The following is a 72089-nucleotide window of genomic DNA, read 5'->3' as shown; positions in this document are numbered from 1 at the left end:
TCATGGACTAATTAGCATGCAACATGAGCCCTAAAATCATGTTATAAAATGATGCCAAACTAAGCAACAAATCAAGCCAAGCATGCACCAAACATGGTCTAAATACTTGAGGCGAATCATGAAGCTTTGAAGCATGTTTTACCACAACAAACATGGCATGCATTAAACAACTAAAAACAGATTTTTAGCATGTTAAAACAAGGCCAAAGGACTCCTTAGATGGCATCTAAGTGGCCCAAATTCAAAGGCATACATCATGACCAAAACATGGAGCATTGCAACACATGCTTTCAAAACATTAAAGAGGCATGCAAGGCAATCAAACAAGCATGGAAATAGGACTGAAATGGCATACAAGGTGACCCCAATTCATCAAATTCATGCAAGGATGTCATGCTACACATGCACATACTCAAGGCCAACAAGCCCAAATGCAAAGGAGCCATATAATGCAAGCAAAGATCAACCCAAACGACTATGGACAGATCTAAAACATGGCGAAATAAGCATATAATCTTCACAAATACAAGCCTAAAACATGCTCCAACAAAGGCTAACAACCTAGACATGTCAAGGCACAAACATGGCATTACAAGGCAACTATGCTAAACATGCATGAAGTTCCAAAACCAACTTTAAATCATGTTATATCATGGATATATAATCATGAAAAACAAACCAAACATGCTCAACACACACTCAAGCATAGGCTTCCTTAAGAGGCCAAAATGTGTCCTTTTCAAGGACAACAAGGAGAGGGGGTGGCCCTCTCCTTCTTGGGACTTCAAAGCATCATCTTCACCACTGAAATCCCTCAAGATTTCAGTGGTGAAGAGACCTCAACACCAAAATCCCGGAGCTAATACAAAATGGTCCAAAAAGAGGCCTTTCAAGGCCTAAGGGTGGTTAACACCCCTCAAACAACAAAACACTCTTAATAAACAATAAAGAGGGCTTAAAAATAGAACTTTTTTATGTTATACAATAATCACAAAAACAGCTCTAAGACTAGTAGAAAATTGATGCAAAAAAGGGGGAAAAAAAGGACTAGTTTCTCACCCTTGATGCCTTCTTCAACAAAGATGCTCCAATGGCCTCCTTGAGCTTGAATCCAAGACAAAAACTTCAAAACACACTCTTTAGAACCTCAGCTCCAAGAGGAAGGTGAAACACTAGGTGTTTGTGTGCAATAATGAGACACAAAACACCTAGTATGCATAAATGAGAGGAAAAGAGAGATAGGTTGTGTATGTCTAACCCTAACCCTAGAAAACCAGAGCTCTCCTCTGTATTTTCTCTCTCAAAAATGTCTAAGCCTCTTTTTTTTGCCTTAGAGAGAGCTCCTCTCTATAAGCCTCTTGTAAAGCTTACAAGACAAGCTTTGCAAGAGGGAGATCCCTCCATACACGTGTATGGAGGGGAGCAAAAGTTATACAGCTGTCCAAAAATATCTGCAAAAGCAGATGAACAGCAATCGGCCGGCAAAAAATGCCATCTTGGCCAAACAAAGTGCCGACCGGCACAAAAAAGTGCTGACCGGCAACAAATAGTGTCGACCGGCAAACTACATTGCCGGTGGCAGCAAAAACCAGCCGGTGGCATCTAGCCACTGCCGGTGATGGGTGGGGATGGTCTACAAGCCCCACCCTGCCTCTCAAAGGCAAGATGCAAGTGTTTGGTGCAAAACCAGACACTAAACGGTCGAGTTCGGGGATCCTGAGGCAAGGCGCGCGAGCCGAGACCTCCGGGAACTCCAAACGAACACAAACATGGATAATCACCGAGTGTTCAAACGGTGACGTCCAAGTCTTGAGGACGGTCAAAAATGGGGTGTCTACACATATCATCGTGGAAACCAAAAATATGCTTAGTAGCCATTTTGATATGAAAGATCTTGGTGAGGCTAATTATATTCTGGGAATGAAAATTACCAAAAGCTGTGATGGTATATTTCTTGATCAGTCGCATTATGTTGAGAAAATTTTGAGAAAATATAATTTTTATAACTGCAAGCATGTTCTTACTCCTTTTGATCCTCATGTGCGTTTATTTCCTATTGAAAATGATGAGGATGTAATTAATCAAAAGGAATATGCTAGTATGATTAGTAGCTTGCGTTATGCGACTGACTGTACTAGACCTGACATTGCATATGCAGTTGAAGTACTTAGCAGGTTTACGAGCAAGCCTGGCAGTGATCACTGGCTAGCTATTGAGCGTATTATGAAATATTTATCTGGTACCATAAAATATGGCTTGTTTTATAATAAGTATCCTGCAGTACTTGAAGGTTACAGTGATGCCGATTGGAATACCTTGTCAGGTGACTCATTATCAACCACTGGTTACTTATTTACATTGGAAGGTAGTGCTATAAGTTGAAAATCGAAAAAACAAACCATTATTGCTAATTCAACAATGGAGGCTGAGCTTATTGCTTTAGCTACAGCTAGTGAAGAAGCAAATTGGTTAAGAGATTTGTTAAATGAAATCTCTTGTTGGGAAAAACCGATTCCACCTATATTGATTCATTGTGATAGCACTGTAGCAATTGGTCGAGTTAATAACCGTTATTATAACGGTAAATCTAGACCTATCAGAAGAAAACACAGTACTGTGAGATCTTATATGAATAATGGCATCATAAATGTGGATTATATTAAATCTGGTGATAATCTTGCAGATCCATTAACTAAGGCCTTAGCAAGAGATAGAGTCTGGAATACATCGAGGGAGATGGGATTGAAGCCCATTGAATATAGCAGGAGCCATGTACGAGGATACTCAACCCAAGGACCAGAGATCCTGTAACTGGGTTCAATGAGAAAAACGATCATATGATGGCCGTGAGAAATGCACTAAATTATCTTTTACGCATCCATGTGATGTAAGTGCATTTATCCTGTAACGTTGTAGAGGTTGAGTTATTAAAAAACTCTTAATGAATTTCTGTAGCTCTTATTGAGTGGGGTGTCATAGTTACAGGAGCACCCTTGACAGAATTCACCTATGTGAGTGTGGTAGTGGGGCCGCTACCTATGAGATTTGGGCTAATTCTCAAACACACTCATGAATCCTGGGATCGCACAAGGCCGTAATGTGCTAGCTTTTAAAGCTTTTGTGAACACCTGGAATATTATGTGTGTGCAATAATTATTTATTTCCCTTAAGTAGTCATAGTTCAATGCTAAGCATACTATTGGCTCTGGAGTAAATATTATTGTTTCACTAATGGAGGTTCAATGCAGAGCACACCTACCATGATGCATAATATCCTTATTTGCCTAATAATCTCAGTTTTTGTTACCTGTAATATTAAAATAGGTGGGAGAATGTTAGCAGGTATTTTAATATTATAATGTGTTATAGGTTGGTTTTTCTTTTCTTTCTCTCCAAGTCTCTTCGAGTCTTCATCAAGTCCACCAATTCTTATCCTCTCCAAGACTTCCAAGGTAAGTTTCCAAAGTCTTGGTCTTGGTCCACCAAGACTTATCCTTTTCAAGTCCACCATGCTTATCCATCCAAGTCCTCATCCGTTTCATATCCACCAAGGCACCTCCAAGCCTTATCTCCTATATATTTGAGCTAATGTCCTATCTTGGTGCAAGGGTGAAGAAGTTTTGGTTGTGTTGTTATATCTTGAGTGAGATTATCAGGCAAATAAAAAGGGTGTGTGTGATAAAGTTTTGGTTTCAACCAATTGTGCAGTATTGGTGAACCATACGACTTAGTCGGGCTATTGTGTATCCTAGGGGAGACAAGTCAAGGTTTTTCTGCTGCAACGGTGTGAGGCTTTGCCTAACCGCAGAGGGCTTAAATCTCCTTAAAGAGAGCGAATTTTCCATGCCTCAGCCCTTATATTAGTTATTGTAACTTTTATTATTTGTAGTCTCTGGTGTGTTATCTGTAATTATCACCAACAAATAGGATAGCGACTTTTTAACTTTTTGACTTTTTTAGATTATGACAAATTAAATTTTTTCTTTTGTATTAACATCACTTTTTTGAACTTCTTCCATAGAATGGTTACAACAACCTAATTATTAGCAACAGTGAGAGTGATTTGGTTCCACAAGCTAACTTTTCTGTTTCTTTTCCTTTCATGTGTTTGCTTCCTGTGATGTGTAGGATATTTTTGTCATTTACATGAAATTGAAGTTCATCCCTTTCAAAGCCAACTGCATTATCTTTATTTTCCTAACCACTAGGCTCCACTCAAAATTCATTTTGGAAATGGGTTATTTGGTATTTTTTTATGGGGATGTATTTTCTGAATACCAACACGTGGCAAGGTGACGCCGACGTGTCAGCCGAGGTGCCACGTGTTTTGATTGTGACGCCGAGGTTATCTCGGAAAAGCCGAGGTTATCTCCTTAGATATCAGAATCCGAGATAAATTGATAAGGGGCAAGAGTCCTAGAGTAAAGAGGGAACTTTGCTAAGATAAGGATAAAGCTCTTAGGGAGTTTATCTTTATCTCTTGTGAAATCCTAAGTAAGCACTGAATGGGAGTCCATAGAAGTCAGGCTTCTAGTGGGATCAGGATTGAGTTGGCTATAAAAGAGAGGCACCCCCGTGGGTCTAAGGTACACAGTTTTATGCTTTGAGTAGTGAGTTTAGCAGTTGATTTATCTTTGAGAGATATACTGACTTGATCATCAAAGTGCCCCCAGGTGGAAGAGCCACCGCCGGAGCCTTTTCTTTCTGTTGCAGGTTAGCTGAAACCATCTATTCTGTTAGTGTTCTCCAGCTAATTACTAGGCGGGCAGTGTGGTCAGAAAATCACCCACACAATTTGGTGCCGTCTGTGGGAAACTTAGAAGAATAGATGGCCAGTAACGGACAGAAGGAAAACATTGGGGGCGACACTCCCGCTGGGAGTGGCAGACCAATTGACCTTGACATTGAAGGAGACAACCATAATGCAGAAACTCATGACCAGGGCCACGGAGAGAAAGACGTCGGCCAGGAGGGTGACACTTCGAAGAGGACAGACCAAGGCAAGTACTATCACGAAGACAACCTTCAGGTATGGAGGGATAGGTGCTTACGGAGGGATGAGGAAGTAAAAGAATTAGCGAACAAGTTGGCAGACCTACAGTCGGTCGTCAACTTCATGATGCAAAACAATGTCATGCAGCCACCATACCCGCTGCAGGATACGCTGATGCCAGCAACTAATACCCAGAAGAAAGGAGAGAGAACAATTCCCGAAGTCCCTTAGCACGCCAGGAGCGGAAGGCACTCTCACCGACCTTCCAGGGAAGTCGGACGAGAGGAGCCGAGACGAGAGGAGAGGAGTCCCGAAGAACGTATCACACGAAGAACCTAGAGCCCAAAAAACATCGGCATGTTCAATGGCAGGCACTCTGCTTTGACACAACACATGGAGAAAGATCAAAACGAGCCCACCACGAGGCTGAAAGTAGTGTGCCGAAAAGATTAAAGTCCAAAGATAGCCGAGCTCCAGGGAGAAGTAAAGAAGACTTGAGAGATTACCTCAAGAGGAAACAACAGAATGCTGAAGCCGAGGTAACATCCCCGGTTAAGCCGAAGACACCATTCTCGGTGGAACTGGACAAATTTGAAGCACCAAAGAGATTCAGTATGCCAAGGTTCCAAATTTATGATGGTAAGTCAGATCCCAACTTTCACGTTGGACTATACCTGAATTCAATGGCGTTATATAGTGGGAACGAGCCATTGCTCTGCAAAGTATTCCCCTCATCCTTCGGAGAAATTGCATCAGATTGGTTCCATAAACTACTAAAGGGAAGCGTAAAGACTTGGGAAGGCCTGGCCGAGATATTTGTGGCCAGGTTTGTGACAAATAAACTACAACCCTTGAGGGTCGACGCACTGATGGCTTTAAAAATCGCCAGGGATAAAGGCCTTAGGGCCTACGCAAAAAGGTACTACGAAATTTTCAATCGAATACCTGATTGCAACCAAGAGGTGGCGGTCGTATCCTTCAAAAATGACCTGAAAGATGACTGCCCACTACGAAAATCCTTGGCAAAGACATTGCCAAAAAGCATGGAAGAACTCATGGCGAGAATCGAGAAGTACGCTAGAGCCGAGGAGGATGCGTCGGGAAATAAAGAAACAAAGCAGGAGAAAGGAAACGGCTCGCCGAAGCGAAGCCGAGGTAACAACAGACCGACCAAACAAGAAACGGAATTGAAGGCTAAACAGGCAGTAACAACTATATTCCGAGTCCCGATCCACAAAGTCTTGGATCAAATACGAAACCAACCCTATTTTAGAGGACCGACAAGAACACCAGGGGAATTCATGGGGAGAAACATCGGTAGGCGTTGTGCCTATCACAATGAAGAAGGGCACCCAACTTAGGGCTGCAGAGCCCTAAAAGCACACTTAGAAGACTTGGTAAGGCAAGGACATCTGAGGGACCTTGTTGATGAGGCCAGGACTAGAGAAGAACAGGCAAGATTGCCTCAAGCACCAGCAGCTCCGCCTCCCCCAGCACAGCAACCACCCGCAGGAGGACCACGGGTGGTTAACGTAATTCACTCAAAGGTGAACGAAAACAACATACGAGGGGAAACCCAGAAGGTAAAACACCTACAGCACGTGAACCAGTGTGGTCATAAAAGACCTCGACCTGAAGAATGCCAGGGACCGACGATAGCCTTCACTGAAGCTGATCTAGAGATGGTCCAGCATCCACATAATGATGCCTTGGTAGTATCCCTCCAGGTTGGGGAGTGCCAAGTAAAACGCATCCTAATTGATCAAGGCAGCTCTTGCGATATCATGTATGTTAGATGTTACAAAGAGTTGGGCCTTCATCCTGATGACTTAGAGCAATCCAATGGCCCGATGGTCAGCCTCAATGGAACGCTGACGTGGCCGCTGGGCGCAACAAGCTTGGAAGTACAAGCTGGCACTAAGAAGATCAGGACAAAATTCATGGTGATTGACACACCTTCGCCATACAACATCATCTTGGGAAGGCCATGGTTGCATGCAATGGGGGCAGTTCCCTCAACATTGCACCAACTACTGCGGTTCCTAACAAAGCATGGGATTGAAGAAGTCAGAGGAGATCAACTGCAGGCAAAGAATTGCTCCATGGCTGCAATGAAATCCGCCTGCAATATTCGAGAACCAGAAAAGGCAGAAATTGAAGATGAGGACATGGAAGTCCTAGAAGACGTCGGCAAAGAACCAGCCGAGAAAAGCGAAGAGGCATTGAAGAAAATCTTCGTCCAGGATGGGGATGAAGAACGCTTCTTTCTTCTCGGCTCAGGCTTAGCCGAAGAAGAGGACAAAGGGTTGGAGACTTTTCTAAGAGCCAACATTGAGGTGTTCGCCTGGACACCTTACGAAATGCCTGGCATCGACCCCGAGGTCACTTGCCACAGACTGAATGTTGACAGGTCAGCAAAACCTGTGATTCAACGAGCCAGAAGACCAACGTTGATGCACGTCGAAGTAGTAGAGGAAGAAGTGGACAAACTTCTGGAGGCCAGGGCCATCCGAGAAGTTCATTACCCGACATGGCTATCCAACACAGTAGTGGTAAAGAAGAAAAAGGGTAAATGGAGGGTCTGCGTAGATTTTACAAGCCTGAACAAAGCTTGTCCCAAAGACAGCTTTTCTCTACCTAAGATTGACCAGTTGGTAGACGTCACATCTGGACATGGAAGGATGAGCTTCCTGGACGCTTACAGAGGATACCACCAGATAGCCATGTACCCCCCAGATGAGGAGAAGACAGCGTTTATCACCCCGAAAGGGCTGTATTGTTACAAGGAAATGCCTTTTGGGTTGAAAAACGCAGGAGCAACTTACCAAAGGTTGGTAACCAAGATGTTCAAAAACCTGACTGGCCAAACAGTAGAAGCCTACATCGACGACATGGTCGTGAAGACCAAGGAACCAAAGGGCCATCTTGCCGACCTAAAAAAGGTCTTTGATATACTCAAAACATACCGGCTCCGACTCAACACATCGAAGTGCGCGTTTGGAGTTTGATCAGGTAAATTTTTGGGGTACCTGGTAACAAGAAAGGGCATTGAGGCCAATACAGATCAAATCAAGGCCATCCTAGAGCTGAAAAGCCCGACGTCGGCAAAACAGGTTCAGATGCTTACTGGAAGGGCCGCAGCCCTAAACAGGTTCATAAGCCGAAGCTCAAACAAATGTAAACCTTTCTTCAACCTGGTGAAGAAGGCTACGGACTTCTTATGGACTGAGGAATGTGAGGCCGCCTTGGCCGACCTAAAGAAATATCTGACCACGGCTCCAGTCCTCTCAACACCTGAACTTGGGGAAGAACTGTTTTTGTACTTAGCAGTTTCAGAACACGCGATAAGTGTCGTGCTAATCCGAGAGGAAAAAGGGGAGCAAAAGGCTGTTTATTATGTAAGCAAAACCTTGGCCGACGTAGAAAAAAGGTACCTACCACTGGAGAAACTAATGCTGGCCTTAGTAATGGCTTCAAAGAAGCTAAACCATTACTTTCAAGTGCACAAGATTATAGTGTTAACAGAGCACCCACTAAAGTTCTTGCTACAACAAGGAGACTTAACTGGAAGAATAGCAAGATGGGCAGTGGCCTTGGACCAATACGACCTGGAGTTCAAACCAAGAATAGCAATTAAGGGCCAAGTTTTGGCCGACTTCGTGGCCGAATTCACACCAGAATCCATCAAGGCTCCGTTGAGCCAAGATGAACAAGGTCCAAGCAAACAAGGAGAAGCCCAGCCAAAGGCAAAAGAACAAGAAAAGGAAAAACTCAGACCTTGCGGCATTTACATCGGCGACTCCTTTCGCCTATTTGTCGATGGGAGTTCAAACCGGCAAGGAGCAGGAGCAGGAGTAGTGTTAATATCTCCTGATGGGGAGATATTGGAACAGTCTATTCGATTGGGGTTCAAGGCCTCAAACAACGAGGTAGAATACGAAGCACTGATTGCAGGACTAAAGCTAGCAGTAGCAGCAGAAGCAGATGAGGTAATAATTTTTTGTGATTCATAACTTATAGTAAATCAAACAACAGGAGAGTTTGCAACCCGTGATGAGCGAATGTCGGCATACGCAAAGGAAGTCATCAGGCTGGCAGCCTTGTTTCGCAACTGCCGACTTCTTCAAGTCAGTCGAGATGATAACAACCACGCCGATGCGTTGGCCAACTTGGCAAGCTCAATGCAAACTGGAAAAACAAGAACAATAATGATTGACTATCTGTCAAGCCCGAGCATAGAACAGCCGATCACAGAGCAAGAAGCAATGTGTGTGGACTTGGGACCAAGCTAGATGGATGCAATTGTTGCATTCCTGAAAGAGGGAAAGCTGCCAGAAGACCATAAGGAGGCACACAAGGTCAGATTGAAGTCGGCAAGATTCAGTCTGACAGCGGACGGACATCTCTACAGAAGGTCCTTCACTTGACCCCTTTTAAGGTGCGTACACCCTTTGCAGGTGGAAGGTTTTCTATACGAAATTCATGAAGGGATTTGTGGAAGCCACACTGGGGGCAGATCACTAGCTCACAGGGCCATTACCCAGGGGTATTGGTGGCCCTACATGCAAAAAGATGCAGAAGCCTACGTGAAGAAGTGTGAACAATGCCAAAGGTTCGCACCTTTGATACACTAGCCAACTGCTGACCTGAACCCTGTATCCAGTCCATGGCCATTTGCCCAATAGGGCATGGATCTCGTTGGGCAGTTACCCCAAGCAACTGGGCAAAGGAAGTACTTACTGGTAGCAACAGATTACTTCACAAAGTGGATAGAAGCGGAACCTCTTGCCAAAATCCGAGATGTGGACATCAAGAATTTCATATGGAGAAACATCATCACCAGATTTGGTATTCCAAGAGTAATAGTTACCGACAACGGAACGCAGTTTGACAACAAACTTATCAAGAACTTCTGTGCAAAATTCAAGATAAAGAATTACTTTTCAACACCAAGTTTTCCCCAAAGCAATGGGCAAGCCGAAACATCCAACAAAGTAATTCTGGACGGAATAAAAAAGAGATTGCAGGCAACAAAAAGAAAATGGGTAGACGAGTTGCCCAATGTACTCTGGGCACATCGAACTACGCCGAGAAGATTAACAGGGAAAACCCCCTTTGCCATGGCCTACGGCACAGAAGCAGTCATCCCACTGAGGTCGGCATCCCAGGAATCAGAACCCAGGGAGTAGAGAATGGAACTAATGACATACTTCTAGCCGAGATATGGATCTCTTAGAAGAAAGAAGGGAAAAAGCTGCAGTTCAGCTCGCAACATACCAGCAGCAGCTTGCTAGAGCTTACAATAAGAAGGTCAATCCAAGGGATTTTCAGGTCGGCGACCTAGTTCTAAGAAAAGTTGTTGGCAACAAGAAGGATCCCAGAGAGGGAAAGCTTGGCCCAAACTAGAAAGGCCCCTACAGAATCACTTCGGTATTGGGCAATGGGGCATACAGACTTGAAGACAATGAGGGCAAAGCATTGCCAAGGCCCTGGAACACTTGTAATTTGAAATTTTTCTATCATTAAATGTTCCTTGTTATTCCTTACCAACATCATCAATAAAATTTTAGCAGAGTTCTCCAATGACTTGTAAATTGATAAAAGATGCATAATGATTGTTTTTGAAATAATGAGAACCCAAGTGGAACTCAGGTTCACATTGGGGGCAGAGAGAAGACAGTAATGCTTAACGCTTGTTGAAATTTGTAGCAATTTACAAGTTGAAGTTAAGCCGAGATAATTGTTTATCTTCACTTGTCGAAATTTGTAGCAATTTACAAGTTGAAGTTAAGTCGAGATAATTGTTTATATTCACTTGTTGAAATTTGTAGCAATTTACAAGTTGAAGTTAAACCAAAGTAATGTTTAACGCTTGTTGAAATTTGTAGCAATTTACAAGTTGAAGTTAAAGCAAAGTAATGCTTAATGCTTGTTGAAATTTATAGTAATTTACAAGTTGAAGTTAAGCGGAGATAATTATTTATCTTCAATTGTTGAAATTTGTAGCAATTTACAAGTTGAAGTTAAGCCGAGATAATTGTTTATCTTCACTTGTTGAAATTTTACAAGTCGAAGTTAAACCGAAGTAATGCTTAATGCTTGTTGAAATTTGTAGCAATTTACAAGTTGAAGTTAAGCTGAGATAATTGTTTATCTTCACTTGTTGAAATTTGTAGCAATTTACAAGTTGAAGTCAAACCGAGATAATTGTTTATCTTCACTTGTTGAAATTTGTAGCAATTTACAAGTTAAAGTTAAACCGAGATAATTGTTTATCTTCACTTGTTGAAATTTGTAGCAATTTACAAGTTGAAGATAAATCAAAGACAAAAAACTTGCTAAGGTATATCATCGGTAGGCATAACCGAGGTGTGTCACCCCGAGAAAGTTGCACAAAGGAGGAAGAGTGTACATGTGCAGAATATACTAAGTATAGAATCATGCAAAGACAAAAAAGAAAAGACAGGAGTGCAAGCACTTAGAAAAGAAAAGTTATATTCATTCACCAAAGGGCACATCGGCCACACAAAAAGCATACATTGTTCCAAAAGATAAAGAAGCAACAAAATACAAGTAAGTAAAAGAAGAACATAAAACTAAGGCTCCTCTCCTCCAGATTGTTGAATTTGACGATCAGATACCACCTCGACCTCCTTCTCTGCCGCTATCTCGGCGTCAATTTCTTGGAGAGTTTCTTTAACAGTCTTGACCTCAGAAGGGATGTCGGCTAGTGCGATATCGGGAACAGCTTCTTGGACAACCTCATCGCCTCCTTCATCATGAGTCAAGTCTAGGACTTGCTTACTCTGAAGAGGGGACTTGGTCCCATCAGCATCTTTTGATTTTCTAATCAAAGCCTCGTCCTCTTCTTCCTCGGCCTCATCCTCGGCATCAGATTCGCCGACATCTTCACTCGGAGTTAGGGCTGGAGGAAATGACAAAGGAATGGCGTCGGCCTTCCGCAATGGAGAATCATCAGGAACATTAAGCTTTTTAAGAAGAGACATCCAACCAAGAGTGAAACCATTGTTGCATGCCTCCTTCACTTGTTTTTCGTAGGCCTCAGTAACGTCGGCCATACCCTGTGAATACGTCTTTTCGTCAGCGTCTTTGATTTCAGCTTCTTTGGTGGCCAGGGCCTCCTGAAGCTCTTTTTCAACTTGGGCCATTTTTTCCTCGGCCTCTCTCCTTTGCGATTCGGCCACCTTCCTAATGGCCTTAGCAGCCTCAGCCTTTTCTTCGTCTTCGGTCTGAGCCTTGATAGCTTCCTCAGCTTGGTCTTCCAGTTTCTTCATTTTTTATTAGAGGCCTTTGTTGGTCTTTTGGAGGCTGGAGACCTCCCTCTTCATCTCGGCAAGCCTCTCCCTGTTCTCAAAAGACTGCATTGAGAAAGAGTGGGCATGTTGGATGGCTTGAAAGAAAACAGAGGTATTAAAGAATATTCAAAGTGTGAAATAAAGAGAGAGAAAAATTTACCAAGTAGAAGACATTTACCTAAACAGAGTGTTGAAACATTAAAGCATAGTTCTCATATTCACTATACTGGGCGTTTCGCTCCAGGTCGCCTGGAAGAAGTAGGGTGGTACTGAGTGCGACGCCGACGTTTATATCATCAGCACTATCACTTGCCATGATAGGCTTGTCTTCCAAAGTAATTGTGGGGGCCCAGGGGGCATCGGGCTTTTTTGATCCCGAAGTTGTGGCGGAGGAAGACCTCGGCTTTTTTGGTTGTTGGGATTCTGATGGTTGAGATTCAGAGCGCCTCTTCCCGGCAGAAGGCTGAGATTTATCACTCTCAGCCAACTTTGAGATAGGCAGAGTGTCTTCAGACTCAACCTGAGCTACCTTGGCCTTTGGTTGAGCCTTTTTTATTCTTTTTGGTTTTGTTGGAGGTTAGGTTTGTGTTGGTTGTTCGTCAATGGATGATGGAATGTTGGCTAGGAGGTCTTCAGCAATTGGCTTTGCGCGACCCATCTCAGCTGTAAGAACAAGACGTCGGCGACGCTTTCTTTGGGATGGTGGAATGAGGTATGGAGCCGAGGTCGACGGCTGTTCTGCTGGATCAGAGGTTGATCCTTGGCCTGTTCGGGATGTTGATGCAGTTGGAAGAGTTGTAGCAGAGGGAGGAGATAAGCTCTTCTTCTTTTTCCTGGGGACGTCGGGGAGAGCTGATTTGTATGTTGGGATGAAGTTGAGAAGCAGGGGTGCCTTTCGCTTCTGAACTGGCAGATCTAGTAATTTCTTTAAATCCTTGCTGGGAACAAAAGATTGGTGAAAGTTTTTCGGCGGCTGAGGAAGAACTGCAAAAGAAAAGACAAAGCAAACATTAGGAAACAGATAAAGTATACAAGACTTTAAAAGTAAAACAAGTATGAATGCAGGGCTCTTACCATTACCCTCTATAAAGATTGATCGTGTGAGAGGGAAGAGATGGAGGTCTTCATCTGGGGTGAACTCCCAGTTCCCCGAGGTAATGAAATAATCGTCACCAGCTCCCTTGTTGGAGTCTAGGAGGTCGGCTACAATTTTGAATTCTGTGGACCTCGGCTTCAGGTAATAAATGTAACATTTTTCTTTTAAGTTAAGGCCACACATGGTATAGCAATATTGGATGTCAGCAAGGGTGATCCTAGCGTTTTCCTGTTTAGCTAGGGCTATAATACCATTGATCACTCGGTAAGAATTGATGGCCAGTTGCATAGGGTTCAACTTATAGTAATGGAGAACCTCACGAAACAGAATGTTTAATGGAAGCCGAAGTCCACACTCGATAAAGGCGACTACGGGGAAAGGCATGGAGTCAGCAGTGGCCATGATGGAGTCATCATCCCCAGCCAACCTCAAATGGACGTCGGCTGAGATCTCAAACTCCTGTCTAAAGTATTCTAGTTTGGAGGGGGTGTTTACTCTATGTTCCCATATACCCATAATATCGGCTTAATCTTAGAAGGTGTGTCTCAGAAGATGTTTTTGAAAGGCTATTGGGACCTCGAAAAACAAAAAGGTAGGTGTAGGTTTCAGTTTTTTCCTAAGTTATGGGTTCTACAAACAAATCCCAGACCTAAATCTATGGAAACACGGATTGAAAGCAAGAATCTAGAAAAGATGCAAAAAATAGAAAATAAAAACGAAGTTTCAGAAATAAGAATTAAGATGGGCTATCAAGAACATGAAGAATACAAGAGTGTATGGCCAAAAACAGTGGCAATAGTGCAAAGAAGTGGCGAAACATTGCGTGTGTTCAAAATGTGGGCAAAGGCAAAATCATGGATGAATGCATTCAGATGTACGATTTATGAATTAAAAAAGCTTGAAACAGTACAATAATGGCGACAGCAAAAAAAGAAGAAACATCAAGGTATTGAAAAACGAAAAGAACAGTAGCTTACTAGAAAGAGGGAAGCCGGAAAGGGATTTGTCGATGTCCTACGACGGTTGCAGGAGCATAAGACCGGTGGAAATCTCATCGGAAGGGGTGAACGGAGAAGGTAGCAGAGCTTTGAAAGCTTAAGCAATTGAGGGTTTCGAAAGCTAGAGAGAGATAGCAGGAGATTCGAATGAAAAAGTGAAGAGACAGAAAAAAGGGGAAAAGTTTTTGATTAAACAGAAACAGCAGGAAAAGCAATCAATACGCCTAGAAGAACGAGGGTGTCAGACGGCGCACATAAAGAAAGAGGCGGCTAATAGGCGCGTCATGTGTACGGACCAGTAAGAGGGAAACGCGTGGCTAAAACGGTTGGGTTGAAGTGCATGACAGCTCATGCGCGTAAGAAGGTCCTTAAAAATCTTGATTTTTTAGGGAAAGCATGTCGGCCTGAAATGAATGATCTCGGCTATTAAATTTTAAGCCGATTTACTGGAAAAAAATACAGATATAGGTTCCATCACCTCAGAATGCCGAGGTAATAGAACCTAGGGGGTAGTTGTGGGGATGTATTTTCTGAATACCAACACGTGGCAAGGTGACGCCGACGTGTCAGCCGAGGTGCCACGTGTTTTGATTGTGACGCCGAGGTTATCTCGGAAAAGCCGAGGTTATCTCCAAAGATATCGGAATCCGAGATAAATGGATAAGGGGAAAGAGTCCTAGAGTAAAGAGGGAACTTTACTAAGATAAGGATAAAGCTCTTAGGGAGTTTATCTTTATCTCTTGTGAAATCCTAAGTAAGCACTGAATGGGAGTCCATAGAAGTCAGGCTTCTAGTGGGATCAGGATTAAGTTAGCTATAAAAGAGAGGCACCCCCGTAGGTCTAAGGTACGCAGTTTTATGCTTTGAGTAGTGAGTTTAGCACTTGATTTATCTTTGAGAGATATACTGACTTGATCGTCGGAGTGCCCCAGGGTGGAAGAGCCACCACCGGAGCCTTTTCTTTCTGTTGCAGGTTAGCTGAAACCATCTATTCTGCCGGTGCTCTCCAGCTGATTACTAGGCGGGTAGTGTGGTCAAAAACTCATCCACACATTTTTATGAGAAGAGAAAGATCTACTATTCAAGATTTTATAGTGACTCTTATTTATAGCATTAGAAAAAAAAAATATCCATCTCATTTATGTTAGGTACATGTCACTAATTTGTTGGGTATTTTACATTTAAAGTGGGTTTAGAAGATTTTATTCTAATTTGGGAAATAAATAAATGTAGACATTTATTTTCCATATAAAATTCAACAATTAATATGACAAATATAATACCTCAGAATCCCTTATTATGAAAATTAAATTCCATTTCAAAATCTTTTTCCCACAGGATATATTTTTTATTTCTACTTGCTTGAATATCATCTCCTCAGATCCTTGAAGAAGGGGGTGCATTATTCATGTTGTCTCCTACATGAGACCTTTACTTTTCTTTCCTAACACCAAAAAAAAAAATAAAAAATAAAAAATAAAAATAAATGAACTTTACGAGCTTAAAAAGGTGAATTTCTCAAATTGATTGAAGTCCCAATGTTCCCCAAAAGCGGTCAACTTCTATGTTATTTCTGTGAAAATTTTCTCTATTTTAAAATTTTGTTATAATTCTTGAAAAGGGCTTTTCGATCATATAACACCTTTTAGTCATACAAAAAAAGTACAGAGTAGCTTTAGGTTAAGGTAATTTTTGTGAAAGTGAAATTCTTAAATGTTTCGGGATAAATTATAACAGTAGTCTTTATTCTTTGATTTTTGTGTTGTTTTAATTCCTATAATTTCAATTGACGCAATTTAACTCTAAATTTATCACTTTGTCTCAATTTGGTCTAATTAATTATAACTCTTAGTCTTTTGTTGTAGAAAATATGCATACAAGTGTCGTGTGTCATACATTTGAGTGTAAAATTATAAACTTAATTTAGTAAATTAACCTAAACTAATTTAGTGATAATTTTCTTTAAAAAAACAATAAAAATATTATTAATTTGACAAAATTGACACAAACTCTAAAATTAAGGATCAAAATTGAGTCAAATAAAAGAAGTAGAGATCAAAAAGACATGAGGGATAAAATATAAGGACCACTAATATAATTTGCCAATGACTTAATGAATCAAAATTGTGGCCACATGTGAAATGGTTTAGGCTTGAAAAACCAAAAAATTACCTAAAACATTTGGAACTTCAACATAAAAAAGGGCAATTTGTTGCTAGAGAGCCAATACAAACCAGTTGGTTGAGGGAGCTATTCTGGAGCCTATACAGAGGCTAATCTCTCCCTAGAGAGTTGAAATGGCTCCTAGGTCTTTTCATTCAAATTTTTATCACTTTAATATTTTATTTTCAAAATAAAACACTAGGGCTTATCTAGTAATCCCATGGGTGAACTTGATGATCTTATCATTTATTAAACTTTTACACTTCAACTCTCTTCAACTCTCTTCGACACATCTTCTCTTACATAAATTTAATCACTACTACACAAACGCCACTCCATCTCCACGCCGAGTGATTGTCCACCCTTTCTTCACTATACAAAACCATTCTCCTCCTCGTTTTAGTTGATAGAAAGTCACAAAAAAAATAATTAATTCATAATAAATTCATAAAGGATTGGACCAACCTTGGGCCTCTTATGCTGTATTTGGTTTGGGGATTTGGGGAGGGATTTGGAAAAGGAAAGGGAAAAGGTGTGTGAAACTAGGTGAAATATAGACATATTTTATTCACATTTCACCTACCTTTTCCATTTCCCTTTCCAAATCCCTCCCCAAATCCCCCAACCAAACACAGTATTAAGGTGTTTTGATCAATGGCACACGTGTGCACAATGAGTGTGTTAGCATTCATGTGAAGGATGGTCTATCGAGTGGAAAAGGTTAGTTTCCAACCTATTAGGATGAATTAATGAATGCATTAAAGATTTGGATTTTATTGCTACTTAAAGTGCCTATCATGATATGATCTATTTTGATTATGTGTATTCTTGAGTTCTTTGGATGACATTTTTCATATTTTACATGCTACATGTTTAGAATTTTCATGTTCTTGTGATTATGATAGAATTTTAGGAGTAGGGTTTATTGTTTTAATCATGACTGTTTTTTAAGGCTTCGGATTGTTTGCATGATTTTCTTTACATTATTAATTCGAAAGATCATCTTTGTATTCTAGGTTAGTTTTATTATTTCTTCCCATTTTTTTTTTTTTATCAGTATTATTTCCTCCCATTAATATCATGATGTTTGTTTTAATTTTATACATGATTCATTGTTCATTGTTGATAGCAGTCTTTGATGTAAACTAGTTTTATGATATATTGTGTTTTGAAGATTGCTAAGTCCAATTTTTCTTTTTCTTTTTCTTTTTCTTTTTTCCTTTTTTTGCATCAATTTTCCCGTGTTAAATTCCTACTTGATTTGAGTATAGCATAATCATATGGCATGACTAGGTAGTAGGCAATTCAAAATAATGCATTCTTTTTTTCTTTTCTTTTTTTAACCGAGAAAAATGATGTTTTAAAGTGTCATCAAGGCATCACGGCATCTGTAGGAGCAGATTTTAAGATAGTCGATTGCCGGTCTGATTTAGCCCAATCTATAAGAAAAGACTCATCACCGAGGCACCAATGAAATTCATCGATCACCCTAATAAGGCCAAATTTCGATCGAAATATAGTACGAGATCTCTACAAAGAACCACTAAAAATTACTCAACATTTCACATCTCCAAAAAGTCAAAATTAACTCCCTATCAAGAAACGTGAATGCCTTCACCACTGCACCACTACCTCTCCCGTCGTGCATTCTTTTATATTGGACTCAAATTTTGTACATTACTTACTAGTCTCTTTTTTCTTTTTCTTTTTCAATTAAATTCCTTATCTTTTAATTTATCTATGTGGCTAACTTTCCCCAAATTCTATGCAGGACAGGCATTCCATGTCAGTCTCTACCTCTTCTAACAAACTTTTCTTCCCTCACTGAAAATGAAAAACCTTTGTATCGTCCCTCAACCCCGCCTCTCACAATCACACAAGCACAACTTGCGACATTGAAACCCCCTTTCATACGCACTATCGTCATACGTCCTCCCTCATAGAATTTTAAAAATATATATCATTTTATACATAAAATGATCCTCAATATAAAATATATCATTATTTTTCTATCTTATATTATCTTTATTTTGCACCAAAAAACTTCATCCTATTAAAAATTATTTCTATGGTATTTAAATTTTTTTTTGTCTATATAATTTATTTATCATATTATACATACATATGTGTTTTGTATATATGGTGAAAAAAATTATTTTTCTTTTGACTCTTCCGATAATGAAATTCTATTTCTGCCTGTTTTCTAAAACGAACATAGAATTATTATAAATAGTGAAAACCAAAAATAATTTTATAAAAAAACCAAAATATTTTATTGCACTACAGTGAACCAAAAATAAAATTTAAGAAAACCAAAAATTTTGAGATACAATAGTGAAAAGCAAAAGCAATATTAACAGGGAGGGACAATTTTTTTGTTAGATTTGATCTATACCCTCACCACTTATACTGATAGGCTAGGCCCTTGTTTTCATTTTTTAGAAAATACTTTTCAAAAAATTTTACTTTCTTATTTTTCTTGTTTTTTTATTTTTACTGAATTTTTTTAATATTTTAAGCAATTTTTTTACTTTTTAGACACACCTAATATAAATACACTTAAAAAGTAAAATAATTGTAAAAAAGATCTTTTAAAAATTCACTAAATACCAAAAATATAAAAAAAAAATACAAGAATTCAGTACATTTTTTATATTTTTATGTATTTATTAATTTTTTAAAATATTTTTCACAAATTTTTTACTTTTTAGATACATCTAACTAAAGTACATCTAAAAAAATAAAAAAAATGTTTAAAATTTTAAAAATATTCACTAAAAACAAAAGAATACGAAAACCAAAAAACTCAATTTTCAAAAAACTTAATTCAGAAAACTCAAACCAAACACATTGGTTAAGTAAAATTTAAAACATTATTTTTTATAGAATTACAACTTCCAGTTAAAAGAAAAAGAAAAAAAAAAATTGTTACAACTTAAAGTTGGGATTTTTTTTTATCTCAAAACATAATATAAATTTAAAAAGTTTTTAAAATAAAATTTTGATTAGGTAAGATACTTAATTAATTTATTATATTTTAATTTTATAATCTTTTCAAAGGATTAGATAAGTTTGTATTAAATATTTTAATAATTTAATAGATTCAATAGATAATTTAGAAATTAAATAAATTTTTATTTATATATTTTACAAATTCAATAATTTCAATCGAAATTTTAAAAACTAAATAAATTAAATAAACAATTTGACAATAGTTCAAGAATGAAAAGTAAAATTAACACTTTTCAATAAAATTGGTTTCTTCCCGTGTTTTAACAGACATTTTTTCAATTTATTTAAAAAAAAACAAGCACAAGCACAGAATAATTATCTAATTTTTCAGAAATTGAACAGTGACAATGTACCCACCATCTAATAGAAATGAGTTGTGTAGCTGGAAAAAAAAGAAAACAGAAACAGTATGAAAAAATAATAAAAAACACTACTGGTTAAAAAACTTGATATTTTTTGCAACAGTTTCGCTATAGACCCCCACAGAAACCCAATCCCCACCACCCCCACTAATGTGGCAAGTGTTCCTTGGCATGTGAGTAAGAATTGTAGTGGGAAAGGATGTGATACACGCACATGTGAGGAAAAAAACAAACAAACAAACAAAAAATATAGTGGGGAACCCAAACTCAAAACATATTTCCCTCTTTTCCTCTTCCCTCTTCCCTCATCCGTCCTCCCATGTGTAGACGCAAAAATGGAGTGTCTACACCCTGTCGCCGTCCATAGCTCTCCTCTGTCGCCGGCCATAACTCTCCTCTATCGACGGCCGTAGCTCTCTGGGAACTCTTTCTATAACTCTTCTCCATCTCTGTCTCTCGCTCTCCGCAATCTTCAGCTGCTTCTCTTTCTCGCACGTGCTCTAGATCGCAGTTTCTCAAGTAAACTTTTTTCCCCCAGCTTTCTATCCATATCAGTTAGGGATTTATCAGTATAATCCATTACAAGCAAATCAAAAAATGGGCAACGACACTTGTATATATGATGATTTGGGCTTTTTGATGCTTTTGAATAGATTTTTGATGTGTTTGGGCATTGTGTTGTAGCTTGTATATATAATGTGCTTTGTTTCTTGACTTTATTGAATCTATCATGGCAAATCAAAGTCTTATCTCTTGGATTGAATTTGGGTGAATCTAAGAGTCCTATCTCTTGAGTTTTGCAGTTAAAATTCTACTTGATTTGTTAGGTTAGATTGCCAATTTTTTTTTTTTATTTGTTTCCAGTTTGCCTTTACTTATTTCCAGTTTGACACATTGTACACTGGTTTCCAGTTTTTGAGTTTTCCATTTAAAATTCTACTTGGTTTCCAGTCAAAATTCTATTTGACATATTATTCACTATGTTTGGTTTCATTTTTTTGAATTATTTTTTAGAAAAGTGATTTGAAAACTTTGTTTTGAAAATGGATATATGTTTGGTTTTCAAAAAATGCACTATGCAATTTCAAATTTCCCTCCAAAAATTGAGAGAGAGGGCTAGATACATTGACTAATTAAAAAAAAAATTGTCACATTCTGAAAAAGATTCTGAAAAGTTGTCAAATTTGTCAAATGTCCCTCCAAAATTCAAATTTTCCTCCAAAAATTGAGAGAGAGGGCTGGATATATTGACCAATTAAAAATAAATAAAATTTGTCACATTCTGAAAAAGATTTTGAAAAGTTGTCAAATTTGTCATATTCCAAAAATTTGTCAAATTTTCCTCCAAAAGTTATACCAAGATTCTGAAAATTTTATCCCATTTTCAAAATAACCAAACAAAAGCTTTACCAAACCAAACCAAGCCTTCAGTTCTATCAAATGGGGTCGATTACATGAATCCCTCTTCTCCATGCAGCCTTATCAAAGGCCATTTCATTAGTCAAATTAAGTAGATCCATATCTTTATTTACAACGCTAGGCAACGTTAATCTAGGCCTATCCCGTCCCCTAACACTTCCATCTACCGTTACAGCATCGCATCTCGATTACAGCATCGCATCTCTTCACTACTGCCTCTGTTGGTCTCCGTTGAATATGACCAAACCATCTCAATCGATTCTCTCTCAACTTATCTTCTATCGGTACTACTCCTACCCATTTCCGAGTACACTCATTCCTAATTCTGTCTTGTCTAGTCTTGCCACACATCCACCTTAGCATCCTCATCTCAGCCACACTCATCTTATCTATATGTTGTTTCTTGGTTGCCCAACACTCCATCCCATACAACATCGCTGGTCTAATAGTCGTTCTATAAAACTTACCTTTTAGTCTAGTGGGTATTCGTTTATCGCACAGTACCCCAGACACACTTCTCCACTTACACTGTCCCGCCTTAATCCTATGAGCCACATCCACATCAATCTCTCTTGCTGTTGTGATAATCGAACCTAAATAACGAAAATGTTCACTCTTAGGCAGTTCTTGGTTCTCAATCTTCACTTCTCCTCTGCTTTCATTGTTATTGTTATTATATTTACACTCCATGTACTTTGTCTTAATTCTCTTTATCCGGAATCCTTTAGATTCAAGAGTTTTTCTCCAAATCTCCAACTTTGTGTTAACTCCCTCTCTAGTCTCATTCACTAGCACGATATCGTCTGCAAAAAGCATACATCATGGCATGCCATCTTGAATATTTCTCGTCAAGTCATCCATAACTAAAGCAAAAAGATAAGAACTTAAGGTAGATCTTTAATGTAACCCTATAGTGATAGGAAATTTATTTGTCTCCCCAACAGGCGATCTAATAGTGGTCACCACTCCTTCATACATGTCCCTAATCACATCAACGTAACCTTTTGTCACTGCTTTCTTCTCTAATACCCACCATATTATATCTCGGGACACTCTAACATATGCTTTCTCATGGTCGATAAACGCCATATGAATGTCTTTTTTCTTTTCTCTATACTTTTCTATTACTCTCCTCAAAAGATAGATCGCTTTTATTGTTGACCTGCCAACATAAATTCAAATTGATTCTCTAACACCTCTGTTATAAAATATAAAAAAAAATAAGATTATTAAAAAAATGGATTTAAAAAAATGGAACCAAACATGATAATTTGTTTTCTAATTACTATATGCTCATCATGGTTTTATTCCATCCTCCAACATTTTGAAATCAAGCAGCCTATAATAATCATCCTGAAATCATTCTATTTCTATTTCAATTTCAATTCTGAAAGTGGAAGAATGGAGGTTGATTCAAATGGTGGTGACAATCCTTTAGTAAATGAGAGTGAAGAAGTTGAAGAACCTAAGAAGGGTATGTGTTTTAGCTCAAGGAAAGAAGTGTACACATTTTATGGAAAATATGCTAAGCATGTTGGATTTTCTATAACTCATAGAGCGCAACATTTTGGAGATGATAGGCAATGAAAATACTTTGCAATTGAATATTCTCAAGTAGGGAAGAGAAAAAAGAAATCAGAAGTCAACCCTCTAAAACCATCTTTGTCCACAAAAATTAGTTGCAAAGCAAGGGTACGAGCTAATCTACAAAAGGATGGGAGATACATGTTAATCACAGTTAACCTTGAGCATAATCATGATTTGATTCCCACCGACTCACGTTATTTTGCAATGAATAAGAAAATTCTTACTATTGTGAAGAAATGATTAGAAATTAATGATCACGTAGGGATTGTGGTGTCTAGCAACTATCATTCAACAGTTGTTGAAGCAGGGGGATACAGTCATTGACATTTGATGAGCGACATGCAAGGAATTACATTGAGAGAGCAAGAAGATTGAGGCTTGGGGAAGGTGATGCCGAATCACTTCAAAGTTATTTTATGAGGATACAAGCACATAGTGAAAGATTCTTTTATATGATTGATGTTGATAAGGAGTTTCGCATTAGAAACTTGTTTTGGGCTGATGCAAGGAGTCGGGCGACTTACGAAGTGTCATAACCCGAACCCGCCCCCATGGGTTAAGGACATAACCGGCCAGTAATCGTGGGATTACCTATGGCCTCAAACCAAACCAAACGTATATTAACAAAGTTAACGGGGGCCAAACGGAAGCAATTTAAAAATTTTGTCCTTAGAGCTGTGCTTACATGGCACGTCAAACAAGTCATACATATAAACATTAATAACTCACAACAAAATTGCAGTATCAAAAAGTTATGTACAGACAAGATCATCCAAAACTAAGTCAACCCATGAACTATATACAGACATATACAAAGGCTCCGCCAACGTGACAACATAAAACAAAATAACAAAGGCGAAGGCGAGTCTCATGCGTGAGACACATAGGCTGACTTTCCAAAACTCGGTTGTCCCATACAGACTTCACTGGGGCTGGGTCTGAACCTCTCTTGGCTCACCTACAAACACATAAATGAACGTGAGCGGAAGCCCAGTGAATAATATCAAATAAGGAAAATACATTGGAACATTATACAGTAGACGGCCTTTGGCTCAATTCATTCATGTCAAACTGGCCCTTGGCCCTTTTCGAACGTTTATATCAGACTGGCCTTTTTGGCCTTATCAAACTTTCGTATCACACTGGCCTTTCGGCCCTTCCAACTTGTCATATCAAACTGGCATTTAAGCCTTTCAAACTTGTCATATCAGACTGGCACTTAAGCCTTTCAAACTTGTCATATCATATTGGTTTTTAAGCCTTTCAAACTTGTCATATCAGACTGGCATTTAAGCCTCTCAAAATTGTCATATCAAACTGGCATTTAAGCCCTTCAAACTTGTTATGTCAAGCTGGCATTTAAGCCTCTCAAACTTGTCATAATAAACTGGCATTTAAGCCTTTCAAACTTGTCCACCATTCAAAATTAATGAACTTTACAAAACTTACATAGAAGTAAGCAATTGGACAACAATATGTATTTCAGCTATTACTCACAGTGATCGGTTGGTTGGTTTGCCCTGGAGCTCGACCCTACACATTTCATGAACACAAAAGGGTCACCAACAATTCAATCCGTTCTTTAATTTACATTTTCCTCTTTAGGCTTCATTCTTATCTCTTTAATTCAATCACAATGCTCAAAGTATGCCTACGAGTGATTAGAAATGAAAGAGGACGGAAAACGAAACAAAGAACGCATAAACAAAATTTCGAAAAACAGGGTCCCCGCTCGAGCGTGGACTTACCCGCTCGAGCGGACCCGTAAGACCAGCAAAAGTACTGGTTGCATCAAAAATACGCTCGAGCGTGAATTAGGGCGCTCGAGCGAAAGGCCTGTCTAAATAGCTCCCCCGCTCGAGCATGAATTACCCCACTCGAGCGGACACCAAGTCTGCAAAAAGTACTAGGAGCATGTATTTCCCGCTCGAGCGGAAGTTACCCCGCTTGAACGGACATCAAAATTCTGGAAATCCCAGATTGTGTTCTTGAGTTTCATTTCGACTTTCAACTAACAATTCATGCATTTTATAGCTCCAATTCCACATATACTTGTACTAACATGGTATAAACACCAAAACACATCATCATGGAGCTCAATTTCAAAGATTTAACACAAGCATGGCTCAAATTGACACCAAACTCAATTCTAACATACACATTTATGCATTCAAAGCTCTTATCTTCATAGATTGTACATGCATGTGATGTCTAGCTCCCATTCTCAACTTAGATGATACCGATGGTGATTATACACGAGCTTCAACTACAAATTTACATGGATTTCAACCAAATTGCAACATGAATCATGTAATTCAAACTCAATTATGCAAATTCCAAACAATTGCATACATGCATGTATATATGGTCTTCCAATTCAACAAAGCAAATTCAAAAAATGCTCTTGACCATTAATTAACTTTGAACACACAAGATTACACCTTAAACTCATGAATTCAAGAATCAATGCTTACCTAGAATCCCAATTTATGGTTAATTCTTGAACTAGACTTCAAATCTCCAAGCTTGAGTCAAAATTTACACAATTCTCTCCCTCTCTCTCTCTCTAACAGCCGGCCCTCTCCTTTCTTTCTTAGAGTTGATCAGCCAAAGTCATGTAAAAGGAGGGAATTGAACTTTATAAGGCTTATAGCATAGCCCCACTCATATACACTATTTTAACATAAAATAGTTGAGCATTAAATCATTAATTAAATCTGATTAATTTGACCCGAAACAGTTTTCAATTAAATTTCACCGTAGGTTCTAAAAATTATGCCAAACTCAATGGCGTAATCAATTTCGGATTCTGTGGCCGATAAGGCCCTCAATTTAATTTCCAAAGAAAATAATCGAACAGATATTCTTACGGTGAACAGATAGAAATTCAAAACCAGATATTTTCACATAATGGTGCACACAATCATATCAAAACACATAATCACATTCATATTAAGGATCAATTAACATATTACGGAACAAGGGTATCACGGTCTTCTCCCCTTCAGGAAGTTTGGTCCTCCAAACTTAATTTACCTTCGTCGGGAAACAAATGTGGATAGCGTAGTCGCATTTCCTCCTCTTTTTTCCACGTGGAATCCATCCCATAGTGTTCTTTCCATTCCACTTTCACCATTGGGATGGACTTGCTTCTCAATTGTTTCACTTGCCGATCAACGATTCGTTCCGGCCATTCAGCGTACTCCATATTCTCATCAATAGCTACCCGGTGATAATCAATCACATGAAACGGGTCTCGGAGGTAACCCCTCAACATCGACACGTGGAACACATTATGTATTTGCTCAAATCCCAGTGGCAAAGCAACTCTATAAGCAACTGGACCGAGCCTTTCCAAAATCTGAAACGGCCCAATGTAATGGGGTGACAACTTGCCTTTCTTTCCAAACCTGACTTGGCCTTTCATTGGTGACACACGGATGAACACATGGTCACCGATCTCATACTCAAGAGGTCTCCTTCGAACATCCGCATAGTTCTTTTGTCGGTCCTGAGCTGTCTTGAGCCTTTGACAGATAGTCTTGATTTTCTCAGAGGTGTCTTGCACAATTTCAGGCCTAAGCAAAGCTCTATCCCCGATCTCTGTCCAACAAATAGGTGATCTACACCTCCTACCATACAAAGCCTCGTATGGTGCCATACTGATACTAGAGTGGAAGCTATTATTATAAACAAATTCTGCAAGTGGCAAATAGTCTTCCTAACTCTCCTGAAAATCCAAAGCACACATCCAAAGCATATCTTCCAAAGTCTGTATTGTTCGTTCTGATTGCCCATCTGTCTGTGGGTGGTATGCAGTACTGAATCTCAATTCTATTCCCATAGCTTCCTGTAAACTCTTCCACAATCTAGATACAAATTTCGGATCTCTATCCGACACAATGGGTACCGGAACTCCGTGTAAACGGACAATCTCCTCAACATAAATAGTAGCCAATCTATAAGCATTAAACGTAGTTCTAACTGGCAGAAAATGTGTAGATTTAGTCAGTCTATCAACTACAACTCAAATAGAATCCATACCTCGAGAAGTCCGAGGTAGGCCAACAATGAAATCCATAGTCACGTGTTCCCATTTCCATTCAGGAATAGGGAGAGGTTCAAGTAGACCGCCTGGTTTCTGATGTTCAACTTTGACTTGCTGACACTGGAGACACTTGGACACATATTCTGCAATCTCTTTCTTCATCTTCGGCCACCAATAGGTTTGTTTCAAATCCCGATACATTTTATTATTGCCCGGATGCATAGCAAATACGGATCTGTAGACTTCATCTAAAACCCTCTTCTTTAGTTCCGGAATATCTGGGATACACATTCTGTTCCGAAACCTCAACACTTCATTCTCAATGCTAAACTATGCCTTCGGATTTGTCTCAAATTCATCAATCACTTTCTTGAGGAATTCATCCTCCTTCTGTTTCTGCTTGATTTCATCAATAATCGCCGGCTCGGCTGTAATAGCGGCTATCAATCCACCATGTTCACACATTACCACTTCGATTTCAGATTTCTCAAAATCTTGCAGAATCTCCTTCTGTTCAGTAAGCAACCAAGCCACACTTCCTGTTGATTTTCTGCTCAAGGCATCAACAAATGTATTGGCTTTCCCGGGGTGGTACTGAATCTCAAGATCATAGTCTTTTATCAGCTCAAGCCATCTCCTCTGTCGCATATTCAACTCCTTCTGCGTGAAGAAGTATTTCAGACTTTTGTGATCCGTGTAAACTTCACACTTTGCCTCATATAGATAATGCCGCCAAATTTTCAAAGCAAAAACAACTACAGCCAGTTCTAGGTCATGTGTTGGATAACTCTTCTCGTGTGGCCTCAACTGTCGAGAGGCGTAAGCAATAACCTTTCCGTTCTGCATTTACACACAACCCAAACATTTATAAGATGCATCACTGAAAATCACAAAATTTTCCATACCTAAAGGTAGTGTCAAAATCGGTGCGGTGGTCAGTCTTGTTTTCAATTCATGAAAGGATGATTCCCTTTCATCGTTCCACTCAAAAGGTTACCCCTTGCGTGTCAGTTGGGTAAGAGGCACAGCTATTTTTGAAAAAACCTTCACAAACCTCTTGTAGTACCCAACTAAACCCATAAAATTGTGACCTTCTGTTACATTGGTCGGTGTAGGCCAATTTATAATTGCCTCTATTTTGTGTGGGTCCACTGAAATCCCTTCTCTGTTAATCACATGCCCTAAGAAAATAACTTCATCCAACCAAAACTCACATTTCTTTAGTTTAGCAAACAATTTCCTTTCCCTAAGTATTTGCAGGACAGTTCTCAAATGTTGTTCATGTTCAAATCTATCTTTAAAGTATATCAAAATGTCATCAATAAAGACTAAGACAAATTCATCAAGGTAGGTCTTAAAAATACGGTTCATTAAGTCCATAAATGCTGCCAAAGCATTAGTCACTCCAAATGGCATAACAAGAAACTCAAAATGATCATACCTTGTTCTAAACGCTGTTTTCTCAACATCTTCTGCCTTTACTTTCAACTGATGGTACCCGGACCTCAAATCAATCTTGAAAAACACCTGTGATCCCTACAACTGGTCAAATAAATCATCAATACGGGGTAAGGGGTATTTGTTCTTTATTGTTACCTTATTCAATTCCTGGTAATCAATGCACAAATGCAAGGTTCCATCCTTCTTTTTCACAAATAATACTGGTGCACCCCAAGGCGAAGTGCTAGGTCGGATAAACCCCTTGTCAAGCAAGTCTTGCAACTGTTCTTTCAATTCTTTCATTTCGATAGTAGTCATTCTGTAGGGAGCTTTAGAAATAGGTTGGGTGCCTGGCATAGTCTCAATTGTAAACTCTATCTCCCTGTCTACCAATTCCCCTGGCAATTCATTTGGAAATACATCCGGAAATTCTCTAACAATAGGGATATCATTCAATTCAACAGTCACAGATTGTTCAGTCAACACATAGCACAAATAACCCTGGCACCCTTTTGTGATTAGTTTACATGCTTTCATTGCAGATATCAAATAAGGTGGAGGCACTACCCCATTTCCCACAAACACAATTTCATTCTGTTCTGGCGGTTTAAACACAACTCGTTTTGTCACACAATCTATGGTGGCATAATATTTGGTCAACCAATCCATTCCCAAAATTACGTCAAAATATCTAAAGTTCAAGGGCAGCAAATCTACATATAGGATAGCATCCTCAACACAAATCTCATAAAATCGGTATATAGATTCACACAACATAGATTCCCCGGATGGAGCAGATATACATAGCAGATATGGCAGTTATTCTAAGGGTCTATTCAGTCTAGATGCGAATGCATATATCACAAAAGAGTGTGTGGATCCAGAGTCAATTAACATAAAAGCATCCTGATTACATATAGAAATAGTACCTGAGACAACTGCGTTGGCATTCCGTGTATCGCCTGGAACAAGCGCAAAAACTCTCCCCTATCTCACGGTATCCCCGGTGGTAGCGGATCTCAAAGTGTTTCCTGGCTTTGGGATCGATGCAGTGGAACTAGCAGCTTTTTTTCCTCCATTTTGATTACAATCTCTGGCCATGTGCCCTGGTTTGCCACACTTGAAACAGGCCCCTGACACACGGTAACAGACCCCACGGAGCCTTTTGCTGCAAATGTTGCACATGGGAGATGTGTCTTGGGAAGAATTCGAGGTATTTGAGGAGCCCGTATTTTGTTTTTTCAGAAACTTCTTCTTTGAAAAGAAGCCTTGTCTTTTGTTACCTTTCCATTCTGTTGTTATTGGCTTGGCTTGTCTAGCTATGTTGGCCTCTAATATGATGGCCCTGTCTAGCACTCCAATGTAGGTTTCTAGCTTTAGGACATTCACTCTTTCAAGGATGTCACTTTAAGTCCACCTTCAAAATGTCTCGCCTTCTTATAGTCTGTATCAATCACATGTGGCGCAAACCTGGCCAATTCAGTGAATTTGGCCTCGTACTCAGCCATTGTCATACTGTCTTGCTTTAATTCCATAAATTCTGCCACTTTTCTATCCCGAACACACTGCGGGAAGTACTTGTCGTAGAAAATTTCTAGAAATTTTTCCCAGTCAGCGTCTTTGTAACTCTCACGCATTAACATCCACCATCTTCTTGCTTCGTCCTCTAGCATAAAGATGGCTAGAAGCACTTTCTGTGTCTCCGAACACGGGAACATTTCAAATAGTTTTTTGATCCCGAGAACCCAAGCTTTAGCTTTCAAAGGATCTAGTCCGCCATGGAACTGTGGTGGTTTTATTTTCTTGAACTCTTTGGTGAGGGCTGTGATTCGGTCATCATTCTGATTATCCGACACAGGAGGTGCCGGAGGTGAAGGTGGCGAATGTGGTTGCTACCACTGTTGTTGCCATTGTTGTTGCCACTCATGTTGCTGTCTCAAAGTTTCTGTCATTTCCTGTATCAGTCTTTCCATTCTGTCCAGTCTGGCAGTAGAAGATTCCTCTATCTCATCACCCCTTGTCCTCACCATCTGATTAAACTTGCATTATAGTTTATACAAAAGTTCACAAATATGCTTGTAACAAAAGCATACATATTCATTTAATTGTAATGCAAGTAAATCACAAATTATAACACATAGTTGTTCGTATTAAAACAGTTAAGCACATTCTCAATGCTTTCAAATTCATACTTATGAATGCATCCTAGATCTTTTATAGACGCTTAATGCTCTTTTGGACAAGTGTATGAGTTATTAACTCATGCTCTGATACCACTCTGTCATAACCCGAACCCGCCGCTGTGGGTTAAGGACATAACCGGTCAGTAATCGTGAGATTACCTACGGCCTCAAACCAAACCAAACGTATATTAACAGAGTTAATGGGGGCCAAACGGAAGTAATTTAAAAACTTTGTCCTTAGAGCTGTGCTTACATGGCACGTCAAACAAGTCATACATATAAACATTAATAACTCACAACGAAATTACAGTATCAAAAAGTTATGTACAGACAGGATCATCCAAAACTAAATCAACCCATGAACTACATACAGACATATACAAAGGCTCCGCCAACGTGACAACATAAAACAAAATAACAAAGGCGAAGGCGAGTCTCATGCGTGAGACACATAGGCTGACTTTCCAAAACTCGGTTGTCCCATACAGACTTCACTGGGGCTGGGTCTGAACCTCTCTTGGCTCACCTACAAACACATGAATGAACGTGAGCGGAAGCCCAGTGAATAATATCAAATAAGGAAAATACATTGGAACATTATACAGTAGACGGCCTTTGGCTCAATTCATTCATGTCAAACTGGCCCTTGGCCCTTTTCGAACGTTTATATCAGACTGGCCTTTTTGGCCTTATCAAACTTTCGTATCACACTGGCCTTTCGGCCCTTCCAACTTGTCATATCAAACTGGCATTTAAGCCTTTCAAACTTGTCATATCAGACTGGCACTTAAGCCTTTCAAACTTGTCATATCATATTGGTTTTTAAGCCTTTCAAACTTGTCATATCAGACTGGCATTTAAGCCTCTCAAAATTGTCATATCAAACTGGCATTTAAGCCCTTCAAACTTGTTATGTCAAGCTGGCATTTAAGCCTCTCAAACTTGTCGTAATAAACTGGCATTTAAGCCTTTCAAACTTGTCCACCATTCAAAATTAATGAACTTTACAAAACTTACATAGAAGTAAGCAATTGGACAACAATATGTATTTCAGCTATTACTCACAGTGATCGGTTGGTTGGTTTGCCCTGGAGCTCGACCCTACACATTTCATGAACACAAAAGGGTCACCAACAATTCAATCCGTTCTTTAATTTACATTTTCCTCTTTAGGCTTCATTCTTATTTCTTTAATTCAATCACAATGCTCAAAGTATGCCTACGAGTGATTAGAAGTGAAAGAGGACGGAAAACGAAACAAAGAACGCATAAACAAAATTTCGAAAAACAGGGTCCCCGCTCGAGCGTGGACTTACCCGCTTGAGTAGACCCGTAAGGCCTGCAAAAGTACTAGTTGCATCAAAAATACGCTCGAGCGTGAATTAGGGCGCTCGAGCGAAAGGCCTGTCTAAATAACTCCCCCGCTCAAGCGTGAATTACCCCGCTCGAGCGGACACCAAGTCTGCAAAAAGTACTAGGAGCATGTATTTCCCGCTCGAGCAGACATCAAAATTCTGGAAATCCCAGATTGTGTACTTGAGTTTCATTTCGACTTTCAACTAACAATTCGTGCATTTTATAGCTCCAATTCCACATATACTTGTACTAACATGGTATAAACACCAAAACACATTATCATAGAGCTCAATTTCAAGGATTTAACACATGCATGGCTCAAATTGACACCAAACTCAATTCTAGCATACACATTTATGCATTCAAGGCTCTTATCTTCATAGATTGTACATGCACGTAATGTCTAGCTCCCATTCCCAACTTAGATGATACCAATGGTGATTACACATGAGCTTCAACTACAGATTTACATGGATTTCAACCAAATTGCAACATGAATCATGTAATTCAAGCTCAATTATGCAAATTCCAAACAATTACATACATGCATGTATATATGGTCTTCTAATTCAACAAAGCAAATTCAAAACATGCTCTTGACCATTAATTAACTTTGAATACACAAGATTACACCTTAAACTCATGAATTCAAGAATCAATGCTTACCTAGAAGCCCAATCTATGGTTAATTCTTGAACTAGACTTCAAATCTCCAAGCTTGAGTCAAAATTTACACAATTCTCTCCCTCTATCTCTCTAACAGCCGGCCCTCTCCTTTTTTTCTTAGAGTTGATCAGACAAAGTCATGTAAAAGGAGGGAATTGAACTTTATAAGGCTTATAGTATAGCCCCACTCATATACACTATTTTAACATAAAATAGTTGAGTATTAAATCATTAATTAAATCTGATTAATTTGACCCGAATCAGTTTTCAATTAAATTTCACCGTAGGTTCTAAAAATTATGCCAAACTCAACGGCGTAATCAATTTCGGGTTCTGTGGCCGATAAAGCCCTCAATTTAATTTCCAAAGCAAATAATCGAATAGATATTCCTACGGTGAACAAATAGAAATTCAAAACCACATATTTTCACATAATGGTGCACACAATCATATCAAAACACATAATCACATTCATATTAAGGATCAATTAACATATTACGGAATAGGGGTATCACATGAAGCATTTGGAGATGTTGTTTCATTTGGTACAACTTATCTCACGAACAAATATGACATGCCATTTGATCCATTTGTATGAGTTAATCACCATGGACAGTCCATTTTGCTTGGTTGTGGATTGTTATCTACTGAAGACACTAACACATTTGTTTGGCTATTCAAGTCGTGGTTAAGTTGCATGTCAGATCATCCTCCAAAAGCTATCATAACTGATCAGTGCAGAGCTATGCAAAATGCTATAGAAATTGTCTTTTCACAGGCTCAATATCGATGGTGCTTATGGCATATAATGAAAAAAATTCTAGAGAAATTGAAAGGATATTCTCAATATGAACTCATAAAGTTGGCTATGCAAAATGTAATTTATGGCTGTTTGACAAGAGATTAATTTGAGAATAAATGGGAAGAGATGCTTACAAAATTCAATCTTCATGATAATGAGTGGTTCGGAGTGTTATATGATGAGTGGCATCAATGGGTTCCTGTCTACGTTAAAGACGTTTTTTGGGATGGCATGTCAACTACATAACGAAGTGAAAGCATAAATGCAGTTTTTTATGGAAATATCAACCCAAAGACTACATTAAAGCAATTTGTTGAACAATATGACAATGTCTTGAGAAGTAAGGTAGAGAAAGAGAAGAAAGTAGACTTTAAGTCTCGACACAAATTGTTTGATTGCCTAACTATATATGGTTTTGAGAAGCAATTTCAGCAAGCCCACACCAATGCAAAATTCAAAAAAGTTCAAGGAGAGTTGAAGAGATTAGTTTACTATCAAGCCTTGATTGTCAAAGAGGATGGATCAATTTGTACATATAATGTCCAAGAAGCGATGTTAGTTTGTGAGAAAATGAAGCATGTGGACTTTGTTGTCTATTTTAATTCAACTTAATGTGAAGTTCAATGTATGTGTCAGTTGTTTGAGTTTAGAGACATTGTGTGTGCTCACTCACTTGTTGTGCTTGTGAGAATGTGCATAAACGAAGTTCCAAATAAAGATTTCAATGCAAGTTGCTATGAGAGGATGAACAAGAAATTGAGTGGCATTGTACAACTTGTTAGCAACTCTGAAAACAAAATTAAAATTATAGACCTTGGGTTGGATGCAATCAAGGATAAAGTCATGAAAGATGAACCAGGTGATGGGAGTAATTGTATTACTTGTTCGATTGCCACTAGTTTTACAAAAAGAGCTAGTACTAAGAAGGTGATTAGTCCTTTGGTTGCTCGGCAAAAAGGTCGTCCAGTTACCAGACAAAAGGTTACCAAAGTAGATTAAATAGTGAATTGGTTCAAGGCAACAGCAAAAAAACATACAAAAGCAAAGGTAAATTGTCTACTCAACTCTTTTTCTTTTTTTTTTTTTGACAAACTCTATTCAACTACATTAAAGTAATTCATAAATTTCAATCATTGATCATTATTTATTATTATAGGCTGCTAAGGTGCTTCGATTTGAAGCTCAAGCTCAATCTAGTGCATATACACGATATCATCCTTATATGTTTGGCATGCAAAATAATATATATGTACCGGTACGTATTCATAAGATAACTTTACATCAATTGCTTGCTTTCATTTAAAAATATTTTTTTTAACATGTACTTTTAATTGAATTATCACTAGTAATAATGCTATTGGAGGCACATCTCTTACCCTATCAGACTTTATAAGAGACACACCAGGAAGTTTGATATGTGCTTTAACTAAAAATTTTGGATCTAGATCTCCAACCTCATCTGGTTCTAATGCATGCACACCAGGAGTGATGGACATTGTGGACCTTATGTCCTAGTTTATTGAACTTTTACAGTCTATGTTTGAGGTTGAAACTTATTATGAAGAAACTTTTACATTATGTCCTGAGATAAATATTTTGTTTGAACAGCAGTCACAATGTGTATGCAAATATTAAACAAATTCTATAAGTTTAAACAAGTTATATATCATTCCACTCAAACAAAACATGTAGAATAATTGAGTATCAATACACAACAAAACATAACTTGCTCTCAAAAATCACAGTACCATACACGAGTATTCACTCTACTTCTACTTCTAACTTGCATGTATATATTATTACATATTTATAAGTGATAAGGCACCAATTACAAGCAACACAAACAACACTTATTCCATTTTTTTATATCTTTGCGCTCTGAATTCGAAGTTGATCCCTCATAAATCTTTGTTATTCGGTCATAGATCGAAGTTGTTCTTTGACAGTTGGCACTTCTCCTTCTACTTGTCATGGAATTTCATCACCTTTGCATTGTGAATTCATAGGCAAAAGCACCATCTAATAAAACCACCACAATCATTACAAAAGTAGAATAATTTGTTTTTATTTCGATCGGTCTCAAAAATCCAAATAGTGGACTTTTTATTACATCTACGACAATTTTTGTTGAAGTATGTCAACCGATCTAAACTACTGCCATTCACACTTGAAGTAGACATCTGCAAAAGTATAAACCCAAAAAGTATAATGATTATATTTTCATAAAGTCCAACGTGAGTTTTTAAAATTATTATATAATACAAATCCTCATTAAACTGTGAATGCACCTATATTCAAGTTAAAACAATGTATGGTAATACGGCTATCATGTTTTGGGCTCACTTGGCCTCTTGTTCATATAATTCGCACACAAAACACATTTATTAAGACCAAAAATCAAAAGAATCTTAAATCTGTCACACTAAATATATATGTGCATACAATATAAAAGATATATATAAAATGTGTCTATACATAAATACAAGAAAAGAGAACATCAAAACAGAGACAACCAAAGCAAGCAAAGCAGAGTTATATATAGTACAGAGGCAAATTTTGTTTGTTTGTTTGTATGAAACAAAACAAGAACAATATAATGAGAACCCATATTCAATGTAAAAGTTCAAGAAGCTTAAGATGCAATATTAAGAACCAAACTCGTAAAAGATCGACATTTTATGAGAAAAACACCCAATTTTCACAATTTTTTGTAGTCCTAGTAATTCACAACCAGCAACATATCTCCTTGTACAATACAGGTCCAACACAAGGCCAAAAACAAAAAAACAAAAAAAAAATTGTAATTTATAAAAAAATAATTATAGCCGGAATCAATGATCAAAATGTGAACGAAAAAGAGGTTTGCAAAAAGGGTTAGAACTAGAAGATTTGGTTGAGGAATTTCATCGAGCATGTGGTAGATAAGGTAAAGATTACTCAATTCCCAGATCACAATGCCAAAATCCAAACATTCGAATTGTTTATCAGATTGTGAAAGCCTCAAATCCAAACATTCAATCCAAATGTTTATCTCAAGTCCTAATATATACACAAGATACATATATACTCAATATATATACACAAATATATATACGCAAATAGAGATATAAGTCGAAGTCGGAGTTACCTCTTAGTCGTCCTTCGTCAGAGAGAGTCAGGAGTCTGGCGTCGAAGTCAAGGGAAAGAGCCTGTCAGGCTCTCTCTCATCGGAATCAAGGGAAGGAGAGAGAGGGAGCAATAGAGATGACACATCTGTATTACAGGGAGATTTTGATCTGTATTTCAGTGGGAGAATTTGAATTCTGAATGAGAAGAGAGAAGGAGAAGGTGCGTGGGCTGTGATACACGTGAAAGGTCACTTGACTCGTCCACATTAGTTGGGGGTCACGGGGGTAGCATTTTTGGGGGTTGGAAGCATTTTTGTTTTTGCAAATCACGAGCCCTTCGATGCCCACAAAATCACGAAGATTATCCGGAATGTTTGACAAGGAGCTTTTTAGAGTAGCATTACAAGATACAAGGAATGTACATATCAAATGCAATACAACCACCTTCCCAAAAAAAAAAAAAAATTAAAACTATAATTGACACCAGACAAAAAAAATTAACCAACAAAGAATTTAATGACAATAAAATTATTTGTGCAGAGCTTCATTTGTGTAGGGCTCATCATTGGCCTAGCTTGCGCTTCTTTGCCTCTTTTCTCAAACGTTCCCTCCTCTCTTCTTCCTCTATTTTGCGCAGTTCCTCTTCATCCTCCTTTCTAGCAATTCTTGCACTGAATCAACCCCCCCCAAAAAAATAAAAAATACATGAGCAATAAAGAAGACATCCAGCGAAAAAAGGATAAACATAAAGATACCTAACCAATGAAGTATATAAAAGAGAATACCATAATAATATTAGTATATAATACAAGAAGTGCACACTCATTCTCTTCATTTCCCACAAAACCATTACTGTTGAACCAAATCACAAGTAAGAATTAGTTGATTACAACCCAACATTCTTAGGAGAAACAGCTTGACATGATTAGTTCTTTTTTGGTAAGTAATGCCGCTCTGGTTTGTTTTGGAGAAAAATATTTTTTTACTAATTTTTTTTTCTTCCAGAAAGCACTTTCTTATGTTCAGCTATGATCATGAAACTAATGTGCTAATAATTGTATTAGTGGTGGTGTCCATGTGGTTGAGATGGTGGTGGCCGGGTGGAGGTGGCGAGGGTGGTAAGACTTTAGTTTGGAAAACATTTTTCGCCTTTTTCCTCCCAAATGAGCTTGTTTTTTGTTAACCACGAAAAATATTTTTTCTTTGACTTTCGTTTTTCCTTGTATCAAACACAAATAAATTGCAAAAGATAAAACAATAATGTTTGAGAGCTCTAATTTGAGAGCTCTAATTTGAGAGCTCTAATGATGTGGAGTGTACCCATGTGAAGGTGAAGCCCACACTTCTCTCTCTATCTCTCTCTACTCTCTCTCTCTTCCACCTCACTAGTGCTCCGCTCCATTTAGAGATCTTAAATTAGAGGTATGTATCATTACTCAAAATAAAATTCTGCCAAAACAAACTGAGTGTTTATCACATTTTATTCTGACAAACAGAGTGTATATCTCATTTTATTCTGAATTTTCTCATAAATCAAAATTCTACCTCATCAATAGGGTCACAACACTGTTCAACACCCCCAACAAACCATAAGCTACAAAGATGATCAAGTTTCTCTCAGAATGCAGGTCTTTATTATTAATATTAAAAAAAAATCCCATAACGACAGGAAGACAAATAGTGGATGGATATGAGCAGATATGGCACGTACAGAATGGGCTAAACACAATACCAAAGTAGAAATATTGGATGAAAAAAGGACAATGAAGTTGTGGCTTGTAAACGTTGAACGGTAGAGCAGGTAAACCAACAAAAGCAAATGGCATCTCAGATAGAGAGGGTTAAATAAAATGACAACGTAGAAATATTGGATGAAAATTTTGAAAATGGCATTCTGGGTTGTAAAAATTAAACAGGTAGCAGGTAAAACCTACTTGATCGAAAGGCAGAAGTTCAGATACCACAGTGAAGTAAACAAAATAATAAATTTTAGCCAAAATGAAGAAGAATTCCATGCTACTTTCACTAAAACCGTACTAACCTCCTATTCTCTTCTTTCATAATATCATCGAAGTTTGCCTCCATGTCACTATCATCATCATAATCACGTTTGGCAAATTTGTTTGGATTATACCTGCCATGAAGATCATCACTTTGCTTTAGTTTGGTCAAGGGAACAAAATTTCATAGTTGAGATTTAAAATATAGCGACAAAGGCCCAAGTCATGCAATTATAAAATCTCCTTAAAAGAGGTAAAACTAGAACTGATTCATTACGTCTCTGGTTTGGTTGTGCACCCAGATTGGGTGCAAAAAACATCGAGAAATCACATATATAATATATCCAACACAACAAACCATATCCAGTTTAAAAAACCTTTAAAAACAAAACAAAACAAAACAAAAACGGAAAAAAACAGAGACACTAAAATTATTGATAATTGGGTCTGTTTAAAATGAGAAGGTCCCAAGTATCACCCAAGTTATTTGTGATCGAACGACATTTGAGTAAACACAAACCAAGCCAAACAAATAACTTGGCAAACCAAAACCTTGCCAGTTGGCAAAACAGCCTACCCCAATTCCATTTCTGTTGGGTCAAATCATCACTGTGGGCAAGGTTCTGCCATCTCGAAAAAAGATGTGGTCTACTAGCAACAAAGAAAAATTAGTTTTAAATAAGGCGAAAATTACACTTTTCACGCCTGTAGCTTGACTCAAATTTCACTTTGATCCCTATTTTTTAAATTTGAACAATATTAACCCGACTTTAAGTTCAATTTCAACATTGAACTGCATGTCCACCTTGGTGTTCACCATAATATATAGAAAATATAAACAAAAGTAGTCTTGAATAAACAGTAGCACAAATAGAACAGCATCACAATTAAAAGGAAAGAAAGCAGAACTTTGCTCAACTGTGAAAGACAAAAATTTTGTCATTCATCACGAATCACATATATAGAATATTTTAATTAGTTATATTGCTATACATGATTTTATATGTATATACATACATATAATTTAGTCATATTGATAACTTAGTTTATTTTAAACATTGTATGTATTTTTATATGTATATAAACATATAGAATTATATTAAATAAAATGAATCTTACAATTCACTATTTTAGCCAAACGATTCACGATTCGATTCGCAATTTAACAACAATGAATTTCTATCATTGAAAAACACACATGAAGGAAAAACAGAAGGCTTCTACTTACCTAAACATACTTCTAATCATGCTAATTGCTCTTCCACCTTCATCATCATCATCATCCTCATCCTCATCATCATCAAAGTACGGTCTCACAGGCTGCTTCTTCGGGCGGTCCTCTCGCACTGTAGGGCGAGATGGAGGTCTTACTAGTGGCTTGTTTATCTGTCAACAAATCATGCAAGGACAAATTTTATTTAAAAAATGTTATCGCCCTTCCCTGGATATACAGATGTCAACCGGGAAATGGCTGAAGGCATCCATTATTCATGCGAGGGCAGGAGAGAAAAAAATGACAAATTGAGATATCTTTAAATAAATATACAGAAAAATCAACCATAATGATCGTACAGGCGTAAGTAAACGGGATTAAACCTGGGGTTTAGAGAATGGTACTGGCTGTTTGGGCAGCATCTTTCCTTTGCTAGATCCCTGAATTGCCTTTTTCAGCTCCAAGGGTTGCTTTGGAACAGAAGGTTGCTTCGGAGCAGACAGGTGCAATTTCGAAGACGGTGGCTTGTGCACACTAGGCGTGGAACTCCTTGCACTCTTTGAACCTGATGCGGACACCCTCTCTGTTGCGGCCGCTGGCACCTTAGAAGGCAAGCATTTTGGCCCCAGAGGCCGACCTGGCCCGCTCCCATTATTGTTTCCAAGCTGTTTTCTAGAGTAAACTGATGTCAGAATGGGCTTACTAGTGGAAGTTGACTTGTGGGAACCAGCTTTAGGATGCATTTGGCTACTTGTTGACACAGGTTTCCTCTCACAACTATTGGGAAATTGTCTGGCAGTATTGGTTGACCACTGTTTGCTCTTTGGTGGCACTTGAGCTGATCTCGCATCTTCAACATCACCCCAAAAAAAAAAACTGCATAAATTTTCTCAATAAAAATAGTATGCTTTGGGCTTTAGATCAACAACCAGATACAGTGCAGAAAAGCAGCAACACACCAGAATTCGTAACAGCGACATTTCGAATTGGAGGATCTTTTGCAGGAGCTGGAAGCGCTGCGTCATCAGACACTAGAAAAGAGTAATCTCTCATATCCTTAAGTTTCTGGACTTTCATTTTTACCTGCTTAAGTGGAAAATTCTATGAAATTAATAAAATTAGAAACTACAGGGAAAAAAATCTACAACAGGTTCCTTACACTAACCTGATTTACAACTTTAGGACGATGGTTAGGGACTTGACTTTTTGACCCACCAGTGGTTGAAGCAAAGCTCTTTTTTTTCTACATGGACAAGTGGGGTCATCAACTGATTAACCACAACTCAAATGAAGTTGAAAGCAATAAAAAATTATAACTTAAGCCCATCTGCATTCTATATAGTACACATTCTGGGAAAATAGGAAAGACCCATTGGCCAGCCCAATTAACAAACAGACCAGAAATCAGCCCAATCTCCAGAATATTAGATGGAGCAATTCCTCATAGAAGGATCATGTGCCAACCATATTTTGTTAAAAAGAAGAAAGCAAAACTAGTCGTTATCCAACATTCCAACTGCAAGGCAAGGCATGCCATGAACCTCAAGACTCGAGGTAAGAAACAGATCTCCCATAACAACAAAATATCTTACATCCCAAAGCAAAAACCTTTGCAATCCTAAGAAGAAAATAATAAAAAATAAAAAACGGGGAATGAAAGAGGGTCTCACTACAAGAAATTATAGCCATAGATGAAAAAATGAGTACGTCATTGACACTTAATTGATCAAGGCCATAGAAATAGCTATCCTCTGATCCCTAAAATCCTTTGGAGACAATTTTTTATGGAAAATAGCACCTCAATTGTGAGAATATAAAGATTGTGGTGTAAATATTCCAATTAATTGTATTTCCTTTTTCAGTCATAGGTTTAGGGTTATATAAGCTGATGAACCCTTTGTAAGTTCTACACAATTGAATATATAGAAATCATTCAAAAATCTTACATGGTATCAGAGCTATGTCCGAAACCCTAGAGTTGTCACCATTGCTCTCTGATTTGTGCTCTCTCTCGGCCTCGCACCGATGTTGAAGCCATGTTCACTGGTCTTTGTCTTCTCAATGCTTCGACTAAGTGCTTCGACTCGTGGTTGCTCTCTGGAATTCTGGTTCGCTGCTCCAGGTCGTGATCGATCGAACTGTTGGGTCATGATCTACTGCCTCTGCTGTGAAGTTGGGTCACATTGGTATGGTGATTTCAAAGTTGGTTTGGTCTCCCTATGTCGATTTTTCCTCCGTTTTCCTCTGGTTTGTGATCATCTAAAGAATCTCTCTCTACCTCTGGTTCACGCGATCGAAGTGGTGTCTGACTTTGTCCCTCATGATTGACTTTGGCTCTCATCGCTCACGATTTGGTCTCTCTCTCTCTCTCTCTCTCTCTCTCTCTACTTTTGATTCTCTACTCTAAGTTGATATTTGTGGGTCTTTTGGGTCAAGAATCTTTGATTCAAGACAGCAACGGTGTTCTATCTCCCTCGTTCTGCTTCGCGATTAAGCTCTTTCCCATTTTTCTCGGGGTTCGTGATCATCTGAAGAATCTCTTCACGCAATCGAAGTGGTGTCTGACTTTGTCCCTCAAGATCAACTTTGGCTCTCATCTCTTACAATTTGGTCTCTCTCTCTCTCTCTCTCTCTCTCTCTCTCTCTCTCTCTTGCTCTCTTTCTCTACTTCTGATTCTATACTCTAAGTTGATATTTGTGGGTCTCTAGGTCAAGAATCTTTGATTCAAGACAGCAAGAGTGTTCTATCTCCCTCGTTCTGCTTTGCGATCGAGCTCTCTCCCAGCCTCTCTAATCCTCGCGAAGGTCTGCTCTCTCTCTCTTGTTCGACTAGTTCATCGGGTCATCTGGTTTGTGGGATGATTTGGATCTCTAATTTGGTTATTTTGGTTTAATTGGAATGTTGTTTGTCATTAGTCTATCTATCACATGAATATTAAGAATGTTTTTCTTAATGGCCATCTCACTGAGGAAGTCTATGTGCATCCTTCCACTAGTCTTCCTAATTCTTTTGGACAAGTGTGTCTTTTTCGGCGTGCTTTGTATGGTTTGAAACAATCTCCCCGTATTTGGTATGATCACTTTCAAATAGCTGTTACTGAGCTTGGATTTTATCCTTGTGCCTAGGACTTTGCTTTTTTTCTCCTCCACACTTCTACTGGTTTTGTTGCCCTATTACTGTATGTAGATGATATGATCATTACTGGCTCTGACTCTTCTATTATCTCTGAGGTCAAGCAACATCTCTTCCGCACCTTCAAAATGAAGGATCTGGGCCCATTATAATACTTTCTTGGTGTTGAGGTCGCTTCTTCTCCTAAGTGCTATTTTCTGTCTCAAGCCAAGTATGCTAATAAGGTTATTCACCGTGCCGATCTTACTGACACTAACATTTTTGATACCCTCATTGAGCTTAATGTGAAGCTCAACACTATTGATGGTGTCCCTCTGGATGATCCTACTTTGTTTCGAGAGCTTTTGGATTGCTTAGTCTATCTGACGGTTGCTCGCCCTAATCTTGTCTATGTTGTTCATTGGGCTGCTTCGCTCCGAATTCTTCACGGTACTATCTTTCAGGGCTGCTTGTTATCTTTTACTTCTTCCTTGGACTTGGTGGCCTATGTTGATGCTGATTGGATTGATAATGTTAATGATCGCAACTCCACTTCTGATTTCTGTATGTTTCTTGGTGATTCACTGATTTCTTGAAAAAGCAAGAAACAAACTGTTGTTACTTATTCTACTGCCGAAGTTGAGTATCGTGTTATGGCTGATGCTACTGCTAAAATTGTCTGGCTTCATTATCTCTTATCTGACTTGGGCATCCCTCAGTCTTCTCCAACTTCTATCTATTGTGACAACCGCAGTGCTATTCAAATTGTCCATAACACTAACTTTCATGAACGGACAAAGCACATTGAGATTGATTGTCATTTCGTTCGTCAGTATCTACAGTTTGGCTTTATCTCGCTCCTCCCTTTTGTCACTTCAACTCTGCAACTAGTTGATTTCTTTACCAAAACTCATACCACTGCTCGGTTTTGATTTCTTCTAAGCAAACTCTCAGTATTTTTTGCTAAAACGCCTTGAATTTGAGCAAGGGCTGTGAGAATATATTGTATATATATCATATATTAGGGATTAGGAAAGATTGTGGTGTAAATATTCCAATTGATTGTATTTCGCTTTTCAGCTATAGGTTTAGGGTTATATAAACTAATGAACCCTTTGTGAATTCTACACAATTGAATATACAGAAATTATTCAGAAATCTTACATCAATAGTTAAATTTAATTGTGATGAATATATATATATAATGTAAAATAATAAAAAGATAGTGAAGGAGCATACTGATAAAACCTCTACTCTACCAATGCAATGTATCAAGTGTGCCCATCAAATATCACGCATTTTTAAAGGCAAAAAACTGGGAAATTAACCTCATAAATTGAGTATCAAGATGTTTTCCTCCCACCATAACTAAGGCCAATCCTCGCAAAATTTCAGGTTATTGCTTATTAGAGGCAATATGTGCGGTCAAAGCATCAATTTCTATTGCTTTAGGCTAACCAGGATCATGCATCTAACATCTCACAATGAACAAAATTGTTGTACAATCGACAGTACACCCTCTAGGAGCACATTGGAAGAACATGAGGTTAAGATCAGATTTGCAGCATGCAGGAATGTACTACTACAACAAAACAAGAGACTTACTATGGTACCCACATCATGATGGGATTTTGAAACTTTGGCTGTTAAATGTTGGTTTTCCAAGAATGACTTGCTTTCTTCAATTACTCTTTGAGCAATAACAGGTTGTGAAGGCCCAAAGAAGGATCCAAAACTGCAGAACATGGGGAAAAAGGATGTAATGGCTGAGATTCTATACCATATAATTATAAAATTCAAAATTGAAAACTAAAGCTTTAGGACATTCATAAAATATTCAAAGTACCATAAACTATTATCCAAAAAATGGTAGCCTAAACATCAAAATCACCCAACATTTTAGATCAACACCAAAACCACACCACAAAAGAAGAAAAAGAGGAACATTTTTCCCCGTGCCTCCGAAGCAAGGGAATGCCACAGTGATGGTAGAGGATACCAGCGCAACAATTGTCCTTAATCAATCATAAAATTCACACATACGTACTTTCTATTATTTGATAAATTATAAGTCGTATTTCTTTGCATAGGCACCCGTAAAGGCCAGAAAAAATAAATAAATGATGTCAAACTATATTTCATATTCATGTTATATCAATTTGATAGAAGGGAAAGAAAAGATAACAAACATTAAGCAAAATCAAAGACAACAAAAGTTTTATTCTTGGGTTTAAATTAAAGCCGGCCCAGCACAAAATAAATCCAAAAGACAGTATGTGATAATAATCACGACCATAGTTGTCAAATCGAGATTTGTATCGTGAATCGAAATGGCCTCGTACCGAATCGTGAATCGAATCGAATCGTGTATCGTAAAGATTCGGTCACTTTTTCTAAATTACTTAAAAACATATATCTACACATTTAGATGTTAAATATATCTTATGAATATAAAATATTTATACTTAAATCAACAAAAATGTTATTTTGAATGATAATCACGTAATTTAATAGGTAAGAAATTAACAAAGGTTTCTATGTAAAATCACTATCTTACCTTTTTTTTTTTATTATTTTTTAGATATTTTTTATCAACCATTCTTAATAAAAATAATAACCAAATAGACAAACTATTTGTTTCTAAAGTAACAATAGTTTACAACGATATTGATATTTGGACAATAAGCATATATACTTTTCTAAGTAAGAGTGAACAAATAATAAGAAAGAATTATTTAGGATATTTTATTTTAAAGCCTAACACATTTTAAAAAGTATAACTGACCTCACACATGTAATATTCAATTTAATAAAATAGTAATAATTAATTCATAGTGTAACTTTAATCTTAAATATCTTTAGAAGATATATTACAATTTTTTGAAGGGGAAAAAAATGAGAAGAAAAGTTAAACATATGTTAGGTTTGACTGAATCTGATTGAATCCTATAAAAAACTCCATGATCACTAAAATAACAACAAATCATATATATATGTTGGTTATTTTGGTATTAAATGTTATTAGAAATTGTATCATGTCATTTTCACTAAAAAGATGGAAAAAATGAGTCGAAAAAATGAGTCGAAAACAATAATTTCAAAAATTGCATGAATCGTAAAAAGTGAATTGAATCGTGAATCGATTGTGAATCGTGTGATTCACTAGATATTCACTTCCAAAATAGATTTACTTATAGATTCGTATCGATTTTGCAAAAATTGCGTATCAAATCGTGAATCGAATCGCGAATCGTAAGATTCTGATAACAGAGATCACGACAATGATACTATGAGAAGTCATGTAGTCACCATGATATTTGCCATATCTCCATATTTCTGAAAGTGCAACCTCAGATCCGCCAAAACAATATATGTTCTAATTAAACAAACAAACAAAAGGAAAACAAAAAACAAAAAACAAAAGTCTCAGTCTCTGTTATTGATAATAATATAATTCTATGATGTATTACTTGTGCAAAATTCACAAAAGGAAAATATATAGCTAAATCTTGTCAGTAACAGTGTTCTGGAAAAGTAAGTAATATGAAATTTAAACATGTACATTGTATCCTAGTAAAATAATTAACAATTCTGTCAATTTGTGAAATTGCACAATGTTCTCACTTGTCAAAGGGCAGCCTCTTCTTTTTCTCTTGGGAATTAGAGAGGGCAGAACCAGATTCCTTTTTCATCTGCTTTCTGATACCTTCTTTTAATCGCTGCCTCAATTCAAGGTATTCCAGTTCCTCCTGCGTGGTTTGTGGAGGTTCTTCTTCATATTCCCCTTCACCAATCCCTTCCTCTTCTTGCTTGTCGCCATCCTCTTCATACTCATCCAAATCTTCATAGTCCTACACAAAAATAAAATACAATTTATAAGATAGAAAGAAGTGTAAAAAATACACAAATTTTTTAATACATAAAATGAGGGAGAAGAATAAACTCAACATGAACTCCAAAATTTCTTACATCTCTATCATATCCCCGCATAGCTGTTTCAAATCCCAAATGAGATTGTTTTGGAAGCAGCAACCTTCAACAACCCAATACCTGAAATCCTGATTACAAATATATTTTAAAGACTCAGTGCAATCAATAATTCTATTATTTCTTCACAGCAATATAAATACATGGGCATAAAAAGGAAAAAAATCAATGAACGAACTCTTTTCCGCATGTTACTTAAAGATTAAACCACTAATTCGATCAAGATGCACTGACTCATTTTGTGTATTGCTGTCGTTAATTTACATTTTGAGAATGCTTGTTGTCGAGTTTGGTTGAGGGTCTGTGTGACCATTGTTTGGTTCGGATAGGGCAAAGGTTGCCCAGCAGATTAGGTTTACCTACTGTCTCAGACCGCTCGAATGGTCGTCAAGTGGTCCTCGAGCAGTCAATGTGACATCTTAGTTTCTGCCTGCCTGAGCAGAAATGGTCAACGGCTCACTCAAGAAATCACCAATTCACTCAAGTGGTCTCTGGCCTTTCTTTTCGGACTCTGTTTGACACCTGTGCTATCTGTATTGCGCGCTCAATTGGTCTTTCATCTCGTCAAGCGGTTGGTCCATTCTGTTGACATTCTTCCTTTTAACTCCTTGACTTGCTGAACCCTCTTCTTGAGACTTCTTGGACCTCTTTAACCCTTTGCCCACCTTTATGCTTCTAAACCAGTTCACAGTCTCAGGTTCCATGATCTGAGGCATAACAACCCAAACCTATAACCCATAATAAGCCACCACTGCCCCCCCCCCCCCCCCCAACAGTACTCCCACTCTCGTGGCCATCACCAACAACTCAACAACACCACCATCAACCGCCGTAGTCCACCTCCTCAATACCACCACCAACACCTCAAAACCATCATCAAGCATCCATCAACACATTCCCTTCAAATCAACCCATCGAATGCCATCACTTAAATCTTATCAACATTTCATCAGATTTGGGAGAGGGAAGGGGACGGTGGAGTGTGGGGATCGAATTGGGGCCAATGTGGCTGTCGTTTGTCCAATTTTGGACGAATTATAGCTATTGGAACAAACTGAGAAAATTTAGAAACATAAGGAAACTAAGTGTGAAAAAAAACTTTTAAGGGACCAAGTGTTAAGATACTAAAATTTAAGGGAGGCAATGGGCAATTTATCCAAATTTGTATAATAATGTATTATGATGTCACGTGACTGCCAACATAACGTTTTTCATCCACTTTTAAACGAATATTAACTCTGTAACCGAGAAAATTTTAAAAAGTTAGGAACTAAAGTGGGAAAAAAATTAAGAGCCTAAATAGATAATTAAGAACCTTAAGGTGGGCAAAGGGCAATTTACCCTGTAAAGCAACCATTTACGTAAGTGTCCCTATTGACCACTAATGAGATAGCAGGAGGCACTCGCATGGATGTGTGTCATTGCGGTGGGTCAAATTCTCGACCTTAATTCATGCAAACTTTGAACACAGTTGAAAGTCAAAACCAAAATCCAAGTCAGTGCACTCGAAGCTCCCCTCGCACTTTAGTACCTATCCCTTTTGATCTAGGGTCCTTCCCTTCCTTTGCCCTTTATCTTCCTCATCGCTCTACGATCCCTGCATCCACCTCAAAACTTTAGCCTCCACAACCATATGCCATCACTGCAAATCTGGATTCACTTCGTTCTCTCTCGACATTAAAGTTCGATTTTGGCCTCTGCGCCTCTAAAATCATTCAATTTGATCTAATTTCTACGATTCTCAACATCAAGTCAAGTATTTGACAACTATTTTATTCAAAATTGTAGTTTTTGTTGTGGTTTGTTTGTGGTATTGCGATTCAAGATGTTTACCCTCTTCAAGGTGATGATTCAACTAGGAATATAAGGTTGTTACCTTCCAATGAGAAAATTAGGGCTTTTCCTTTGTCTATTTCATTGAAAGATAACATGGAGTTTTCTTTTTTTGGAGTTTATCAATTCTCTAAACCATGAATTCATTGAATTCTGAATATTTGAGGTGATTTGTATGTGGATGGTGTTTTTTGAGTTTGTTCATGCTTATACACTATGGCTCAATAGGGGATTCGCTTAGTATCCTCCAATTTCAAAAAATTAGGGTTTGCACTTTATGCATTTCATGGAAAGATAATAACTTGATGATTCTTCTCTTATGTGCTATATTTCATGTTGATTAATTGTTTGAACCTTTGATTCAAACCTTTTTTTACATTTTACAAATAACTGATTCAATAAAGTTTTAAATTTGAGCTCTTTCATTTGTTTTGTTTTTTTCTTCCTTTTAATTGCAAGTCTCTAAAGTTCATTTGTCAACTCACTAATTCAAATATTATTGGAACAAACAAAAGTTGCTTGATCACGATTTTTTTTTTTTTTTATATAGAGCCTTTTAAAAAAAATACAGTGGCCAAAATCATTTTCCTCACAAACACTTCACAAATTCCAGTTTTTGAATGTTTAAAAAAAATATTGTACAACGCATTTTTTTATTTTTTAACATGCGTACAAATTGTTGTAGGAGTAGCTTTTTCAATAGAAAGAAGTCCTTTGTTTGTGAAGAAAAGTGGCAACCCTTAAAGAGTATTGGAACATTCCAACTACAAGCATCACAGTGACACTAGAGTCACTGGAAAATGACGACGTATGGCACGATTTCAACATCATCATCAGTAGGAGGGACAAACCTAATAGGGCTTCCAAAGAGCCTCAACCACGCAATCAGACAGATCAAAACAAAACTCATGTACTTCCGCATGAACAGAGCCATCGTCATGCTGTTGATCCTCTTTCTTGAGCCTGCTTTGGCACCCAATCTCGCTCATCATCTTAGGAGTCTGACTAGGCAGAGCATGTGGTAGCATCATCGGTGGCACGACCACTGCCACCGCAACTGGTTGCACACCAAGGACCATGCCCCAAAAAATGATTGCTGGTGGTGATGAAGTTAGATTATGGTTTCCAGGGATATTCGATTTTAGGGTTGAGTTTTCTAGTCCAGATGGTTGAGAATCGGGGCTCTTTGGTGGCCTAAGAAGTCAAATATCTCCATTGAAAGAGGTTAATCGAGAGGTTGTTAGTCCTCAAGATCGTTTTCCTATTGGGGTTTTGTTGACAGATTATCAGTCTAGATTAATTCGGTGCTCAAGATCGTTTCTTGTGTGAATATTTTACAATTCAGATTAACACAAGAACCAAAAGGCAACAAAAACAAAGCAAAAGCCACAAATCATCAGAAACCCAAAAAAGCGAACCCTAGAGATTGAAAACTGAAGCATATATATAAACTCAAAAATCACCATGAAAGAATCAGAAAAAAGAGTAGAATCAAAACCCTAATTAAGTAAATGATCAAAACACGAAATTAAAACTTACCTCTTAAGAAGAAATTCTTGTTCGCCTCAGCTATCTCTCGCTCTCGGTCGCACTCTTTCAACAAGGAAATGAGGCCCCGTTTGTTTTAGGGTATGGGAAGGGTATCGGGATTAGTAACACAGGTCTTATTATTAACGCCCTTGTTTCTTTACGGAGATAGTTTTGGACTATTAATTTTTTGGTATTATTAATATTTTTGGGAGGGAGTTTGGTAAGGAAAAAATAGAGATGGTATTAGAAAATAGTAAGAGGATTATAATTTTTTTTATTTTTTATATATTGAGAACTTTTTTTAAATATAATGCTTAATTTTTTATATTTTTTATTTTTTTTATTATTTTATATAAAAATAATTTAACAATTCCTCATTATTAATTTCTTCACTATCAATCCCCTCACTAATAATATCCTCACTATTAATCCTTTCACTATCAATCCCCTCTATTCTATCTTTCAAAACAAACGAGACGTGTGAACTTTTGAACGTTGAAAAGTACAGAGTATAAGGGGATGGTTGTTAGGTTTGGATTGATTGATTTAAAAATAATAAATCTGTAAATTACATTTTGCCCCTTTTAGGTTTGCCATTTTTCTACTCTCACTCTTAAAGTTTATTTATTTTTTGTTTGGCCTTTCATGTTTCCAATTGTTTCTAAAATTTCATTCGCGAACAAACTTTTCTAGGGATTTTTTTATTTTTTGCTAAAATATGAGATAAAAAAGTTAATATATGTGAATATTTTTTATTTTTTTATAAAAAAATGTACAAAAGATAGAATGAGTAGAAATGAATTGTTGATTTTTTTTTTTTATTTGTTAGTTTTTTGAATTTTTTAGAGACATTTTGCTTTTTATGTTATTTTTCAATGTTGCCAAATGAGGCCTAATTTACTCTAAAAGCTAACTTATGCTTAAAATTAGATAAAAAGTTACTATGGGTGATAAACGAACTAAACGACCCAATTAGTTAGAGCATCTCAAACGGTTCAGTATTTTTTTCATCAAATTTGAGTAAAAAATGACTCATTTTCTCAATTTGATAACAGTTGCTTCAACGGTGCATCAAAATCCCGTGGGTCAACCGATGGGTCGACCGGTAAGGCTGAATATATATTTTTTTTTTTTTACCTTTTTGAACTGTTTGAACCCACCTATGTGAACTGGGGAAGGGTCGACCGGCGAGTCGACCGGTAAGGCAATTATTTATTTATTTTTATTTTTTTGGTTTTCCCTCCATTTCTGTTCCCAATTCTTTTTCTATTTCTTTTTCCCTCCATTACATATATGTCGTTTTGGTTTACCTCTAACAATGATTTGCTTTCAAAATCTTATATAAACACATTATTTATATGCAAGACAACTTCACACAACTAATACGATCATAACTTAAACAAAATAGAGCATAATGAATACCTTCAAATCCATGATATTGACTTCATTTTGATATCCAACGGTCATGCACACAGTAAAGTAGTTCAAATCAACCAGTTCACAGTTCAAACCAACCAGTTCAAACCTGTCGCAGAATTGATGAACCGGTCGACCGATTGGTCAACCGGGCGGGCAACCGGCGGGTTGACCGGTGTCTCTCCTCCAGCGGCCACACACAGTAATTTGCTGAAATCTGTGCCATGTTTTCAGTTTGATGATTTTTTTGTTGAATTCTCATTTTGATACCAATTTGCTGAAACCGTTGAAGCACTAAAAAGTGACTTTTTCATCAAAATTCAAATCTGATGCCAAGTTTGGTTCACCGTTGGAGATGGTCTTAATTGTTCAAGTTTGGTTTGATAACTAACGAGTTTCAAGAGTCACTCAATCTTGGTTTGTTAAAGTTTCAAACCGATCTCAAATGAGTTTTTATCGAATCAAACTCGAGTAGTTTAGTATTTTTATATAGTTTTATGCTTATCAAACTTAACTGAACAAACAATTGAATGTTCAAGCTTGGTTTGAAAATTTTAACGAATTCCAAAATGTATTTAAACTTAACTTGTTTATTTAACTAACTAAGCTCGAAAGAGTTTTTAATGAGCTAAACGCGAGTTGAGCTCAAACTGTTTAGTTCATTTATCACTTCTAAAAGTGACATATTGACAATCACGTGGTATATTATTATATATAAATTACACTTTTGACACACACTCAAATTCTAATATAATAATATTTTTTATATATTAACGTGTCATTTTTTGACTTATTTTGATCAAAAAGTTAGTTTTAGAAATAAATTAAAAAAAAAAACTTGAAACATAATGAACCAAAGTTAGGGGAGGAAGGGAATTCAATGGCCAAACATAAAGAAGCAAAATATAATTTATTTAAAATAAAATAATAAATTAACTGTTCCAAAAAGACATTTTTTTGAATTTTTTTAATTAAAAATTAATTTAATGAAAAAAATAATTCACCAAAAACATTAACCATTTTTATATAGTCTCACATTTTTTGAGGCAAAAATAATTTAAAAATATATATTTTTAATATTAATTTTTGTCAAACTAATTTTAATTTTTTTTCAAAAAAAAAATCAGAAATTTGATTCCATAATTTTATTTTAATAAAGTAAAACATAAAACAAATCAAATAAAACAAGGGTTAATTGGTGATAAATCTAATATAAAGAGAGTACAAAGCATTAGGTTTAAGGGACATTTTTTGTTGATAAGAGGTCCATACTGGGTAATTCTATTTCCATACACTAATTTCACTCAGTTCACACACTTATTGAAAATTTTCATTAATACAATTTTGTCATAGAATAAAAATACCATAATACCCTCATTTTCTTCTATTCAAACCCTATTTCTAAAACGCCACAACCATCCTCTATCGTCAGCGCCACCTCTCTCATCCGCCATCCCCTCTCATCGTCTTTTTTCTTATTCACCTGTGATCACTTTTCGTCATAAACCATACACTCCCACAAGTCTGTCACCACGAATCACTCAATGTTGACTATGGAGGCCTAGAATGAAAGGGAGATGAGCTAGAAATGGCGATGGTGGTGGTGATGGAGGGTTGAAAATGGCGGTAACTACAGTAAAGATGAGTGGATGAAGAAAAAAAAAAAAAAGACTTTGTTTAGTATAATTTCAGAATATGTTTTCAAAAATAAATAATAAAAAAAAAAACTTCTTATTTCAATATGGTTTCTTCTTTTTAGGGCCAAAAAAAATTAAAATTTTAATTAGTTTTGTTAAATTAATTTATATTTTTCTCATAAAAATTTTCAAAAAATTGATTCAAAAATTGAAACCAAACATAGCCTTAGGATATCAAAATTGAAAATGAGGATAATATTGGAATATAGAGACGTGTACTGAGAATTTATATTTTTATAATGTGTGTATTGAGAAAGTATTCATAAAATAGTTTGCTAAAAAATCCTAAAGAACATTTTCTTTCCAATTTAACCCCTTGACTTTTTTTTTATTGGTTTGACTTTTTGTTGACAACTTGTTGAAATTTTTTATCTGTAAAAAATTTTATTTGTTCAAATTTTTTATCTGTTTAAAATTTTATTTATTAAAATTTCTATCTGTTCAAATTTTTTATCAACTGTTCAAATTTTAAATTTTTTATATGCTTAAATTTTAACTTATCTGTTTAAATATATTTATTCAAATATTTTTATCTGTTCAATTTTTTTAATTGTTCAAATTTGTGTTTAATTGTTCATCATCAAATTTGTATTTTATCTGTTCATCATTATCATTAGCAGCAGCAGTAACAACAACAACAACAACAACAAATCTGAGCCAAGGAAAAAAACAACAACAAAACCACTTTCTCTCATCTTCATCATTATTTGTTTTGTTTTTCTTGGTTTTCACAACAACCAAACTAGCAGTCATATATCTATACTATTATATATCTAAGCACTGGCTTGGTGTCCAAGAATGTGGTGGCTTCTCTTTCTACCACGTGAAAAAAATGTCTATCCTAAAATAAAAAAATATTATTCAAAGGTATGAACCCAAAACCTTAGGTTGCATTAAGAATACTTTTACCATTTAGACAACATGCATATTGTGATATTAATTTCTTTATTATTTGTTTTTATACTTACTTATCTGAATTACTGTGACAACCCTCACATCTGATTAGTGTTAATCTATGATTAAGAATGATAAGTAACTGATTAGAATGAAATCCTAAATTGATTATAAGAGTGTATTGTTTTAAATGCATTTCTATCTATTTGATTTCTGAATGAATCTATTCATGTTTTAATTTCGAACTGCAAATTGAAGGCCTTATCGGCAGCCGAATCAGAAACTGATTGGTGTTATGTGTTAATTAGAATTTATGTGATTTTATGGTAGATTTAGTTGAAATTTGATTTGGAATGATTAAATTAGATTAAATAATGTTAAATCACATTAGTTCAAGTAAATTACCTTATTGCCGCTTAGTGGACAATTCTAGGCCATTGTTTATTCTCCTTGTTATATGTTGGCATCATTTTCATCCATCTTCCTAGGCCAAAACCGAAAAGAGAGAGAGAGAGATAGGCGAAAACTTGAGTTCATCAAAATTGGCTTGGAAAATTAGAAGGAATTGAAGGGAATTTGCATATTTGAGCTTCTACTCGTGGAATTCTAGGCATAAAGTAGAGAATTCATCCTTTTATTTATAAAATTAAGTTGCATCTTGCATGGTTCATGGAAATATTGGAGATCAGAGTTAAGTTTTAGCTCAAAGTGTTGAATTATGAGGCATTGTGTGAATGCATGTCCATATCATAGTGTTTTGAAGTCATTTTCATGAAATTCCCACATTCATGTTTCTATTTTAGTTTTGATCCATGAATTGGTCATATTCTTGAGCTCAATCTTGCATTTTATCATGCCTTAGAGCATTAGAGTTCATGGGAACTCATGCATGTATGATTTTGAATTGTTCTTCATATTTACATTTGAATTTGTGTTCAAATTGGCTTACCTTTAGGCTTGATTTTACAAATTGATCTTCGAAGACATGTTATACTATGAGTTTTCAAGTGTTTTCCAAAAAATTGGCCCAAAAGGTTGAGTTTTGAAGTGTTGAATGCTTGGTTTGAGCTTGGGAGGCAAATCTAGATATTCCAGATTTTGGCTTCCACGCTCGAGCGAAGGATTCCACGCTCGAGCGACCATCTTTTGTTCAGAGCCCCGCTCGAGCGAAAGAATGATGGCTCGAGCGTAGATTGCAAGCTCTCAGATTTTTGGTGCACGCAGACGCACGCTCGAGCGACGAGACCTACGCTCGAGTGAGGACTGTGTCTCACGCTCGAGCAAGCGTCGAGCAGAGATTTTCAACATCCAGCACTTTTTACATTTTTACAAACCGCTCGAGTGAGGAAGTCCATGCTCGAGCGACCCCTCTGTTTTGGAAAGCTCGCTCGAGCGACCCCTGTTTTCTGAAAAATATTGAAAAGTGTTTTAAAGTGCATTTTTGCATCCTCATTCCATCCTAGGCATTCCTAGGCCTAGTTAAAGGCATCTTAATGAGGATAATGTTATAGAACCACACCAAGTATAATTAGGGGCTAAGTTATTAATCCCGAGTGTGTGTTCGTTCTGCAACTATAGGGTTGGCATTCGAGGACGCTCGTTAGCTTGTCTATAGCCCAGTACTCTGTGAGTAACAATATTGTAAAGATATATTCAATTATGATTATTTTCTGAATGATCAACTATTCTGCTTACTAAAACGTTATTGTTTAATGAATGAATGTTTGTCTTGTTTGTAAACTGTATTCGTGGCATCCATAACAATTTACTGTTACTGTACTGTTACTGCTACTGACACAGAGATCTCTGTCAATTCCCATGTTTGGAACCACTACTGTTACTGTTATGATGGCCATCGACTGACTGTTCGGTCTATTAAGACCTACTGTACTGTTTTGCTATGGGATGCACCACATATGACTGCTATGATTTCTAAGTGACTGATATGATTGTTTAATTATTGAAAGGACATTCATTCTTAACCTCTTTACATAAATGTTATTCACTGGGCTTTAATTCATTGTTTATATATATATATATCTATATATATATATATATATATATGTGTCTAGGCACCAGACCGGAGCTAGGAGCGTCGGATTAGCTCTTGTTTTGTCAAACCAACCACCGTGCCTCACTTCGAGGTTCCAAGTCCGTTCAAGCTACGACTGTTTTAGGGTGTTCGGATTCACCATTCTGTTTATGTTTTGTAATAGATGTTATAGACTCCTACTGTATAGTTATAGTTAGGGATTCGATCCCTGACATGGATGTTTGTGTATATGTTGCATATATATATATATATATATATGTTTTGGTTGTCAATGTGGCATGTTTATAAAAAGTCTTTTTACATTCAGACTGTCACGGCTCATTGGACATCTTTTATTTACTGTTTTGGCTTCCGTCAGCCCCTTTTACTCTGTATTACTGGCATTACTGTCAAGCAGGCCCTTAGTAATCACGGATTACTAGCCAGTTACAGTGCTAAACCCATAGGGGCGGGTTTGGGTCGTGACAATTACACACATATCGCGTGTGCCACCCACTAGTATATATATACATACACAAATTTATACATATACACAAATAAGCATAGTATAGTAAAGAGACTTAAAAGAAGATATTGAAAAAGACGGAAATGAAGAAGCATGGCAACGATAGAAGGGCCAAAGGCAGTGTACTATCGTCGTCGTTATCCATTAGAGCGTCAGAGAGTCACATGCCGTAGCGAGATGGAAAGAAACCCCCTTAAAAATTTTCTAATCAGCCACTGTTATGAACCAAATGATAATAAAAATGAGCCAGATCGAGCTCTACCTGTATATGATCACTATTTACGTCTTAAATGCCTCACTAAAAATGGCCATCATTTTCACCACCAACGGAGAACGAGAGATCGGGATCGATGGCTAGGGTTTCTTTGTCGGAAGTGACAACTTGAATTTATCGAATTCAAGAGGATCTGTTTAGATCTATCCAGATCTTGTTGGATTTATTTTCTAGTGTGGCCCAATAGCCTACATATTTTTACATGTTTTATTTTATTTGGACTCCACAATTAGATAAAGCCAATATTATATATAAAGTTCAATAATTAGAATTTTAATATAATCACTCTTCTAAGATAAGAAGGAAACCTTGATAGATTAGAAATTTTTCTAATAGAGTTTATTTGACCATCTTCTCTCCTCTATATAAGGATGGGTGACTCCCCTTTCATATCATGAGTATTTTTCCATCACTTTAAGTTTCATAGTCATCCTAATTAAGAGAGACAAAGAGAAGAAGGTGAGCCAAGAATTCAAGGTTCAACTATTAGGGGTATTTTCTCAACTTCTCTAATTTAATGGCTAACAAAGGTATGTTCGTTTTATTCTTGAGTTGTATTGAATTTAAGATCCTGTTAAGTTTAATTCCACATTATTATTATGGTTACATGTATTATTAGTACTTACATGTGGTATCAGAGCTTTAGTTTTGTGAATCAATACACCTTGGAATAATAATATATTTATGATACTATTATTAATAAACGGTACCTTTGTTTTATTAAAAGTATTGACTTTAAAATATTATCTCAATTTGTTTGTATTGATCAAACGTGTAATACACCTATTTGATTTTTGTTATGCTGTTAACATGCTCTCCATAACCCTTTACAATAAGCATATACATAGCCATGACTTTAAAGTTTGCATGATAATAGTCCACTTATCTGCCACATAGGTTGGTTGGTTAAATTTAAAGTTAAAACCTTGCCTTTTATTAGAGAATTGGACAAGTTTTTTATTTTAAAACAAGCCACGATACAAAAATTGACTCAGGTCGTTACTTAGTCATTGCACAATCCAACTGATTTTGCTACCAATTTTGGTTGACTTGGTACATCAAAAATTGATTACAAATTATCGGATTAAAAGTTCTTTTAGAATTCGTCGAATCATTCAGTCTATTAAATAAATATCTGATTGTATTACGTCAAAGAATTATGGTTTTATCTTGTCTGATTATGTACACTTTATTATTAATATTTATATATTTTCATGATCTAAAATTGATATCATGATATAAGTTTATAACATTAACTATTAAATATTGAAGTGGTTAATTCATATTAGGTGTAATTCTTATTGATCATTATATGAGATATTCATGATTGTTATATTATATTTTATATATATATATAAATATATTCATGTTTGTCTAGAGTTATTATTATTATCATATTGGTAATTGCAATCACATAAAAGAAATTCTAGAAATCATTAAATAGTGATTGAATTAATGATAATTAAATAACTCAAATTAATGAATAGAGAATATTGTTGGTTAGTTTCGTATTCATAGGGTTTACTAATTTAGTAGCTACCAAAGTGGCCTAGATTTGTAAAACTTATGAATATAGAACTACATAAAAGAATTGTTAAAAGGGTAACATTAAGGTTGATAATATTCTCAATTGCGGTTATAATTAGGAGATTGAAACTAGCCCAAAGGAGAGTCACTTTCAAATAATTACAAACTGGATAGGATAATGTAACTTATGTAATTTGACAGATTAGAATTGAATACCCAAAGGTAACATGACTAGCTGAAAAATTGCATAAATTACTTTAGACCTACATAAGTGATTCTTGACGAGTGGACAATAGATATACCTAAGTTTTGCCCAAAGGAAAGACTTATGTGATATCAATAGTTCATTATAATTCTCAAAGCTTTAATATGTATATTGTTTATGCCTTTTTCCATGTTACTTATGGGATCTTGTGTTAATACCTCTTAAGATTTGTCAAAAAGATAGCTTGCAATCTAAGGTGGTTGGACTTAGAAGGGAGGCTATATTGACTCTTCCGACTTTCCTGGGATCTTACTTGGTTATTGACCAAAGGACTTTTTAGTGACGTTACCCTAACGCTTAAAGTAAAATTTGGTTAAAGGCTGTTGAAGATCGACAAGCCACTTGCTGGCACTATTATGGTTGAATTAACAACAATGAAATATAATGGCCACCGAGGAGTTTAGGATCACATCCTCAATATGGCGACAAAGTTGCAAAACTTAAAACTTTAGAGATGCAGGTTGATGAAACTTTCCTCGTGTAGTTTATTCTCAACTCACTTCCATCACAGTTCAGTGCATTCAAAATTCACTGTAACACCAATAAAGATAAGTGGAGTTTGAATGAGCTGACTAATATGTGTGTTCAGGAGGAAGTGAGGTTGAGAGAGGAAGGACGTCAAACTGCATTGGCTGTAACTTATGAAGCTATAAAGAAAAAGATGGGTAAGTTTGTAAAATCCAAGAAAAATCCACCAAAGAAAAAGAATGAACCTGGGGAAGAAAATCAGGCTCAGAATGGTTTCACTATCAAGTGCTACTTTTGTGACAAGAAGGGACATGTGAAGAAAGACTGTAGAAAGCGAAAGGCTTGGTTCGAAAAGAAATATAAGAAATTTTCTTTTGTTTGTTATGAATCAAATCTTGTTGAAGTATCTTCTAATACTTGGTGGATTGACTCTGGGGCCACGATCCAGATTACAAATGACATGCAGGGATACCTCTTAACCAGGAAACTGAAGGAAAGTGAAAGATTTGTCTATATGGGGAGCCGTCTCAAAGCTGAAGTCGTAGCTGTAGGAACCTACCACTGATCTTAGAGACAGGTTCATCAGATGGATCTAGAAAACACTTTTTATGTTCCTTCAAATTCTAGGAATTTAGTTTCGTTATCCAAATTAGATCGTGTTGGATATTCAGTTTTATTTAGTTGTGAAAAACTCAATTTAATGTTTAATTCAATAATAATTGGTTCCGGTAATTTATGTGATGGTTTATATAAAATTACCTTAAATCATCAGTTCGTACAATCATTAGTAACTCTACATTCGAATATTGGTTTAAAACATGGTCTAATTAATGAAAAATCCTCAATCTTGTGGCATAGACGATTGGGGCATATCTCTAGAAATAAAATTGAAAAATTGGTGAAGAATGAGATTTTGGAAAACCTAGACTTCACTGATTTTGAGATATGTGTGGATTGCATTAAATGAAAGCAAACCAAACACACCAAGAAAGGTGCCACAAGAAGTAATGAGCTTCTTGAGATAATTTATACAGATATTTGCGGGCCACTCAACATCCCATGTCTTAATGGTGAAAAATATGTTATCACATTTATAGATGACTTCTCACGTTATGGATATGTATATCTAATTCATGAAAAGTCTCAGGCTGTTGACATCCTTGAGGTGTACATAACTTAAGTCGAGAGACAATTAGATAGAAAGGTTAAAATAGTGAGATCAGACATGGGTGGTGAGTATTATGGTAAATATGATGAGTCAGGCCAAAATCCTAGCCCATTTGCCAAATTTTTAGAAAAGAAAGGCATTTGTGCTCAATATACAATGCCTGATACGCCACAACAAAATGGAGTTACTGAAAGGCGTAATCTTACGCTTAAAGATATGGTTAGGAATATGTTAAGTTACTCAATTGTACCTATTTCAATGTGGGGTGAAGCTTTAAAGACTACAATGTATATCTTAAATAGGGTTCCTAGTAAGGCAGTCCCAACAACTCCTTTTGAGTTGTGGACTATTAGGAAACCTAGTTTGAGACACTTACATATTTGGGGTTGTCCAGCAGAGGCAAGAATCTTCAACCCACAAGAGAAAAAGTTGGACTCAAGAACAATATCTGGATATTTCATTGGTTATCCAGACAAGTCTAAAGGGTATAAATTCTATTTTCCTAATCACAGTACGAGGATAGTGGAGACTGGTAATGTTAGATTCCTAGAGAATGGTGAAATTATTGGGGGTGAGAAAACACGAGTGGTGAATTTCGAGGAAATTAGGGTGGATGTCCCAACATTTGACCCTTATCAAAAAATTGTTGTACCTCTGACTTTTCCACAAGCTAAGGGAAACGAACAACATAATAAAAATCCTTCACCACCTCATGTTTCACCACTTCATGAAGATACCACCACTGAAAATATTGTAGAACCACCACAACCGGCAGTTCTAAGAAGATCTTAGAGGGAAAGAAAGCCTGTCATTCCAGATGATTACATGGTGTATCTTCAGGAATCTGATTTTGATATTGGGATTAACAAAGATCCAGTCTCATTTTCATAAGCCGTAAATAGTGATGATTCTTCTAAATGGGTCAATGCTATAAATAAAGAGTTAAAATCCATGGAACAAAATAGTGTTTGGGATCTCATCAAATTGCCTAATAACTGCTAAAAGGTCGGGTGTAAATAGGTCTTCAAGACCAAGCGTGACACAAAAGACAATATCGAACGATTTAAAGTCAGACTTGTTGCCAAGGGTTTTACTCAAAAAGAAGACATAAACTATACAGAGACATTCTCTCCAGTATCTAAGAAGGACTCGCTTAGAATCATCCTAGCATTGGTAGCTCATTATGACTTAGAGTTGCATCAAATGGATGTGAAAACTGCTTTTTTAAATGGGAATTTGGATGAAGAAATTTATATAGAGTAGCCAGAAGGATTTGCAAAGAAAGGTAAAGAACATTTAGCTTGCAAATTAAAGAAATCCATATATGGCCTTAAACAAGCTTCCAAGCAATGGTATTTAAGGTTTAACGATACCATTATCTCTTTCGAATTTAAGGAAAATGCAATTGATCAGTGCATATATCTGAAGGTTAGTGGGAGCAAGTTCATTATTTTGGTGCTATATGTGAATGACATTTTGTTAGCTAGTAATGACCTTGGTTTATTGCATGAAACCAAGAAATATCTCTCCAATAACTTTAAAATGGTCGATATGGGTGAGACAAACTATGTTATTGGCATAGAGATATTTAAGGATCGATCTCAAGGACTGTTAGGACTATCTCAAAAAGGATATATTGATCATGTTTTGGGAAGATTCAATATGCAGTTTTGTTTAGCCGGTGGTGCATCCATCACGAAGAGTGATAAATTAAGTGAAAAACAGTGTCCAAGGAATGACTTGGAAAGAAAACAAATGAAGGACATTCCATATGCTTTGAGGCTACAAATTATGCTTTATGGTTGTGAAATTTCATCTCAGGACTTGGTGTTGTTGGCGCAATTGCCAAGCCGCTGAAGATATATTGTGACAATACCGCAACAGTTTTCTTCTCTAAGAATGGAAAGTACTCTAGTGGTTCTAAACACATGGAAGTAAAGTACTTAGTCATTAGAGAAAGAGTCCAGAAACAACAAGTGTTAATTGAAAACTTAAGCACCTCTTTTATGATTGCTGATCCATTCACAAAGGGATTGCCACTAAAGACATACAAAGAGCATGTTATTAGGATGTGTCTTTTAAGCAACCCTTGATGTGTATGGTTAATCGTGAGTGCTTATTTTTATTTGACACTATTTGCGCAATAATAATTTTGTTTCTATTTTTCCTGTTTCTAAAAGTGTGTGTACACATTAATTTGAATATTGATAAACAGGGAATGCCTTAACAAGACAAATTACAGGGGCCTTTCAAGAAAATAATTATATATCCCAATAAAGGACTGGGTTGGTGAAGGTTATCAATGGTGTAGTGCATAGAAGGAAATAACATAAATATTATATAACCGTTATGACTCACATTGGTGATCTGAAGTAATCACAGTATTATAGTTTCTAATATATCTGAACTTATTGGCTATTTTTTAAATTCGTGATCACGTGTCAAAGTTTTTAGTATGGAATCCAATGAGTCAAAAAATTTTATAAGTTGCATATTTTTTGGAAAAACTCATAATTGCATCATTATCGGCTTAATGGGCCAAGTGGAAGAATGTTGGATTTATTTTTTAGTGTGGCCCAATAGCCTACATATTTTTATGTGTTTTATTTTATTTGGACTCCACAATTAGATAAAGCCAATATTATATATAAAGTTCAATAATTAGAATTTTATTATAATCACTCTTCTAAGATAAGAAGGAAACCTTGATGGATTAGGAATTCTTCTGATAGAGTTTATTTGGCCCTCTTCTCTCCTCTATATAAGGATGGGTGACTCCCCTTTCATATCATGACTATTTTTCCATCACTTTAAGTTTTATAGTCATCCTGATTAAAAGAGACATAGAGAATAAGGTGAGCCAAGAATTCAAGGTTCAACTATTAGGGGTATTTTCTCAACTTCTCTAATTCAATGGTTGACAAAGGTATGTTCATTTTATTCTTGAGTTGTATTGAATTCAAGATCCTATTAAGTTTAATTTCGCATTATTATTATGGTTACATGTATTATTAGCAGTAGCGCTGAAGCCATCTTCGAAAACCAAAACTGCCAGTTGTGTCTTCGCAGTGAAACATCCTCCCACGGGCAGTGACAACCACCACGCGCCACCACCTTACGGCATTATTGCATCGATATGGAGAGAAGATAAATAGAGAAAGTATGAGAGAGAAAAAACAGACAAGAGAATGAGAGAGAGCCGACTGGTTAGGGTTTTATTAACAAGAGAGAGAGAGAGAGAGATGAGCGGTAGTGAGGTTAGGGTATGAACAAATAAGTGTTTGTATTGTTTTTATACATAGGTGGGTATTTTGGTCATTTTATGATAACTTGTCCTTATGGACAGAATAAATTAGAGCCTAGACCTTTGGGTAAGAAAAATCCAAAATTGGATTTTTTTTCTTGAACGCCCATAAAATAAATGGAGAGAAACTCATTCCTTTTATAGTTAATTGGTGAACAATTCATTTTTATAGGTGTATATGGCATAACATCTAATGATCGATTTGATTTGGTTATAAGGGTATGAAGTCAATGAAATATATTAGTGAAAAGTACAAATTATTGTTTTAAATGACCTTATTTTGTGTTTTTTTAACCCTTGTTATGTTCTTATCGCTACTTCTCTATTTCTGTGATGACCGGGTACGTAACCCGTCTTGTTTTTCTTTTACTTGTGATTAGCTTACTCGTGTTAGAAGTGTCAGGGGTTAATTTGAGGTCTTGTCGACCGTTTGGGTTCACCATTCTTGAAACCTTCTTTAGATTCCCGTCTTTATTTTTATTCCGGAGTTGAGTTTCGCTTTGTTTCGGAATGCGTGAGGTTGGAAAATAGGTGTCTCAGGTTCAACTAGTGAAATTTTTAGGAGGGAAGGCAGGACTGCACATGCGGGGGCTTGGGTCGTACGTGCAGGAGGTGAGGTCGCACGTGCGAAGATGTGGGGTTATTGATGATGCAATATTGCTTTAATTGCATGAGCGAAAGACAGATACGCAGGAATGAACCGTACGTGCGAGGGTGAGTGTCACATGTGCGGAAATGGGTGCCGCAAGTGCAAAAGTGCGCTGAGTCCAAAAAACTCTGCTTTTTGTTTTCTTGGGCTGAACACCCGCCTCATTTTTCTCTCATCTCTCTCTCTCTAAAACATATTTCTCCCTCTTTTCTCTACTTTCCCCCCACCAAACTTCATTAAATCTTTGATTTCTCTAAATCCATTAAAATTTTGGCCCTAGTTCCTTCATCAAAGTTGGAGAACTATTCGAGGGCTACATTGTGTGTGGTGGAGATCGGGTTTCAACACTGTTGATTTTAGGGGTTTCTTCTCTCTTTCCTTTAAGAACTTGGGCCCCGTTTGTTTTGGGGTTAAATAGATGGGAAGGGATTAGGATGGAGATGGGGTTATTTAGTGTTGTGTTTGTTTGTAGAGTTGGGGCGGGGATTAGGATGGAGGAGGTGATATAGATGGAGGTTGGAAGGGGGATTGAGATAGAGGAGGTGGAGATGGTATTAGAAAAATAGTGAGGGGATTAGAAATTTTTTTATTTTTTTTATGTTTTATATATTGGGAATTTTTAAAAAAAATATTAATGTTTAATTTTTTATATTTTTTTATTTGTTTTATTATTTTATATAAAAATAATTTAACAATTCCTACACTAACAACTATCATCAAAACAAACACAATTTTACTTAATCCCCTCACTAAAAATCCCCTCACTATTAATCCCCTCACTATGAATCCCCTCCATTCTACCTCTGAAAACAAACGAGGCCATGAGGTAGAGATTTTCTTGGAGTTATATATACATTTTTGCAATAATATATTGATTTTGGAACTCTCTCTTGTAGTATTTAATTTGGTTTTGGTCCATGAGTGTTTGATGATTTTAAAAATGCGTTTACTCTTTGTTTTCTAAAAACTCTTAAGGGATTGAGTTATATTGTTAAGGAGATTTGTTGTCTTGGAAAACCCTTTCAAAAATAGGGGAAATATCTAATTTTGGTAAAAACCTAGAAATTGGGGATTTTGAGAAAAAGGTTGAGTCTCTTGAAATTTTGTTTTGATAAGGTATTATGGTGATGAATGATTGCAGATTGTTATTATTTTTGCATATAATGAGAAATCCCATGGAATATGAGAAATGGTTGATTTTAAAGCTTGTTGTATAGCATATTATTGATTGGTCTTGAAATGACCAAGTTGAAAATTTTGATTAACATGTGGAGAATGCATGTAATGTGGAAATGTGATTTATTCCTCGATAGACATATAAATATTGTGAAATTTCATTGAGAAAAAAGGTGGAAACTTGATCACAATAGAAGATTGTGTGGTGGAATTAAATATGGAAACATTTTGTAATGCATTGATACTAAGAGAGTAATTTATGCATAAATTGGGTTGAGCTAAATACATCTGTTGGAATGGACCGAGATAGATATAGTCTCTTAGGTATTGGGTTGAGCTATGGGCCGAGGTAATTATCTCTGTAGCCTTGGTCTTTGGTCGCGTTAGTCTAGTCAGAGGTGGGCTACTAGTGGCCTGGTCTAGCGGTCATAGAGCGAGGTACTAGTGGAAATCGGACCGAGCTAAAGGATAACTTGACAAGGTGTCATTTCAAAGACAAGGTTGGCTGAATTGACATAATTAGCACTAAGTTATGTAAGCACGGTTATGTCTTGTTTTAGCCGAGGTAAGAGTTGCAACTATCTCACTTAGATAAGCAGTGAGTAAGAAGCTATCAGGATAGGCTTTATCCTTGGGAGTGTGATTTCTAGGAGGACTCTTATAAGGAGAGTTGGAGTCCTACTAGAATTGTGCCAAGTGGAATCTATAAAAGCTCATAGAAAGACCTATGTATAGGTATCACAATTTCTACTCTTGAATACACAGAGCTTTTGTTTACTGTCTATTTGATGACTTAGGCATCAGAGAGGTTTCTGGCACACACCCGCCGGCTAGCTCACGTATGTGTTTTCAGGTGGCAAAGCGACGACGTTTGGAGGAGTGCAAACTTGATCAACAGAATTATACGAGAAGATTATTTATGTGCTTGTACAATTGGCGCTGTTTGTGAAAAACTCGCAATCAGAAAGAACGAACCTCTTGATTAAGTTTTCTTTCAACTTAATTCAATGGCGCACAATGAAGACTTGCCACACTCTGCCATTGATGGACAAACCCCGGAGGGGGACGAAAGGCGCAAAGGCTTACCTTTTATTCCGCCCATGGCAAAGTTAGATCCCCAGTGACGAAACCCGCGGAGGGATACTCGTGAAAGACAGGGCTCCAGTCCTCGTCGCTTCCAAAGCCCTAAAAGGCAGAGGCGAAGGTTGGATCCTCAGGTTCTAGAAGATCAGGTAATGGAGTAGGATGAATTGATAAGGAGGATGACAGCAGACATGGAGACAATGAAGCGCCAGATAAAGGGCAAAGGGGTGGCAATGGAAGAGGGGCACAGAGGCAACACACACTTTTACCACTTAAAATATCATGACAGACAGGTCATACCATCACAAGCTGAAAGTAGAAGCCTCAGGACAGGCGATACACAATCAAGGACTTCCAGGACTTATTACTCTAGGTCTGAGAGAACGAGGACTGGAAGGTCTTACACGAAAGGAAGCAGTTATCAGCCATTGCACACGCACCAAATGACATCTAGGCACATGGAGTTGTCTGGGTCAGTAAACCTGCGCATAATGCTAGAGGAGAGGACCCGATAGAAGGAGGTCACCCAGGCTCGCGACCCTCGTAGAGTTTCAGCTCTACAGCGATCGACCCCTAGGACACATGAGAGTGTCGAGGTAGTGATACCAATGCCACGCCTTGCTTACGAACCAACAGATAAAGTGTTAGCAAGGCAGCAGAGCTCACCGTTTGTTCCGGCAATTGAGAATGCACCGTTACCCTCAAGCTTCCACCAGCCCGAATTCACTATTTATGAGGGGAAGTCAAACCCCTACATGCACTTAAGCCACTTTCGCCAGGTTATGGCCGTATATCGACGAAACGAGGCCCTAATGTGTATCTTGTTTCCTTCCAACCTTGGTAACCTGGGTCTAACATGGTTTGAAAGGTTGCCAGAAGGTAGCATAGCTTCATGGGCGCAGTTGGCAGAGGCATTTGTAACTAGATTCAGAACAAACACCAAGACATCAGTGGAGGTTGACCAACTACTCTCCATTGACATGGGCGAGAAGGTTACGTTGAAGTCTTACAACAGTCAATATTGGGAGACTTTCAATCAAATTGGGGATTGCCCCACAACACAATACAAACGGGGTTTACCGACAGGTAACAAGTTGAGAGATTCAATGACGATGATGCCATCCCTCACAATGGAGGCCCTAATGGAGAGAGTACATCAACACATCCAGGTAGAAGAAGATAGCGCCCGCACTAAAGTAAAATCTGGCACAACAGCGATACCGGATAGAAAGACTGCAACAAAAGTCAACACGATAGAACAACCGAGCAAGAATGGGTGAGGTAGACAAGCCAACAGAGAGGACCCCCAATAAAGGAAGTTGAGAGTCCGCATTGCTATTACCACGATATTCAACAAACTTATCTACCGAATTCTTAGCGAGATATGTAACAAACCCTTCGTTCGCCAGCTAGCCAAGTAGGGAGAAGCCCAAAGGGGCTGCGATGATAGATACCGTTGCACCTTCCATGATGAAAAGGGGCACCGAACTGAAAATTGTACACCATTGAGGCAACATCTGGAGGAGTTAGTGGCCACTGGTCATTTGGACCAGTATATAGAGGGGGGAACACAGTTGACCCCCCAGGATCGCAACAGGCCAAATAGGATGCCGGTCGACGGTCCACTCAAAGGCATAATCAACATGATACATGGGATCATCGAACCTGAGCGGGTATGTGAGCTCAAAGGAATGATCAAAAAGGCTGAGCACTTGAGAGAGGTACTAAGTGCACAACCTACCGTCAAAAGGGGAAAAACGGAGGCAACGAACGTCATCTCCTTTTCTGACATAGACTTGGCAAGGTTACAATGCCCTCACAACGACACATTGGTGGTCACTTTGCGCGTCAAGAACTTTGACATCAAGCTAATCCTAATTGACCAAGGGAGCTCCTACAAGAAAATGTACTACGAGACCTTTAAACAACTAAAATTGGAGGACAGAGACTTGGCACCCGCAATATCTCCCTTAGTCAGCTTCAACTCAATGTCTGAATGGCTGGTGGGCAAGATAATTCTATCGGTCAAAGCAGGAACGATGACGAAACAGATGGAATTTTGGGTATTGAAAGTCCTTTCCACTTGCAACATAATCTTGAGAAGAGCATGGTTGCACGCCATGCGATCAGTTATATCAACCTACCATCATGTGCTACGGTTCCCCAATGAAACTGGAGTGATTGAAGAAATCATAGGGGACCAAATCATGTCAAAACAGCTCTTTGTCACAGTAAATGACAGCCGAGTCGCAAAAGGGTTTGTACAAATGGTAGAAGCGCCAGAAAGCAACAAATTGTTCATAGACAATGGCAAAACAGCCAAACAGAAGGCAGTGGAAGACTTGGTGGAGGAAAGGATGAATGAAAGGAACCCAGAAAAGTTCTTTTTGCTCGGCTCGTCTCTGTCCAGCGCCAAGAGAATAGAGGTCATGGAATTTTTGACCTCTAACATCGAAGTGTTCGCTTGGACGCCGTATGACATGCCTGACATTGAGCCTAATTTCATCTGCCATCAACTTAATGTCCATCCAACTGCCAGACCAATTATATACCGAACTCGCCGACCAGCACTCCACCATGTAGAGATAATGGCAGAGGAAGTGGGAAACTTGCTGGAGGTAGGAGCAATTAGAGAAGTACACTATCCCAGGTGGATCTCTAACACTGTAGTGGTACCAAAAAAGAACGGCAAATGTCGTGTTTGTGTGGACTATAAAATAGTTAACAAAACATGCTCAAAAGACAACTTTCTCCTACCACGAATAGACCAACTGGTGGACCTGACAGCAGGGCATAACTGACTTAGCTTTCTTGATGCGTATCGTGGTTACCATCAGATCACTATGTATGAACCAGATCAGGAGGTCACATCGTTTACCACATCCAGAGGACTATATTGCTATAAGATCATGCCCTTTGGCCTAAAAAATACAAAGGCCACATTCTAATGAATGATCATCAAAATGTTTAAACCATTGTTAGGCAGAAACAATAGAAGCTTATATAGATGATATGGTGGTCAAAAGCAGAAATGAGAGGGACCATCTCAAGGGCCTAGATGAAATGTTCCAAATTTTGAAGTCCCACAAGTTACGTCTGAACGCATCTAAATGCACATTCGGTGTAGGGTTAGGCAAATTCCTGGACTTTCTAGTGACCAACCGGGATATAGAAGCTGATTCCTCTTAGATTAAAGCCATCCAAGAACTGGAGAGGCCCAACACGGTCAATGAGGTACAACATCTCACTGGCCTAGCAGCCGCACTAAACCGATTTATAAGTCGGTCGTCAGACAAGTGTTAACCGTTCTTCCAAGCACTGAAGGCCAAGTTTGAGTGGGATGATGAATGCAACCACGCCCTGAAAAGTCTGAAAGACTACATGACCTCACCTCCATTATTAGTGAATCCAATACTAGGAGAGGTGCTCTTTTTGTACTTAGCAGTATCCTAGCATGCAGTTAAAGTAGTGTTGGTAAGAGTTGAGGGAATATAGCACTTGCCTATCTTTTATGTGAGCAAGACAATGTTGGGCGCTAAAACAAGATACATGCCGTTAGAACAGCTGGCCTTAGCTTTGATGATGGCCTCAAGAAAATTGTCACACTACTTCCATGCCCACACCGTAATTGTCTTAACGGCCTTCCCCTTAAAAGCCTTGTTTGAGAGGGCAGATTTTTTTGGACGAATTTTGAAGTGGGCAGTGGAGTTAGGGCAGTTCGACGTTAAATTTCAACTAAGAACCGCAATAAAGGCCCAAGCTTTGACAGACATCGTGGCCGAGTTTGCACCAGGAAGTCATGATATTTACCCGATCGACTTGACCGAAGCAACTAAAAGAAGGGAGGGAAGTGTCACAGGAATAATGTAACCCCCAAAACAGGACGCCCAACTGCGTAGTAAGCCATTCTGGCCTGAAGAAAGGGAAGAGGAAACGAACCGTAGCACCACCACCAAGGACTCACCCAAAGGCAAAGTCTTGAGACAGTCAAACAATGAGGATCAAAGCCCAACTATAGACATTAACTTGGAAGAAGACATCAGCAACGCCCCTGATCCCAAGACATCATCCAATCCCTCCACTTGCTGGAAGCTATTCGTCGGAGAAATGTGAAAACTCTTCGTGGATGGAGCATCCAACAGGCATAATGTAGGACTTGGCATAGTTCTCATCTCACCGGATGGCCTAACAATTGAACAGACAGTCAACCTTTGTTTCCCAGCATCCAACAATGAGGCGGAGTATAAAGCATTGTTAGCAGTTTTAAAATCAGCACTTCGCATAAAGGCCACCGAGCTGATGGTGTACAGTGACTCCCAACTGGTAGTCAACCAGATTTCAGGCGACTACGACGCGAAGGATGATAGGATGGCTAAGTACCAAGACTTGGTCAGAAAGGAGATCATGAAGTTTGAAGTAGTCCGGATAGAACAAATTGGCCGGGAGGAAAATAGTAAAGCAGATGAGCTAGCCGGTTTTGCATCAATGGCAGATACATTTATCCCACACCCATTACTGATCGACTTTCTACCCAGACCAGATATTGAAGAACCCAAGGTAGCCGAAGCATGTTGTGCCGAGCTAGGCCCTTCCTAGATGGACCCCATCATAGTATTTTTAAAAGATGGCATCTTACCTAAAAAAAGAAAGAAGCCAACAAAATTATAGCAAAATCACAGCGATTCTAGCTCTCTCTATCATTAGCATTGTACAAAAAATTCTTTACAAGACCTTACTTAAAGTGTGTCCATCCCAGTAAGGTCGAGGCATTTTTGTTCGAAATATATGAAGGCGTCTGCGGAAGCCACCAAGGGGGAAGATCGCTAGCCTATAGAGCAATTTCACAGGGATATTGGTGGCCATACATGCAAGTAGATTTAGAGAAGTATGTCAAGAGATATGAGAAATGTCAGAAGTCACACACCAAATACATCAACCAGCCAGAGATCTTCTACCATTGACCAGGCCGTGGCCCTTTGCAATGTGGGGCCCACATATAGTAAGACCACTCCCAACTGCACCCGACAACAGAAAATTCTTTCTCGTAGCAACGGGCTATTTCACAAAGTGGGTGGAGACAGCAGCACTCGCATTTATAAAAGAAAAAGACGTCAATAAATTCGTCTGGTAGAACATCATAACTCAGTTCGGCATACCCAAGGCTTTAATATTCGACAACGACACTCAATTTGATGGCAAAATCTTTAGGGGCTTTTGCGAATAATACAAAATAGAATTCTACAACTCTACACCAGCATAACTCCAAGCTAATGGCCAGGCTGAGGCTTCCAACAAAGTAGTCTTAGATGGTCTAAAGAAAAGGTTAGAAAGAGCAAAAGGCAAGTGGGCTGAGGATCTTCCCCATGTCTTATGGGCTTACCGTACCA

At 37.5% G+C, this 72089-nt stretch overlaps 2 protein-coding genes across 11 annotated transcripts; one reads left to right on the top strand and one right to left on the bottom strand.

Moving 5' to 3' along the window:
• Positions 1-35086: 35086 nt before the first annotated feature.
• On the bottom strand, positions 35087-50390 carry LOC114281573 (uncharacterized). 10 transcript variants are annotated; one of them, XM_028224067.2, is made up of 11 exons: positions 50233-50390; positions 46843-46931; positions 46498-46724; positions 44479-44608; positions 40927-41004; positions 40721-40847; positions 40145-40611; positions 39777-39934; positions 38590-38682; positions 36569-37219; positions 35087-35621 (listed from the first exon to the last, which is right to left on the bottom strand). In XM_028224067.2, exons 2-10 carry the CDS (start codon positions 46861-46863, stop codon positions 37111-37113), a joined length of 1410 nt encoding a protein of 469 aa, XP_028079868.2. In that variant the 5' UTR covers positions 46864-46931; positions 50233-50390; the 3' UTR covers positions 35087-35621; positions 36569-37110. The 10 variants fall into 10 exon arrangements, with proteins under 10 accessions (XP_028079868.2, XP_028079870.2, XP_028079871.2 ...); XM_028224069.2 differs by having other exon boundaries at positions 35087-35460; XM_028224070.2 differs by having other exon boundaries at positions 40721-40844.
• A 17124-nt stretch (positions 50391-67514) lies between these two features.
• On the top strand, positions 67515-67982 carry LOC145800731 (uncharacterized). The gene has a single exon (XM_082890462.1). The coding sequence runs from the start codon at positions 67515-67517 to the stop codon at positions 67980-67982; it is 468 nt and encodes a 155-aa protein (XP_082746588.1).
• Positions 67983-72089: the final 4107 nt, after the last annotated feature.

Source organism: Camellia sinensis, chromosome 10 (genome assembly GCF_055761805.1).
Source record: "Camellia sinensis isolate YWXY chromosome 10, ASM5576180v1, whole genome shotgun sequence".
In the NCBI taxonomy this organism is placed as follows: Eukaryota; Viridiplantae; Streptophyta; class Magnoliopsida; order Ericales; family Theaceae; genus Camellia; species Camellia sinensis.
The sequence above is the reverse complement of the archived record's forward strand: the minus strand, read 5'-3'. Positions and strand labels throughout refer to the sequence as shown.

Bases quoted from the DNA above. Each gene is read 5' to 3' on its own strand.
- LOC114281573 (XM_028224067.2), bottom strand. From the start codon at position 46,863: ATGCGGGGATATGATAGAGAT. The intron at 46,725-46,842 runs GTAAGAAATTTT...ATTTTTGTGTAG, and splicing joins TGCGGGGATATGATAGAGAT to GACTATGAAGATTTGGATGA. The intron at 40,612-40,720 runs GTGTGTTGCTGC...GTGATGTTGAAG, and splicing joins TGTCGCTGTTACGAATTCTG to ATGCGAGATCAGCTCAAGTG.
- LOC145800731 (XM_082890462.1), top strand. From the start codon at position 67,515: ATGTGTATCTTGTTTCCTTCCAACCTTGGTAACCTGGGTCTAACATGG.